At 50.2% G+C, this 69,398-nt stretch overlaps 3 protein-coding genes and 1 long non-coding RNA gene across 9 annotated transcripts in view; all 4 read left to right on the top strand.

The window, feature by feature from the left end:
* ZNF398 (zinc finger protein 398) overlaps positions 1-9,450 on the top strand; it is a 25,594-nt gene extending 16,144 nt beyond the window's left edge. Inside the window, exon 6 of one of the 3 annotated variants that reach the window (XM_049894184.1) lies at positions 599-9,450. In XM_049894184.1, coding sequence (XP_049750141.1) covers positions 599-1,668 — 1,070 coding nt within the window. In that variant the 3' untranslated portion in view covers positions 1,669-9,450. Of the gene's footprint in view, positions 1-511 lie in introns of all 3 variants that reach the window. The other 2 variants (XM_049894182.1, XM_049894183.1) reach the window with 2 other exon arrangements.
* Positions 9,451-12,823: 3,373 nt separating this feature from the next.
* On the top strand, positions 12,824-39,659 carry ZNF282 (zinc finger protein 282). Its single transcript, XM_049894036.1, has 8 exons — positions 12,824-13,013; positions 16,316-16,735; positions 23,110-23,236; positions 23,732-23,851; positions 26,270-26,389; positions 28,020-28,133; positions 29,070-29,183; positions 35,510-39,659. Exons 1-8 carry the CDS (start codon positions 12,849-12,851, stop codon positions 36,298-36,300), a joined length of 1,971 nt encoding a protein of 656 aa, XP_049749993.1. The 5' UTR covers positions 12,824-12,848; the 3' UTR covers positions 36,301-39,659.
* A 232-nt stretch (positions 39,660-39,891) lies between these two features.
* ZNF212 (zinc finger protein 212) lies at positions 39,892-63,557 on the top strand. Of its 2 annotated transcripts, XM_049893708.1 has the most exons (6): positions 39,892-40,010; positions 43,748-43,834; positions 57,488-57,877; positions 58,006-58,132; positions 60,600-60,689; positions 61,395-63,557. In XM_049893708.1, exons 1-6 carry the CDS (start codon positions 39,894-39,896, stop codon positions 62,255-62,257), a joined length of 1,674 nt encoding a protein of 557 aa, XP_049749665.1. In that variant the 5' UTR covers positions 39,892-39,893; the 3' UTR covers positions 62,258-63,557. The 2 variants fall into 2 exon arrangements, with proteins under 2 accessions (XP_049749665.1, XP_049749667.1); XM_049893710.1 differs by lacking the exon at positions 43,748-43,834.
* On the top strand, positions 43,842-52,446 carry LOC126081703 (uncharacterized). 3 transcript variants are annotated; one of them, XR_007518427.1, is made up of 4 exons: positions 43,842-44,777; positions 45,595-48,273; positions 48,327-48,591; positions 48,678-52,446. It is a non-coding gene; the product is annotated as an uncharacterized LOC126081703 (long non-coding RNA). The 3 variants fall into 3 exon arrangements; XR_007518428.1 differs by having other exon boundaries at positions 43,842-48,220; XR_007518426.1 differs by having other exon boundaries at positions 43,842-48,273.
* Positions 63,558-69,398: the final 5,841 nt, after the last annotated feature.

Below are 69,398 nucleotides of genomic sequence, written 5' to 3'. Positions count from 1 at the left end.
GTTTTGGTTTAGGCATTTAGATGAGGCCTAAAGAGGGCTGTGAAGCTGAGTGGGCCCTGGAAGGTTGGTGTGCTGGGCTGGGTGTGGTTTGAGAAGAGGGAGGGCAGTGCAGTCCACAGGAGGACAGGATGAGCCAAGATGTGGAAGCACAATCCGTGCTTTTTGTAGGTGATGTCTGGAGACAGCTGACACCAAGGAAGACTCACTTGGTGGAGCCCCGAGGGGCAGGAATAGGTAGCTATGCCACGTTAGGCTTTGTTGCAGTGGACAACAGAGAACCTTGCAGAGTGGGCAGAGGAGAGACATGGGCTGGGAAGATTGACACCAAGGCTCTTGTTTCCCAAGCAGAGAGCATCTAACAGGTATAGCTTTGGCTTCTCTGTGACCAGGTGCCTGGTTCTGATCTCAGCCTCTCTTCAGGGTCTTGCCCGGGCCAGCCGAGGGCAGAGGCAGCCTGTCAGAGCTGGCGGGCCACTGGGCTCAGTCATAACTCTTCTGTCCTCTCTTTCAGAGGAGGGGCTGGCGGTCAAAGGCGAAGACCTTGCTGGCGCACCTCTGTGCCCTGAGGTCCCTGTCACCTTCCCCTCTCCTTCAGCAGCCGCGGCAAAGGACGCCTTCCCAGATCTGACTTTCAAAGGCCAGCAGTCCGCACCCATGACACCCTTCGGACGTCCAGCCGCTGACCTGACTGAAGCCTCTGAGGGACCGGTGACTTTCACCCAGTTGGGGAGCTACCCCCTGCCGCCGCCCCCTGGAGAGCAGGTGTTCTCAAGCCACCACTGCGGCAAGAGCCTCAGCCGGGACACGCTGCCGACCCAGGAGTGCAGCCATGCGGGGGAATGCCCCCCACCCTGCACCCCATGCCCCAAGCACTTTCCGCAGCCGGCTAGCCTCGGTGGTGCCTCCCAGGACCCTGCCCGCGAGCCGCCCCCCACTTGCCCACATTGCGCCCGGACCTTCACTCACCCGTCTCGGCTCACCTCCCACCTCCGGGTGCACAGCAGTGCCGAGCGACCCTTCCCCTGCCCCGACTGCCCCAAGCGCTTTGCTGACCAGGCCCGGCTCACCAGCCACCGCCGGGCCCACGCCAGCGAGAGGCCCTTCCGCTGCCCCCAGTGTGGCCGGAGCTTTAGCCTCAAGATCAGCCTCCTCCTGCACCAGCGGGGTCACGCCCAGGAGCGGCCCTTCTCCTGCCCCCAATGTGGCATCGACTTCAACGGCCACTCGGCCCTGATCCGCCACCAGATGATACACACGGGCGAGCGGCCCTACCCGTGCGCCGACTGCAGTAAGAGCTTCATGCGCAAGGAGCACCTGCTGAACCACCAGCGGCTGCACACGGGCGAGCGGCCCTTCCCGTGCGCGCTCTGCGGCAAGAGCTTCATCCGCAAGCACCACCTGCTGAAGCACCAGCGAATCCACACGGGCGAGCGGCCCTACCCCTGCGCCCACTGCGGCCGGAGCTTCCGCTACAAACAGACCCTCAAGGACCACCTGCGCTCGGGCCACTGTGGCGGCTGTGCGGGTGATGGTGACCGGTCCTCACGGCCGCCTGACCCCCCTGGGCCCCTCATAACTGAGCCGGAGACTCCTGGCCTGGGTGTTAACACTGCGGGTCTAGAGGCCAGCCACTGGTATGGGGACGGGAGTGGAGGGGGCGGTTTGTGACCCTGTCGTTTCATGGCTCCCTAAGCTTACAGCAGGCAGGAAGCCCGCGAGAAAGCCCATGAGCCTCCTGCCCTGCATTGGTGATTACCTGGCACATCGGTGAATTCGAGGTCTTGTGCTTCTGACAGGATGGGCGTGAGTTCTCTCACCACGCTGCAGGAACACTACATTTTGAAGCCCAGAGAGACCTGGAGAGGAGCCAGCCCGATGTCCCCCATCTTTTCAGAGGTATCACACGAGGAGATGTGCTGGTGTTGTAGAGAGGCTGAAAAGGAAGATGTGGCCACTGGTGATTCATCACAGGATGACAGGCTGGTGATAGATGGCGACTCTAGGTAGAGACTGGTACACGAGGAGGGCCTCCAGAGCTCGAGGCCCATCATGAGACGTGAGAACCACTAACTAAAGCCTTTCTGTAATTCCTTGATAGGTTAGGTGGCTGCTGGAAGAAGGTGCTCATTAAGCCACTTTTTATGTGACTTCCACGCTTCTCTTGATTCCAGCTAAGATCTGCTCACAAACCTGTGTAGCTGCCTTTCCCTAAAACATGATAATTCAAAACTATCTTCCTAAGTTTCCTAGGTTAATTCTTCTAACACATTTTGTTTAATATTGGGTGAACAAGAAGTCTGACTTTCAAAGCTTTTTAAGGAGAGCAGCTCTTTACTTTCACTGGCTTGATTTGAAGCATTCAGGCTCTTCGCTGGCATTTAAACTTCTAGATACCTTTGCCAAGGTTCTGGTTAAGAAATGGGTTAAGAAAATGTTCTCAGCCTCAGCTTTAAAAGCTAGAGATTCCAGAGAAATACCTGGCATGTCACTGACTTAACAGCCTAAAACTTGTCTGAAAGGTGTTTCTTAGAGTCATTTATATCCAATTCTTACCTTTTCCATGCCAGTAAGTTGGCTTTTCCATTCCTGATGTCCGATATTCTTGACAGCCATCAGCAGAAAAGATCACAGAACTTTCCAGAAGCGGTATGGAGTTTCAGAGAGCACTGGTAGACTCTCAGCTTCCACTTCCTAGGTAGTGAGTTGATAACAGTGTGGTAACAGCTTTCTTGAGGCACCAGAGAGAGTGTACATTCACCCCCTCCAACTGTACCCCACTGACAGTGGACAGATTGAGGAACTTTGTAGATAACTTAGAGCTAAGACCTGTGCATAGACAAGGACAGGCTGTTGCTGCTCGTCTTGCTTTTAGGGACCTTGGCTGCCATGTGTTCTTCTGTCAGGGTCATTCAGTCACCTGGGAACATCTGAGCCTGGTCCTACTCCCAGGTGACTTTGTGACTGGGTATAAGTCCCTTTCCCTTTACTGAGCTCACATTTTCATCTTCAAAAGGAGGCTGTTGAAGGGGAAAAAGCGAGCCTCTGGAAACTAAAAAAATAAAATCATCTTGTGATACATTCCTTTTCTTGCCAAAATCCTGTCTATATCTCTGGCTTCTATCCAGGCAAAACCAAATAAAACAGCAAAATCAAAGCAGAGAAGTTCTTGCACAAACTTGACTGAAATCATTTTGATTTGTTGTTTTGCTTCAAGCCTGAGGGAGAAGACAGGAAGAACAGGCAGAAGCCCTAAGTTGTGGGCAGAAAGGCTGTTTATTCCTGCGCCCCTTTTTTTCTCTTGAGTCTTCCTGAGATGCCTGGAGCCAGGCCCGTGAGGTTTTCGACAGGACACTTTTGATGGAGTGGTGAGGGAGGCACTCTTTCTCATCACCTGGCCCTGCCTTCACCCACCTAACTGCGTAACCAGCCTGGGAAGAAGTGCTGCCCTTGGCTGGCTTTGCTCCGGGAATGCTCTGTCTGAACATGCTGCTCTTTAGGATAATCGTAGAGCATCTGCTACGTGCTATTCACAGTACCAGAAACCATGGAAGACATAGACGTGTGAGACCTGGCCTGCTGTCATAACTTACACTCTGAGGTGATGGAAGAAGCCCAAGGGTATAGAACAAACCAAGACAGATGAAGGGCAGAACCCCAGCATATTAGGATTAAAAGCTTTCTAGCCAAAATCTAAACCCTCACCATGGGAAAACTCGGGGGTTCTGGGAATCCCAAAGGCAGGGTTCCGGCCTAATGGGTGACTTACTAGGAACTTGAGTGTTAGACTCAGCCCTGGTGCACCTTGATTACCCTCATGAAAATGGAGACAAATGAAAGCGCTCACCAGCTGGCCAGTCCGTTTTCTGAAGGGATTCAAATGTGTCAGTGTGTGCGGGAGGAGGAATTCCTGTACCAGGTGTGGTGATGGACTAGACAACATCTAAAATTCCTTTTCACTCAGCGCTTATCAGTGGAAAAGACCTGTGGGTAAAATGCTGCAGGTAATTTCTGTACCCATTCTGGAAGGAACTGTAGCCAGCAGGGAGCCAAACTTTGGCAAAGAGTGAACACAGCTCAAATATCCATCTTTTAAGTAAGATCCGTGAAGCTGAATGACAGGGAATGTGCAGGCCACCCCAGAAACACGGAGGTAGATGTTGACCCTAATCCTCAGCCCTGGGACAAACCAGGGCGTTCAGCTCTGATGATTCTGTTCTCCGTACCCTACACTGATCCCCACCAGGTGGAATTCCAGGCCAGCTCTAAAGAGAGATTAAGATTCAAAGGTGTATACGTACAATGGATCAATGAGAGAGAAGCTAAGCTCCCACTGAAAAGTTCAGCATGGAGAAGAACCTCTTGGCCCATCAAGGGCTCCTGAGAGAAACTGTGTGTTTAACTCTGGAGCTGAAGAAATACCAGAGGAAGGTTTTCATGACCATGCAAGATAGGAAAGAGGAAAACCCAGACATGGGCTTTTCCCCAGTCTGCCTCTGGGCTGAGAAGTCAGCTTTATCACGTCTCGACCTCTTTGAGCGTTGGAGTGACCAGCGGATCCCGGTGTGGAACGTAACCAGATCCGCTCTGCCCACAAAGGCCTCCGTTGGCACCATTGAATGAACCTCTGGTTCAGCCACAGAACTAAATGGAAGGTGACTGCTTGTACAGAAAGTAGAAGGCGGCAACTCTCATCCTATTCTGCTGGCTTGACGCTAGAAACACCTGAGCTGGGCTCTAGCCAGAGCGGTGCTCCACATGACGTCCCTCAACGTTAATCAGGAAGTCTGCGGAGTCCCCACTGGGGGGCTCTGCTGGGCTTCTCTTCAGAGCACGTTGAAGAGGTGTGGGTGTCTATGCTCATCTCAGCCAGCACCTTACCCTCCGGAATATTGGGAAGGAACAGTCACTGTCTCAGTGTGCAGAAGCCTTGTGAATAAAAAGGACCTAAGATCTCAAATACTTCCTCAGCTCACATTCCTCTTGAGAAGAGGCAGACCCTCCCCTCCCAATCTATCTTAGCCTCTTAGACAATAAAAAAACAACTTCAGCGTCTGCCTGAGGACTGCTCAGGAGCAATGAGTAAAAGCCTTTAAAAAAAAAAAAGAAAAACTCTTAGGAAGAGGACCTCTGATATCATTGTGTGTGTTATGTGTGCTTGGTGGGTGCCTATGACCCTGTTCTCTTCACTCTAGTTCTTGTCACCAAGGAAGTGGCCACTACTTGTCATAGGATTTATACACAGGGCCATTCTTCATCTTGGGATGTGTGTCGGGGAGCACATAGGGTCTTCACATAAGGATGTGCCTGGGTTAGTACAGCCAAATGGTTACAAGCATAGACTCAAGTTGGACCTAGATTCAAATCCTGGCTTCATCACTGGCTGCATAACTGGTGTGTTACTTAACCCCCTTAGTTTCCTTGCCTGTAAAATAGGGGTAATACCTATGTTGCAGAGGTGTTAGGGCTTAGAAGGAAACCCATGTAAGGTGTTGAGCACAGAGGCCAACACGTAGATGGTGCTCAGTATGGTGGCTGCCAGGAAAGATTTTACAGGACCAAGCAGGGAGAAGGTGGTAAGACTAAGCTGAATTCCAAGTGGAAAGTATCAAGAAACAGGCCACTCCACGAAGCGGCTCCTCCCTGGCTTGTTGACCACGATTGCTTGATGTCTCAGCTCTTTACCTCCTGTCATTGTTTGCGTCCATTTAGTGCCCTCTTACTCTGTCAATTCTGTACTTCACGGTTCCCTAGCTGTCTGTGTGCCATGATGACACTGTGGCTCCGACACTCTGCTTTTCTTAGTTAAGATTCTGAGGAAGAACTGACCCAGCTCCTCTTTCTATATCAGACCACAGAAAGGTCGGCTACCCTGGGAGGGGGCTACTAAGAGGTCTTGTAAAAGCGGTAATTTGCCACTTTCCTCCCTTTCTTGTAATTTCCTCCCTTTCTTGCCCCAGCTTCTCTTTCAATGACTAGCCCTGGCCACGATCACACACACACACACAGAGAATTAATGTGTGTCAACTTGGTCAGTTAAATAGCTTCAAAACAATTACTTTAACCCTAAAACCACCCATCACCAAAGAGGGCAGATGGCTACAGCCCAGTCAGAGAAGCCTTACAAGCAGGCGGCTGCAATGATCTAAAGATTGCCAGGTTACGTTTCAAATAAAATGTTAGCTAAAAGCTCAGGTTATGTGGCTTTGTGTTTGTTTACTAGCAAAGCCAGAATTCACTGTAGAATCTTGATAGATTTAAAAATTAAGCTACCCAGGAGTGGGCCATGTGCTGCCAGGCACAGTGTGCTTGGTAAGTAGTGGTCTGTGGGAGACTTCGAGTAGGATGGAGTACAGGATTCTGGCCCGACCTTAGCATCCACACTCAATTTAGGGCCAACCACCCAACTTTTTCTGATACTAATGTGAAGATCAAACAGTTGTGGAATTTAAGATTCTACTTCCTGGGTCATGTTTTCCTTGTCTTGTTTCTCCTGATTCTGCCCTACTGAGTGATTGCTCCAACATGGCAGAGTAAGCACCTTGGAGAGATGTGTGTTATTACGGAATAAAAAGTTCCATTCTAACCATAATTGCTCCAAAACTACAAACAGAAATTTCTAGCAAGACTATAAAATTTTTATCTTAAATGTTTATGCAGTATACCTTTGCATTTTTTTAATTTTGTTTATTTTGTTGAGAATATATACAGCAAAACCTATGCCAATTCAACAGTTTCTACATGTACCACTCAGTGACTGATTACATTCTTTGAGTTGTGCAACCATTCTCACTTTTTCCGAGTTGTTCCTCACCCACTGACATAAATTCACTACGCTTTAAAGTTCTTATCTAGTCTTTCAAATTGTGGTTGACGGTTTGATTCCATATAGATGTTAAAAGAGCATAATGCTCAATATAGACATTATAAACTATTGTTTGGTTTTAAGAAGACTTCAGGGGATATTTTGATTTAAAGTTTAAAGATTATCTCAGGGCAATAGTTTTAGGGTTCATCCAGCCTTCATGGCTCCAGAAGGTCTGGAGTCCAGGAGAATTTGCAATTCTGTTCTGCGTTTTCCCCCTCTTGATCAGGACTCTATAGACTCCTTGGTCAAAGCGTTTAGTAATGGTAGCCGAGCACCATGCAGTTCTTCTGGTCTCATGGTAAAGGATGCAGGCATTCATGGATGTTATTAGCCACACATTGCATTTCCTTCTATTCCTGACACCCTTTCTTCTTCTGTTGCTCCAGGCGAGTAGACCAATTGTTGTGCCCTGGGTGGCCGCTTGCAAGCTTTTAAGACCCCAGGCACTACTCAACGAATTAGGAGGTAGAACAGAAGCGCTAAACAAGTTATTAGGCCAATTAGCTGGGATGTCCCATGAAACCATGACCCTAAATCTCCAAACCAAGAAACAAATCCCATGAGGATTTTGGTTGTACATAAGCAGCCTTGGCAGCTACTTTTTTTTTTTTTTTGTCATTATTGTAAATATGTCTATCACACAACTTTTGCCAATTCAACTTTTTACAGGTGTAGATTGCATTTTTTTAAGGATAGGGAAATAAAAGGAAAACACATCAAAATAACAATGATTGTGGATAGTGGGGTCATTCAGTGGTTTTTTTTCCCTGTACGTTTTGTATAATGAAATACCAATAACAAGTTGCTGTCTAGACAATTTCAACTCAGCGATCTTATGTGTGTAAGAAAGCTGTGTGCTCCACAGGGTTTTCAGGGGCTGGTTTTCCAGAAGTATCAGGCCTTCTGAGGCACTCTGGGTGCACTCACACCTCCAGCCTTCCGTTAGCAGCCAAATGTAACCATTCGTGCCACCCAGGGACTCCATGTAATGAAATAACACTACTTAAAATGTGATTGTAATGCTTTTCATAAGAATAAGGATTATTATAATGAAAAGGTTCTTGAATGGACTTAAGGAGGCAGGGTTCTAAACTTGCTCCCGTTTTTTCACCTGTAGTCTGAGCATAGTACCTGCTTTACCTGATTGACGTAGGTGTTGTAAGGATTAAATGAGCAGAGATAGTTCAAAGTGCTTGGATTCTGTTTGGGGTGATGAAAAAGTTTTGGAAATAGTAGGGATTGTTGCAATTTTTTTTTAAAAAGTGCTTTGAAGCATATATTGCAGGCGTAAGAAGAAAGCGTTGATGTACTGGATACAGGAGAAATACTTGCCGGCCAGTTAGACAGTTTTCCTGGATGTTGGTGCTTCTCTTCATCCAAACTGGGCAGTAGTCGTTTCCGCACTTGCACTTTGCTTGCCTGTGCTGGGGAGGAGCTTGCTCAGACTGCAATCTGGGGAGCAGCGGGAGGGGCAGGATTACGTTGCGGGCAGAGGTTGAAAGCAAAATTTAGTGTGTAAGATACCAGGTCGACCTGTATAACGTGTTAACTTCTACCACAACTTGGGTAAGACAGCCAATTTGGTGTATCTATATGGAGAATTATGACAGGGTCAGGAAGGCAGGCACATTACTGGAGAGGTCAGGTTAAACAAGCAAAATTCAAAATTAAGGATGTACATACAGCTACGTATATCAAGTCAGTTCTTAGCCTTGAGGTTATGATTTTTTAATTGTTAAAAAAAATCTACAAGGCAACTTCAGTGAGTAAACAATGGGATAAAAACAATGAGAATATTAAAACATACTTCTGTTATTAACCAAGAAGTGGTAACTTAGGGTTTTCATTTCCCCGGGGTGATCTTGCGGGCCTGAGACAGGACATGAGGGGTAAAAGGAAGGCCTGTGCGCCGGCTTGTTCTCATAACCTTGCTGAACATTAGATTGCCCTGGGGGCTTAAAAAGTATCCTTGCCAGAGCCCACTTTGGTATAATTTAAATGGGGCCTGGGTTTTTTTAAAACCCGGCCCCCACCTCCCACCCCGCCAGCCCCAGGTGACTCTGGTGTGCCTGCAGGTTTAGAAGAGCAGAGAGAGAGTGAATTATTGGACTGCAGATGGCCAGTTGGCTTTACTGGAGCAGGAAGTCTTGGGCTGGCGATTATAAAGGGTCTTTGAATGCACCTTGGAAAGACATAGTTCGATTCTAGAGGCAGGACTTGGGAACAAAGAAGGCTATGGACTGATAGTCGAGGAAGTTCTGACTGATGTCAGTAGTGAAGTGAGAGGATCTAGAGGCAATGGGAGAAGCAGTGTGCAGGTCAGCTGTGCTCAGTGCAGCTGTGTCCAGACACCTGGTGTATCAAGTGCTGGCAAGACACTGGTAAGCATGATGACAATGATGCCTGGTGCCTGCTGTGTCCAGGGACCTGGTATATCAAGTGCTGGCAGCACGTCGGTCAGCACTGATGACAGTGGTACCTGGTGCCTACACTGTAGACCTTCCTAACCTCATGGCTAGTGTCTCCCCGTAAGAGCAGAATATGCTGAAGAACAAAAGGGCACCTTAGTGATATTGCCAGCTTGGATTTGACAATAATATGCAGTTTTAATGTTGCATTTGGAAAAATCAGTATTATTCTGCAAGAGCACCAGACTTGATGTTGAATGAGTTTTGAACATTTTTAGTCATGAAATCCACACTTATAAGTTCAGAAGATTCAAAAGAACATACTGCAATTATTATCAACATAAAACCTGTCTTCTGCATAGAGTTTCAGAGCCCCAGATTTCCGTCATGTTATTTACTCAGTCACCCAAGCAATTACGTATTTATTGGGAGACTGAGAAAGGTACTATGGGGTCATTAAAATGGGAAAGAAGCCAGTGAGCGTCACTCATGCAGTATCAGTGCTTATAAAGAAGATGAAGAAATGCCTCATTGAAGCTGTTGGCTCCGACTCATAAGGACTCCGTGTACGACGGGATGAAATGCTGCCTGGTCGTGCACTATCTGATTGAAAAAGGCTAAGGATAAACTTGGAAGCACTAGCGGCACAGTGGTTAAGCACTCAGCTGCTAACCAAAAAGTTAGTGGCTCAAACCCACCAGCTGCTCCACAGGAAAAGATGTGGCAGTCTGCTTCCGTAAAGGTTCCAAAAAAAAAAAAAAAAAAAACCAAACCCACTGTCCTCAGTCAATTCTGACTCATAGCAACCTTACAGGACAGAGTAGAACTGCCCCATAGATATTCCCAGGAGCGCCTGGTGAATTCGAACTGCTGAACTTTTGGTTAGCAGCCATAGCTCTTAACCACTGTGCCACCAGGGTCACTCTGAGCTGGAACTGGCTCGACAGCAACAGGCAAGAAAAAACTTGAGGGAAAAATTAGTATTTTCTCCAAATTTAAATACAGAATTTTCAGAAGTTAGTGAGAGGGAGTGTGTATGTGTTAGAGTATGTTTGAATAAAAATGTTGGCAAAAGGTGGGTGTGAAAAAGGCAGGGATATTAAAAACTCATTAATAAGAGCAAGATTGTCCTTAAAACTTTAACTGTGACCCCGCATTTATACTTTCTGCCTCTTCTCAGCAACCTGGAACTTCACCACCCCCAGCATCCCCCTCCCCTCCATGAAGCCTGGCCCTCTGGTTGTCAGCCACACGGGATGTGACCTAAGGAGCTGCCTTCCTTGGAGGCTGGCATATAACAAGGGACAGTGTCCTAAAGCGGATATGGGGATTTGGAACCATGGATGTGCCTGTGGAGGGTCTTTTCCCAAGTCGTCCTCACTCTGGTAGTCCTTAAACCTGTGTGTTAAGTTAGGCTTCCCAAGATAGGAAGGGAAGATCTCTTAAGTATGAGACAACGTAGAGGTCTCCTTCCTCGTGCAGAGCTTGTAGTTGAGAAGACAGAGTGTACAGCACCAGAAGTCCTCAGGACACAGTGGCCGTGACGACATTCTCCACTTCCTAATCCCTGTCCTTAGGCCCCTCCTCAACCTTCAGCTCAGCATCTGTCACTTCAAACACCCTGTCCAGAGCGGCAGTTACAGAATTCCTAGGTGAGGACATGAAAAGCAGCCAGTTCCTGCTGCTCCCATCTGAGAGGTCTCAGGGCCAGCCCTGGTGTTCTCCCCTTGTTAACAATGAGGCACTTAAAATCCACTGCACCCTGTTGAATTAGACGCCTCATCTGTGAATTAGCTGCCTCTGTCACTTAGCGGTTCATAGACACCCGTCCAGTGATGGACACTTCTCCCAGGCCAGGTTCTCCCTCCGGCACAGTCTCAGTCTCATCAGCCCACTGGCCCCTGCACTGCCATAATGGGCACTGTGGTCCTTGATCTCTCCTCCTGCCCTTCCTGTTTTCCTTCTGGGAAGTGCCCCTTAGTCACTCCCTTCATCTCTGCTTGTATCAGCTATTTGCCTCCATGGCCTGCAATTGCTGGACTTGGTGGTTTAAAATCATACAACGAAGCCCGTGTATTCAAATCCTGTTTGAGTTGAGCGGCTTTGCTCAGATGGCAATGAGCTGAGCCTCCAGCCTTGGGCAGCCATGCCCTTCCACAGAGTGAAGGCGGGATGGCCATGTGCGTGAAGTGCGTATACCACTTACTGTGTAGAAGGGGGAAGTAGTTAATATAACTGCCTAAATGCTGCTTTTACTGAAAAGATGGCTCAGACACTTGGATAATCTAGCCCTCACTGTCCACCACTGGGAAGGAGGGACGATGGCTAAAGTGCTATGGATCAGAAGGTGTGCTCTGAGATGCATCTCACTGGTAGAGCTTTCCAGACTCTACCTGCCCAGTTCCTCTAATCTCAGTGGATGTGATATTTACACTCATGGTGCAGCCTGTGGCCAGCGAACAGAGGGGCGAGAAAGCTCTGACTCTGGGAGCTTGCCAGCCAGTAAGCTGCTGGAAGGTAGGACTCAGTGTACGAGGCCTCTGGCTGTCCTGGAAGGGTGCCTGACAGAGACAGGTGCTTGATCCTTCTGAGTGTGGTGCACTCACCACAGGTCTCACCGGGGCTGACAGTGGCCTTTATTTCATTAAGAAAGATGTCTTTTTTCTTGGTGCAATAGAGCTAAAGGTATTGCCTGGGGTGGCTCTGCAGCTGGTCACCTCTGTGGGGTGACAAGCCCTGGCGATCTCTATCATGGATATAGGGCTGGCCATTTAGGAAAACAAAGTGGATGTTACTTTGAGGGCAGTCACAGGACTTACCTTTTAGGGGCAACTACCTCTGCTGAGTGCCTCCGCTGTGCCAAGCTTTACAACTATGGAGTATGCCTTGTTTTCCTCATGTGCAGATGAGGAAACTTGAGTGAGGCTCAGAGAAGTTAAATGAAGTCACAGCTGCTGAGTGGTGACTCTGCAGTTTAAGCCCAAGGTACCCAACTGCAAAGCCCACCCTCTGCCTAAACAGCGCCTGGTACACAGTAGGTGCTCAGAAACACCTGGGGGATGAAGGAAGGACGTTCTCTGCCCCGCTCTTGTCCTCAGCCAGCGCTGGCCTCCAACTCGGCCTGAAGTTTCAAAGACGCCGTCAACCTGCATTTAAATGTTTCTGAGAGAACGCAGTGCCCCTTCCTCGTCCTCTCGGGACACATTCGCCCAGGTGACTCCCGTGGTTAGGCCAGTGCAGGCCATGGGATTTGGCCCGGGTACGCTTGGAGGGGGAAGGAGGGTGGGAGGAGGGAAGGGGAAAGGCAGGAAGAACGTGTACGAGGACAGACTGACTCTCGCACGATTTTCGGAGGGCCGGCCCCGCTGCTCGGGGGCCCGGGCCGCCTGCTGACCTAACCGAGGCGAAGCCGGGGCCGCGCCGCGTGGGACCCGGCGGGCTGCGGGGCGGGGCGGGCGCCGAGGGCAGTTTGCTCCTTCGGGCTGTAGATGGAGCTGTCCGGCCCGGCGCGGGGACTGCGCCGAGGAACCTCCTTCTTCTCGGCGGCCGGCCGCGAGGGGAACCGCGCTCCCAGGATGCAGTTTGTGTCAACACGGCCGCAGCCGCAGCAGCTGGGCGTCCAGGGCCTGGGGCTGGACGGCGGCGGCTGGAGCTGGGCGCAGGCACTTCCCCCGGAGGAGGTGTGCCCGCCGGAGCCGGCGCTGCGCGCGGACATGGCCGAGGGGATGCCTCCCATGCAGGTGGGCGCGCGCCCGGCCGCCCGCGTTGGGCCGCGGCCGCCTCCCCTCCGCCGTGCGCGGGGTGCCGGGGATGGCGAAGTGCGGGACTGCGGGGTTCCAGGGTGCCGGGTGCCGGGGTGCGCGCGGGAGGGGGTGGGGGTGCGGCCGGGCCCCATGCAGCGCGCCGGGACCTGAGAGCCTCGCCGGTCCCTGGTTGTGCCAACGTGGGACCCGGGGCCCAGGCAGGCCGGCGCCGGAGCTGAGCGGGCCCGGAGGCAGGTGCGCTCTCTGCGTGGAGTTCCGGGCGGCTCCGCGCACTGCTCTGGCCCGGCCACCTCTCAGAAGCGGCGACTCCCACAGGCAGAGCGCGGGCGCGGCGGGCCGGGCACTCGGGACCTGACACCAGCTGGGCCCTTCACTGAACGAGGCCCGGCCTCGTCGCGCTGGGCCCGCAAGAAAGGCTTGCGGCGGAGCTTGCGCCGGGCCCGAGTGTGCGCACGCGTGTGCCTGGTGTGAGTGTGCATGCGTGTGCGCGTGCCTGTGTGAGCGCGCTTTCGTTCCTTGTGGCGTGTGTGTGCGCATGTGTTTGTGTGCCTGCATGTGCGTGTGCGCGGGTGTGCGTGTATGGCCATGTGCACATATGTCTGTGTGCACAAGCGTAGTGCATGCGTGTTTATGCGCATACGCCTGTGTGCGTGTGTGGGTGTGTGTTTGTATGCACATACATGGCTGTGGGTGTGCTACAGGAGTGCCTCCTCAGTGCTTGCGTTGTAACCAACTTGACAAGGTATTTCAGCTGTTCTGTTGTGCTCTGTAACAGAGCGTAACAACTGAATGGCTTCTCCTTTGCCCTGACTTAAGGCAGAGCAGGGCAGGGCCGTGGAGAGGGCGGTTGCCACTGCTGGTAGTTGTGAACTGGGCTGCATGTTAGAGTTAGAATCTCCTGAGCAGCTTTTAGGACTCCTGATACCCCAGCCTCCTCTAACTCTGACTGTCGGGGGTGAGACTAGGCCCCTTCTGACCTGCCTTACACACCGGCCCTGAACTGGGCTCTGGGGCTCTGCCTGGCCGCCTTCTGCAGTGGTGTCTGTGGCTGTCTGTCCTGCTGCTCTCTGGCTGGGCACCAGGAAGATCTGCACCCCCAACCTTTGGTCTGCTGCTCTTCACTGTTGGGGCTGTGCAGGCAATTCTTACGGAGCCTTGCTTGGAATTAGAGGCGGCAGGTACTGACGAGGCCAGAGAGCTTCCTGAAGTGTCTGCGGCTGCTGCTGGCTCTTCAGATACCTGCTCTGCTCACCCGGCTGTGCTGCGTGGTCATTTCCCGGTGTTAGTCTCTAAACCTGTGAATGCCAGATTGGCCTGTGACTTCTGAGACCCCCGCTGCCACCCCGTCTCCTTCTCTAGGCCCAGTGGGTGGCTTTGATGGAACCATTGCCCCCCTAGCTTGCTGCGGTCTGGGGTCTCCAGAGTCCTGCTCTTCTTCTCCCTGTCACTGAGTCACCACCCTCAGAACGCTGCAGGGTGCCCCCTGCACTGTCACAGTGCTCCGAGTGTGAGGGTGAGACCTGCCGTTGCCACCCTGAGCAGGGGAGGACTGCGGATACCTTGAGTCTCCAGGACAGAGGTTCGCTGCTGACTGGCCCAGAGATGTCAGTGCCCTGCTGACCCCTCACCCTTCTCTTGGCCAGCGTGGCTCAGCTGCTGCCCTGCACTGACAGGGCTCCCCCCCCCAGTAGAGGGCTCTGCACTGGAACATTCCAAAACCCAGTAACCGGAACATTAGGGGAGGCCTAATGTAAAGGGAGCCCTAGTGGCGCAGTGGTTGAGAGCTCAGCTGCTAACCAAAAGGTTGGCAGTTGGAATCCACCAGCTACTCCTTAGAAATCTGTGGGCAGTTCTGCTCTGGCCTGTAGGTCGCCATGAGTCAGAATTGACCCAACAGCAACAGGCTTTAATGTTGTGAGCAGTGAACATGCTCGGCTGCTGACTGAAGGTGGGAGGGTCGCATCTGCCCAGAGACACCTGGAAGAGAGGCCTGACGATCTGCTTCTGAAAAATCAGCCACCAAAAACCCTGTGGAGCACAGTTCCGCTCTGCACACATGGGGTTGCCTTGAGTTGGAGTCAACTTAATGGGAACTGGTTTTTAAAATTTTTTTCCAGGCCATGGGAACCCCCCCCCACCCCCCCAGGAAGCAGCTGGTCGCAGGAGGTCTGCTTTTTCTCTGTTCTTTCTCTCAGCCTATCCCAGGGCTTGGGGGTGCAGCTGCCCCTCCCCCCTTCCTGGAGAGGCACAGCTTTTGGTAAACCTATTTTCATTTTGGGGAATATTTATGAATATGTAGCGTATATGGGAAACATAGCTGCTCCCTGCCCTTCACTGGGGACTGGGGCCTCCTGCTTCCTGATGAGGGACAGTTTTGGGTAAACTTATTTTTATTTTGGGAAATATTTATGAATACGTAACATATATGGGAAACACGGAGCCCTGGTGGCACAGTGGTTAAGAGCTACAGCTGCTAACCAAAAGGTCAGCAGTTCAAATCCGCTAGCCACTCCTTGGAAGCCCTATGGGGCAGTTCTACTCTGTCCTGTAGGGTAGCTATGAGTTGGAATTGACTCGACAGCAGTGGGTTTGCTTTTGGTTTTATGGGAAACGCACCTGCTCCCTGCCCTTCACTGGGATCTGGAGCCTCCCCCTTCCTTCCTGGTGAGGGACAGTTTTGGGTGAACTCATAGCACATAGGGGAAACACAGCTGCTCCCTGCCCCTCACTGGGGTCTGGCGTCCCCCTTCCTGGCCTGAGATGGGCTGCAGGTCACTGTGGCGGCTCTCGCAGACGCGCTGCAGGGGTGTGGGGCGTCTCAGAGTGACCGCCACTTCCCTGGGCCCCAGCGTCTCCATCTTAGAGCAGAGATGCTTGTTCCTGCCCAGACCTGCTCACAGATTGCTGGGGAGATTAGAGGAGTATAGCTGATGTGAAAATGCGTATTTCGAAAACCAAACATGAGGCGTGTGTAGTTTATCCTAAAGTCCAGCCCCGGAGGATTTCTACGCAAAGAAAGTGGCACGTGACATTCCAGACAGGGGTCACAGCCTTGGGTCCAGGCGGTGGTGCTGTGGCCAGGCTGGCCCTGCAAACAGGGACAAGAGGAGGGTGGTGGCTGCTCCAGCTGTGGCTGGGGTCACACTGGCATCGCAGCCTGCGAGTGGGGCTTGGCAGAAGAAGCCAAGTCCGTGGCATTTGGCTGCTTGTCCTTGTCCCCAGGCTGTCCTCCTGCTCAACTGGGTCTTACCCAGTGGCCACTCTCCCTCTGCCCACAGGCTCAGGAGTGGGACATGGACACACGGCGGCCGGTGCCTTTCCAGTTCCCACCGTTCCCAGACCGGGCCCCCGTCTTTCCTGATCGCATGATGCGCGAGCCCCAGTTGCCCACGGCCGAGATTTCCCTCTGGACTGTGGTGGCTGCCATCCAAGCTGTGGAGAGGAAGGTGGATGCCCAAGCCAGCCAGCTGCTAAACCTGGAGGGGCGCACTGGGACGGCCGAGAAGAAGCTGGCTGACTGTGAGAAGACGGCTGTGGAGTTTGGGAACCACATGGAGAGCAAGTGGGCCGTGCTGGGGACGCTGCTGCAGGAGTACGGGCTGCTGCAGAGGCGGCTGGAGAACATGGAGAACCTGCTGCGCAACAGAAACTTCTGGGTCCTGCGGCTGCCCCCAGGCAGCAAGGGTGAGGTGCCCAAGGTATGTGGCCGTCCCCAGGGCAGAGGTGGAGTGGGGACCAGCAGAGGCTAGCAGAACCCTGATTTTGTTGTCAGCCCTTCACTCCCTTCTGGGGCCTGGCTTGGGTGTGCTGTGGCCCCAGGGTGGTAGCCCCGCTGCCTCGGACCCTTTGCTCTCATGATTCCTGGGCCTCCCCAGCTGTCTGGCCCTGTGTGTGATAACATCGTGCTACTCTTCACTTAGAAGTGACCCATCTCGTTTGTATTCTAGCATACATACGTTGGAATGTGGTCTCCAGGCTCCAGAGGGCCTGCAGTATAGCATCCAAGCTACATGTCCAGTGCAGCCACTCCCCACTCCCCAGAGATACCCATACCTCCCCATCTCCCTCGCTCCATCTCACCTACTCCCACTTAGCAACCTCACTGAACATCTTGACAGGCAGCTACTGCATGTCCACACCTTCGGCTGTCTGTGCGCTGCCACTGCACAGCTGGTCCCATCCCTTCGCTCACTCCAGGAAGTCTCTCTGGCCCTCCCACTCCTCTGTGCCGTGAGCCCTTCCCTCCCTCTGGCTCCTTCCTTGGTGGAAGGTGGAATCTTTTCTAGTGCTGCCTCTCTCAGAGGTGAAATCTCCCTGGCCCCACCACCTTACAGCTATCACCTCCTTTCTTTGTTTCCCTTGGAGTGGAAGTCCTTGAGAGAGCTGTCTGTATTTGCTGTCTCTAGTTCCCCCCCCCACTTCCCACTTTTGTCTTTACCTTTTTAGTACAGAAAATTCAAACATATACAGTAGCAGACAGACTAGTACAATGAACCCCCTTATCATTCAGCTTCAACAGCTATCCGCTCTTGGCCAATCTTGTTTCATATAAATCCCTAACCGCTGCCCCCTCCCATTTTATTTTGAAGCAAATCCCGGGGGGGAAAAAACTTCAATATTATCACCACCATCACCACAGAAAAAAGCCTCAATATGCTCAAATATCCAGTCGTCACACTTCAAATTTTCAGTTCTTTCAAAAATGATTTTTTGTTTTCGTTTTCCGAATCAGGACTTAAATCCACACTTTGTCAAGGATAGGCCACTTATGTCTTTTTTAAGCTGTAGGTTCCTGCTCCATCTTTTTACATCTTCTTTACAGTTTATCCACTCTCCTGCTCCCTAGAAGAAAACTCTATCCTTTCCACACACTGCACTGCGTGTTTCTGCTGACGGCTGTGTCCTCTTGTGGGCCCTGTGCCCTGGACACGAGCTGTCAGGAGATGAAGGGGTGGCTGTGGGTTTGATGACTTGGGTTTGAATCCTAACTCTGCCACATGCTGGCTTTTGTATTATTGGACAAGCACTTTTTTTGTTGTTTCTGAGCCTCCCTAAGTCCTTTTGAAAGAAGCAGAGTCTCAGTCAATCAATCCCTACTGGTCTGAGTTTCAGTGTTCTCATCTGTTAACTGAGATGTGGACAGGGCTTACTTTATGGAGCTGTGAGGAGTGATTTTATTTATAGGTATAATACGGTGGTAGTGGTAGCGTGAGAACTTGTCTAATCTCTGGGGATAATGACCAGCATCAGCCCAAAGCTAGTCCCTGTGAGGCGGAGGTCAGACATACCTCCTCTCTCCAAACTTTTTACCAATTCTGAGACCAGCCGTCCTCCCCATGGCACTTTCTACCTCTCTGCTGGGTTCCATAATTTGTTGCAATGGCCACATAGAACTCTCAGGCCACTTACGGTTAAGTGGTTTATTAAGGAAGTAACAGGCTACAACTTGGGATCAGGGTCAGGAAGCACGTAGGCAGAGTCCGGAAGGCTCCCCCAAAGAGGAGAGCACATCCCTCCCTTCTTCAGTGCAGGATAGCTCTCTCGGCAACTCTTGGCCATGCAAGCAAGCAGGCCCTTCTCTCTGCTATACACACCCCTTCTCAGTTGTGCAGGCCCCCCCAGGACAAGCCTCCTCTAGGCCCCCTCAGGGCAGGCTTCTCAGCCCCCTGAGGACAGGTCTCTCTGCCTTTGGCCTCCCTGCCATCAGCCTCTCTGCTGCAGACCTTCGGCCTCTCTGCCGTCAGCCTCTCCGCTGCAGACTGACCCAGCTCATAGCCAGTGGAGCAGTTTTTCAGCTCGCCTAGGGCAGTCCTAGCAGCAGGTTTCTGCTGTCACCACCTACTCTGCTACAGGGCCTCTCGTTGTCTTCAGTGTTACAGCTCTGTTAGGAGGTTCCTTGCCTCCTCTCTCTCTGATTCTTCTCTCTTATCTCTTATTGCCTCTCTTGCTTTTTCTCCTTTCTCCCTTCTACTCTGCTGCCAACCTCTGTGAGGTATATAAGCAAACTCCTTATTAATTTCAACGTATGGCCCTCCTACCAGGGCAATGAACTGACCAATCCCCTCTCAGTAGGCCACAGACACTTCATTTGCATAGTAGGCCATCATTGTTAGATCTTGTGTAGTCAGCTCTGACTCATAGTGACCCCATGCACAACAGAACAAAACATTGCCCAGTCCTGCACCATCCTCACAATTATTGCTTATGTTTGAGCCCATTGTTGCAGCCACTGTGTCAGTCCATCTCATGAGGATTTTCTCTTTTCCACTGACGCTCTACTTTACCAAGCATGATGTCCTTCTCCAGGGACTGGTCCCTCTTGATAACATGTCCAAAGTATGTGAGATGAAGTCTCACCATCCTCACTTCTAAGGGGCATTCTGGCTGTACTTCTTCCAAGACAGATTTGTTTGTTCTTCTGGCAGTCCATGGTATATTCAACATTCTTCGCCAACACCATAATGTAAAGGCATCAATTTTTCTTCAGTCTTCCTTGTTCATTGTCCAGCTTTTAAATGCATATGGGGCAATTGAAAATACTATACCTTGGGTCAGGCACACTTTAGTCTTCAAAGTGAGGTCTTTGTTTTGAAATGCTTTAAAGAGGTCTTTTGCAGCAGATTTGCCCAATGCAATACGTCATTTGATTTCTTGACTGCTGCTTCCATGGGTGTTGACTGTGAATCCAAGTAAAATGAAATCCTTGACACCTTCTGTGTTTTCTTTGCTTATCATGATATTGCTTATTGGTCCAGTTGTGAGGGTTTTTGTTTTCTTTATGTTGAGGTGTAATCCATAGTCACTTCATTTGCATAAGTGTAATGACCAGTTCCTGCAAGTTGAGTAAAATAGACCAATCACAGCACAGGCTGCAGCCCAGGGCCAGACAAAAAGTATCAAACTATCAAGTTGTTTATGGCTTACCAGGAAATAACAATCAACCTGGAGAAAAGTGTCAAACCCTCTGAGGTAGAAAACTAGGGCAAAGATAACTCCTCAGGGTTTAGGGCAAAAAGCCCTCAAGCTGTTTTTCTAAAGAACCAAGGCAAAAGGCCACCTAAAGGCACTCATTTCACCACAATAGGAAAACACTGTGTAACTTGTACTCCCGATTGCTGTGTAACAAATTTCCTCAAAATTCAGCAGCCTAAAACAACAAATATTTATCACCTGGCAGTTTCTGTGGGTCAAGAATTTGGGAGCAGCTTAGCTAATTCTCAGAGTCTCTCATGAAGTTACATTCAAGCTACCGGCCGGGTCTGCATCATCTGAAGGCTTGGCTGGGGCTGGGGGATCCACTTCCAAGATGACTGCAGTCACTTGCTGCTGTTGACAAGAAGCCTTAGTTTCTCATTAGCTGTTGGCAGGGCATCTCAGTCCTCAGTGACTGCTGGCAGGGGACCTCAGTTACTCTCTGGCTGTTGGCAGAGGGCCTCAGTTCCTCAGTGGATGTTGGCAGGGGGCTTCAGTTCTTCATCATGTGGGCTGCTTGAGTGTCTTCATGACATCAGCTGGCTTCCCCCAGAAGGAGTGATCTGAGAGAGAGACCAAGATGGAAGCCACAACGTCTTTTATGACATAGCCTCGGAAGTTGTACGGTGTCAGCTGTGCTTTATTTACTTGTTAAAAGTGAGTCACTAAGTCCTACCCATACTCAAGGGAAGGAGGACAAGGCTCGCTCTATCTTCTGTAGGGACTGTCAAAGAACTTGTGGACATATTTTTAAACCATCACAAAGATAACACACCACAATATTGTTAATCAACGTTGTTAGCAATAGTTATAACCCACAGTGTGCTCTCGGGCATGCTAGGCCCGTTCTCTTTATCTGTCAGATTCTAGGAAGGATGTTGTTTCTCTGATCCTTTGTGCCTCTTGGATTGTATTGTGTCTGCTCGTTGATTCCTGGGTAGAGTGTGAATAGTCATTTCTGTCCAGCTAGACAGCGGGCTCCCTGCAGTCTAGACTTTCTCAGACATCTGCTGCCTCCCAGCACAGTGCTGAGCATGTAGTAGTCTCGGAAAGTACTTGGTGAAGCTGCAAAGAAGTGATGTGTATTTTCAACTGTGAGAATATGATCCCACAGTTCGTCACAGAAATAGTGAAGTGAGACAGAGGAGTTGGTATGTTGGGGAAGATGATGCATTTGGGCTTGGATCCACTTAGTTTGAGGTACTTAAAAGATGATCAAATGGAGCTACTCAGAAGGCTGTTGAAAATGTGAACTTGGGAGGGAGCAGGAAACTTGGAGAGCGTCATCTGCAAAGAGGCAGTGGTTGAAGTTGTAGGGAGAATGGAATAGCCACTGGAAAAGTGAAGACCTAGGGAGGGTCAGGGCAGAGCTTGGGGTCCGGAGGAGGGGAAGATGCAGTGAAGAAACACCTGGGGACAGGAGGCAGTGGTTATGGAATATTCCAGGATGGAAGCATGTGGCCCCAGTGCCCCATGCAGGTCGGAAAGGGTAAGAGTTGATGCAGAGGTCATTGATGAGGGCTGTCAAGTCTATGGTTTCAAGTGGGAGGTACATGGGCATTTTTTGAGGGGTTAAGTGAGCATGGATCATGAAGGAGAAAACAGAGACCCGTCTATCTCTCAAGATGTTTCAGTGAATGGAAGGAAGGAGAGGGTGATAACAGGAGGTGACAAGTTGATGAGGCTCTTTTTAGGTTGGGGTGACTCTGAAGGGCAGGAGCCAGTAGAGAGGAGAAACTTCAGATATGAAAAAGAAAGGTTGTTAGATTGCATTCCCCACGCAGGAGGTGGAGGAGAAGTGAAGGGTAGGTATCAGGGGCATTGCCTTGGCAGGAGAGAGAGAGGCAAGGAACGGAGTTGTGGTCGCCTTCCCGAGGCCAAAGACAGACCATGAGAAGGAGGAGGCGGTGAGAGCTTGGCGAGTGAGTGTGTCTGAAACCAGCACCCCAGGGAGCACAGCCAGTTGTCCACAGGGACCAGGAGAGGCTTCTTAAGCGGTTGAGATGAGTGCGAGAGCTGGTGGTGGGCATGGCCTGTAGAGTTTCCTGAAATTTATCTAGCAACAGGGTTTTAAAATGAAGATGTGATCTTCAATTTTCCAGGTTGGGGGTTTGCCCTAGAGCATGGGGGTAGTCCAGGTTGTTGAAAGTTCTCTGGTTCTGGAGATGGACAGTGAGTGTCCCTCGGTGGTGATTAGGTTTCCGCCCCCCCACCCCGGGTTACTCGCCAGGGGTCACTCTTCTCCCATTGGAACAGAGGAGCCCTGCAGGGGTGAGAGGCTGACAGCCAAGGCTTGGGGGTGGCTTTTAGACTGAGCTGGAACAGCTGGCTCAGGGTGTGAAGGTGGAGGTGGTCGAGGTGTCATGGTGGAGAAGGGAAGCCCTATGTAACGTCTTGAAGCGAGCCCATTTGGGATGGTCTGTCCAAGGCAAGGTCTTGGTGGTGAGTGGCTAGCAGGAGTTTAGGGGAGGGTCCTTTTCAGATGGAAAAAACAGCATTCTAGAACAGACCCGAACACTATGGATCATCAAAGACTTGGGGACAGTGGAAGTTTCAACAAATCCAGCAAACGTGTTGACCCCCTGCTCCGCACTTCTAGAGGCTTGAGGTGTAGCCGTGAGCAGAACAGACAGCCTGTGCTTTAGCTCATGCCTTTAGAGCCCACTTGTTTGAGTGAGGAGTGTCACTGTGCGTGCAGAGGCAGCTTGGCCTGAGACACAGGTTTACAACAGGATCTACTGCATGCAGCTGACAATGCCAGTCTGGGAACATAACGCACTCTGTCACCCTGCGCCCATAGTCCACACTGAGTGCAGCTTCACCCCCAGGTACCCCTACCTAAAGGGAGGTAACAAAGCAGGACAGGGTTTGGTGAAACGCTGCCCCCCACCAAGTAAGGCAGCATTGACCATGAGCATTGTTGAAAGCTCCAGGATATTAAGAGTGAAGTGGATGGACTCCATTGAAATGGGACAAGCCAGGCTAGGCTTTGGAGGGTGAGAAGCCAACGTCCTGGGCCAGAGCTGGTCCTGCAGCAGCATGGGGGTGAGTGGGGAGGCGCGGTCCAGGAGGCGCTAGAGCCACACTCTTGCTGTCCCAGGTTCCAGTGACCTTCGTTGACATTGCTGTCTACTTCTCTGAGGATGAGTGGAAGAGCCTGGATGGATGGCAGAAGGAGCTCTACAACAACCTGGTCAAGGAGAACTACAAAACCCTGATGTCACTGGGTAAGGACGTCTCCCTCCAAGGGAGATCACTCTCTGGAGAGGCCGTGGAATGCTTGTTAACCAACGTTAACCCCTGGGGCACGCTGCTTCGTGTTTATGCCAAAGGGAGCCCCCAGAGATTATTAGTTCATAGGCCTGGAAGACAGGATTTACGATGGGATAAAAATAAAAAGCCCAGTAACATGGCCTGTTGCATAGAACTCAATGCAGCACTACTGTTTAGCCAGGTGCCATCTTGTACACCTCGCCACCCAGGCCTTTCCACCCCTGCTGGGTCCACACGGCCTTGGTCTGCTGTTGGCTTCCAGAAACCAGCTATTTCTACACTAACGATTTGGGGATCTGTTGACTTGTTATCAGCCAGACTTATGTAACTGCGACCCCCTAAGCCCTGGGGGGTGAGAAGTTGGGATGGGTAGAGCTCTGCCATCACCCCTGATCTCGACACATTGGTAAACCCCACCCAGCACTTCCTTCCCTTCTGACTTGTTTCAGATGCAGAGGACCCAGCACCCAAACCAGATGCTCCACCCCAGGTCGAGCCAAGGGAAGAGCCGTGTGTGTGGGAGCAGCGTAACCCCGAAGAGAGAGACATCCCAATGGATCCGGACACAGGTGATGGTGGCCATGATAGCCCCAGATTTCAGCAGGGCAGAAGAGGAAAGGCCAGCTGCCCCTGCCTCTGCCCTGCATGCTTTCAGGAGAGCACCTCTCTGGAGCTGCTCATGGGGGCCAGTCACTTATGGGAAGAGACTTCAGGGCCTGGGGTCCCATGGTGGGCATTTGTCTTGGGTCAAACCATTGCAGCTCTAGAATCACAGGTAAGTTAGGTGGAGTAGGTCCCAGGCCTGGGTGGACCTACAGTGAGAGGCCCTGGATTTGGGAGCACCCTAAGCACCCCAGGCCCAGGATCAGGGTGGGTGGCTGAAGAGGTAAAAGGGAATCTACAGTGCTAGTTTTGGCTTGGCCCAGTCCTGTGGTGTGGCAGTAATCCAGTCTCTTCATCGCCTTCTTTCACAGACACTCACACCACACACCGCAGACTCCTGCAGAGCCCTTTCCTCACTCAGGAAAGAGTCTTAATTCCTGAAGAAACCCAGTTCTCTGGGAATGTTGCACTTGATCAGCCTTCAAAGGGATGGAAGTTCCTAGGGTTCTTGTCCTAGCTCTGCTCTGACTCATCAAGGGGTCCTAGAGAAATCTTTTAGCTCTGGGGGTACAGTTTGCTAAACCATGTTGGTCTTGGTGAAATCTGGTGCTTGAGCTGTACTTATTCTGTGCCTTGCGTGAGCTTTCTGCCCCCTGTGCCCTCTGCCTTTCCTTCTCTTCGAGTGGAGACCCTGTTTCCAAAATGATACTTTCCTTAGAAGGTGGTTCTAAAGGTAGCCTTCTCTCCTTGCCAGCGTTTTCTTGTTGTTGGGATATAATTCACATAGCATGAACTTCACCTCTTTAAAGTGGACAATGCAGTGATTCTATCATCACTACCATCTAGTTTCAGAACATTTTCATCACCCCAAAAAGAAACCCCCGTACCCATTAGTGGTCATTCCCCATTCCCTCCTCTGGTCTTTATGGACGTTTCATACCAATGGCTCCTTCCTAGTCAGAACCAAGCACTGCATGTGTCTGAATCCAGCCAGGAGGGCACGTGTCATTGTTGTTAGGTGCCGTAGAGTCAGTTCCAATTCATAGTGACCTATGCACAACAGAACAAAACACTGCCCGGTCCTTTGCCATACCAGGGGCACACCTGGTACTTCTGATGTTGAAGACACTGTAATCTCAGCAACCCATTGAGTCATCATGCCCCCTCTCTTCTCTGGATAGAACAAGGGTCTTTAGGTGCAGAGGATGTGAGGGACCAAAACCCACAGAGGCTCAATGACTGTTCTCTGAGCTGGTGGCAGAGCTGGAACCAGAATATAAGTCTTCTGCTTCGTCTTCCACTGCTCTCTCCTGCTGTTGGGGCTGTCCCCTGCAGGGGACGGTGCCTTGCGCTATAGGCCACCATGAGAGGACCGGCCTGCTTGTCATGTTTTGGGGTTCTGTATAGGAGATATGTCATGGTCTTTTGTGGATAAGGATGGTGTGCACCATCCATTTGAAAGTAGGATGTGGTTGTGTCTCTTTGTCCAGCCTAACTTCTTGCCAATTACATACATAACACACATGCCTGTGTTGGTATGTGAGGGCGGCTCTGGCCAGAGCTCAGCCAACTCTTTCTGACCCCTACACAGAGGTCAAACTTATGACCTAGTTCTAACACAGCATGAGGTTACTTCCAAACATCTCTCCAACATTTTCCACCTTACTGTGCTGCTTGGCTCATATCTTTTTATTAGATGTTGACACTTTTTGCTCCCAGCACCTTCTGCTTCTTGGGGTACCCCAAAGCTGCCATTGGAGCCTCACACCACTTTCTTCTCCTTGACCAGACCCAGGACCTCTGTCCTCCCCGCTGACCAGACCCGACATCTCTCTCTTCCCCCCTGACCAGATCTGACATGTCTGCCCTCCCCTGGGTCAGACCTGTGACCTCTGTCCTCTCCTGGGTCAGACCTGGGACCTCTGTCCTCTCCTGGGTCAGACCTGGGACCTCTGTCCTCTCCTGGGTCAGACTTGGGACCTCTGTCCTCTCCTGGGTCAGACTTGGGACCTCTGTCCTCTCCTGGGTCAGACCCATGACCTCTGTCCTCTCCTGGGTCAGACTTGGGACCTCTGTCCTCTCCTGGATCAGACCCATGACCTCTGTCCTCTCCTGGGTCAGGCCTGGGACCTCTGTCCTGTCCCCTTCTCTGACCTGACCTGACATCTCTGTCCTCCCCTGGGTCAGACCCATGACCTCTGTCCTCTCCTGGTTTGGATCTGGGGCCTCTGTCCTCTCCTGGGTCAGACCTGGCCTCTGTCCTCTCCTGGCTGGTGCTATGGCCATGCTCAGTGGCTGGTGCTTGTTCAGCCCAAACCCCAAGAACGTCCTGGTTATGGTGATTCATAAAAATGGGGCTGAGTTGTATGACTCTTTGTCCCTAGGAGCGGAGCCCCTGATGCCCACACAGGATGCGTCCTCTCAGGTAAAGCGTGAAGAAGCCCTGAGTGTCCGGGGACAACGGGGCATGGAGGAGAGGGAGGTCCCCGCTGAGCCCATCTCCGGTGAGTGAGCCCAATGTGCCCACACCAGGGGCTGTTGTCAGGCTGTGTGGCAGGCCAAGGGTATAGCTAAAAATGGAAGGCTGTGGGTCCTGGGCTGGGCTGGGCTGGGGGACTGGAATCTTTCACAGGACACAGATGGGCACCCTAGGTATATAACCAAGAGTTTTGAAAGCAGGGACTCAAACAGAAACCTGCCCACCAATGTTCATTGTAGCACTTCTCACAATAGTCGAGAGGTGGAAACAATTCAAGTGTCCATCCACAGATGAACGGATAAACAAAATGTGGTTCATTCATCCATGGACTACTTCTCAGCCATAAAGAGAAGTGAAGCTGAGACACTACACATGGATGAACCTTGAAAACACCATGCTGAGTGAAAGAAGCCAGACACAAAACGAGAAATGTGCTGTGATTGCACTCACCTAGCGTATCTAGAACAGGCAAATGTCAAGACAGAGAATAGGTTAGTGCTACCAGGGACTGAGGCAGGGAGTCACGGGCCGCTGTGTTAGGGGTGCTGCGTTTCTGTTTGGGAGGATGGAAGCGTCCTGGAAGTAGATGTTGGTGATGGTTGTGCAATGTGGTGGATGCGATTTAACGCTACTGAATTAAAATGGCAAACTTTATAAAATAAAGTATCTTTAAAAATCACATGGAACTACTACATGTGAGCACTCCGCAGGCCCGCTGGGCAGGGACATGCGGGTCACAGGCCTCTCCCTGGCCCTGAGAGGCCTTCCTCTTCCAGACAAGCGTGTACGCCTGCCGTGGGTGTGTTGTCTGGGTGGTTCCTCCTGGAGAGGCTAGGCTCCTGCTGTGTGTGAGAACTCTGTGGGAGCCGAGGTGTCACCTAGGTGGCTCCTTACTAATCCCCAGGTGGGGCTCTCCCCCTTAGTCAGAGCCTCACCCCACAGGGACAGTAGCCTCAGGGAGGGCAGCCCTTGGCTTTTCCTCCACCCCTCGAGCACTGCTGTCATCTGAGAGAGCCTCAGAAATCAGGCAGTAAAGGGCAAAGCAGCCTTCACAGACCCCAGAAGAAAGAAAATGTGGGATACAGCTTAGAAAACTTCTGCTAAAATGGCCACGATGAAAGCCTTCCTGAAAGGCATCATTCTCCTGGAAGAGCCCTCGCGAGGCATCCGAGGTCGTGCCAGAGAAGCAGTGGTGGTGCCGGGGGTTGAGCCCACTGAGGAGCTGAAAATGGCTCCTCATCTCCAAGCCATGGCTGTATCATGTCCCTCTACCAACCGGTGGCCGGAGTCGACTCTGACTCGGGCGCCCCCCTGTGTGTCAGAGTAGAACTGTGCTCCACAGAGTTTTCATGGCTGATTTTTCAGAAGTAGATCGCCAGGCTTTTCTTCTGAGGCACCTCTGGGTGGACTAGAACCTCCAACCTTTTGGATAGTAGCCTAGCATGTTAACCGTTTGCACCACTCATGGACTCCACTTGCAGCAAAAGTGCCATTAATTGGAGGCAAGCTGCCTGAAACCCTTAATTAATTAGGCTAATTTAACTATGCCTGATTTTTAGGGGAAAAAACTAATTGCATGAAATCAGAAATTTGCCCAAAACACCAATTCCAGATACTTTCTCTAATGGCTCTGCTGGTCTTATCTCCACGGGTAGACTCGCCGATCTCTGCCCAGGACCTGCTGTCTCGGATTAAGCAGGAGGACCACCAGTGTGTATGGGACCAGCAGGATTTGGTGGAGAGAGATATCCCAACGGACCCCAATTCAGGTGAGAGAGAAGCTGGAGGACAACCAGCACCTCAGTCAACTGTCCAGCCACTGGGAAACTCACTATATTAAGTTGCTGTTAGTTAAAGGCCAAGACAGGCTCACAAAGTAAAATACAGCACAATCCTCAGTCCGCAGTGGGGCAGATTGTGGAATGCGACCACTTGTAAAATGGAGAGGGCTTTTCAGAAGGGATCACTAAATTGATAATTTATTGTGTCAGGGTCACTGATACTAGAATTACTTCAGCACCAATTTTTAGACAAGAAAAACAAACTGAAGAAGCTTCTAGAAGTTCAGTATATTTCTGTGTCAGAGAGAAAGGAACTTAAATTTTCTGGAATTTCTCCTGAGTGAATACCAGGAAGGTGTCACACAAGAAACGTGGGGAGGGTCCAGGTGTATCGGGGTGCTAAGAGAGCAGTGTGGGAGCCCCACCCCAGGGCCTGTGCGTGCTTGAGTGCGTTTGCCAAGCTGGGTCGGTTGCCAGGATGGAAAGATCAGAAACGAGACCCAACATTTCCTGAGATTCCTCAACTTTGCAACTTTTCAGCAAGGAAACCGAGGGATGCAGGGCCAGAGGCTCGGTGGTGAAGAGCCCTGAGTCTTCCTTGCAGCCCTTACCAATGCCCTGAGCCACTGCTGCTGCCTCTGCTCACTTTTAAACCCCAGCCACCAGGGACCAGTTTTCTCTATCACAACCTGGTTCTGCCGTACCATCTCTGGGCCTTGTTAAATGTCTGCGCTGCAGGCAGGGCCCCATTTATGAAGTCACTTTTATGGGCATGAAGTTCTCTCAGGATGGGAAACACAGATTCCAGAGCTGGCCCAGCTCTGCCCGCTGAGGCAGTGACCTTTGCATGAACTAGTCTTTAGATCTTTGATGGGCGTTCAGCAGCACAACAAACCCTAAGGCTGCCTTTTTCCCTGACAACAGAGTCTCTGCTTTCAGCACATGACATTCTGTCATGGATCAAGCAGGAGGAGCAGCCATTCCCATGGGGACCTCGCGATGCAGTGGAGGGAGAGCTCGGGTTAGACTCCAGCACTGGTGAGTGATGCCCACCTGGGACCCCGGGTGTTTGGGGCAGAACGATGGAGGCCTGGACTGGGCTGGGTGTCTCGCCCCAGCCTGCCCCTTGCAGGGTCTTGTCTGTCGACAGCAGCGGTTCAGAGGTCCATGCCCTGCATTGTCCTCTTTCCTTTGGGAGTGTGGCCATGCAAGGAGGGGGCAGGTGGGCACAGAGCCAGCGCCTGGCAGGAAGTGGGCTTGCACATCTGGCCAACAACTTGCAATGCAGCAAAGAAGCCCTTCTGCCGCTAATTCTGGACCGTACGTGGGCATTAGGAAAGGAGCCAGGGTTGATAGCAAGTGGCTTCTATATTAGAGAATACTGATCCGATTACCCAAGTCAGCCCTGAAGATTCTGTAGTTCAGATGGGGTGAGGGGCCTGGGACCAAACATCACACCAGACTTGAGTGTCTTGGTCTATTTTGAAGCTCTACTTATTGACCTATGAGCTCAAGGAATGGGCTCCTGGATTATTTAACATGCTTAACAGCAAGCAGATACACCTTGCCTCATACACGTTATCTCTGGCTAATTGAATTTTTTCCATCTTACACTGTCGGTGAGCAGGAATTCAATGCACACTCACTCATACGGGAATTCAGGAATCCCTTTTTTGCTGAAGTATGTGTCCAGTTAGTGTGAACTCTGGCTTTTGAGTCAAACAGGACACAGGCTCTTTCTCCCAGGCATACACCAGGGCAGGGGAAAGGGGCTGGCCCAGACAGGTATCATTTCTACTTTTCATTCTCTACCCCACTACTTCTCCCTCCTGACCTCTTTCAATAAGACCATCATACCTTACCACTGGTTCACCAGGGTGTCTATGGCAACCACAGCACTAGATCGTTTTTGAAAATCATAGGAACCACAGATAAGACACTAGTTTCCAATTCAACACACAAACAGAAGGAGGTTCACTTTGGGAGAGAGAACAAGAGGACCTGCTAAGAGGCTTTTGTGACTGGGCAGGCAGGAGAAGCATTTCCAGATACCCCTGTCTCCCAAATTCTGGCCATTTCCTCCCAAATGCTAAGGATCAAATAGGACTTTGGATCCAGTGGTGTTTCTGGAGTGAGTGGTGGGTCAGAAGCCTGGGACAGCCGCCCAAACAGATGCCAACACCCATAGACTGTAGTGTGAAAACTCTCCCCCGCATTACTTACTGCCTTGAGTTAATGGTGGTCCTGGTCTTAACAAACATTTGCTGACTGCCTACTGCGTGCTGTACAGTGTTACAGGCCCTTGGAGTAAGCAGTGAATAAGGACAAGGCCCCTGTTCTCAGGGCTTTACATTTTGTGGGAAGGAAACGGACAATAAGCTAAAGTCACATGGTGGTGTCTTCATTTCCTGGGGTTGCCAAAACAAAAGACCACCAAGTGGGTGGTTTAAAAGAACAGAAATTCAGTATCTCACAGTTCTGGAGGCTAGATGTCTGAATCCAGGGTGTTGGCAGGGCCACAGTCTATTTAGGCTCTATGGGACGATCCTTTCTTGTCTCTTTAGGCTTCTGGTAGCCGTGGATGTTTCTTGGCTTTCCTTGGCATGGAGGCTGCGTATAATTTGTTCTTTTTTTTAATATCCATTCTGCCAGTCTCTGCCTTTTTGACTGGAGAGTTCAATCCATTTAATATTTAAAGTTTTTACTGATAAGTACTTCTGTCATTATTCTGCATGTCTTATGCATTTTTTGTCTCTCATTTTCTTCTTTATTGCCTTCTTTTCTGTTAATCTTTTGTAGTGGACCATTTTGATTCCCTTCTTATTTGTTTTTGTGTATATTTTTTGTCATTATCAAAGGGATTACATTTAACATACTAATTTGTAATAATCTAGTTTGAATTGATACCTAATTAACTTTAATAGCATATGAAAACTTTGTTCTTGTACAGCTATGTTCCCCACTTTATGTTGTTGTCACAAATTACATCTTTATGGGTTGTGTGCCCAGTAACATAGATTTATGATTATTTTTTATATGATTGTATTTTAAATTTTATAGGACATAAAAAATGTGGTGCATAGTGTGGGAAATTTGGTGGGTGTAAGTGTGACCCTGGTGTCTGACCCCAAACCCCAGCCCCTTTGGACCCTGATGACATTATGACTTGGCCTCTTTGTACTCCCATGTGGAAAGGCTGGCCAGCCAGAAAATGGCTGTTCTTGCCCCTGCAGTGATACCTTTTCATCACACTCTAAAGTCTCCAGGCTGTGGGTCCACAGTTCTTTATTACCTTGAGGCTGAGGATAACATCCCAGTACTGGGCATCAGAACACTGGTCTCAAGCAATAGAATAATACTGACTTTTATATTTGTCCATATAATTACCTTTACAGGAGGTTTTTATTTTATTATACAGCCTCAAGTAATTATCTAGTGTCCTTTCACTTCAAACTGAAGGACTCCCTTTAGTATTTCTTGTAGGGCAGGTCTAATGGTAGCAAACTCCTTTAGGTTTTATCTGAGAATATCTTAATTTCATCCTCTTTTTTTTTTTTTTTTGAAGCACTATTTTGCTGGATATAGAATTCTTGGTTGGCAAGTTTTTTCTTTCAGCATTTTATACAGGTAGTACACGACTTATGATGGGATTCTGTTCCAATGACTCCATTGTAAGTCAGTTCTGATATAAGTGGAATACCTTTTTTTTTTTCAGTTTTCATTGTTATTGCCTTTTATCATCAGTATGTTTTAAATTTATCATCAGTATGTTTTTATTGGTCAGCGTCAGAGTCACAACAATGAAATCGTAGTCATGACAGCCGTTGGGTGCGTGCACAGTTCAACTGTCTTATGTCATCAGGGTGGAACATTGCCCAACTTTCTGTCTGTTATGACTCCCTACAGTGATACGAACACAGACTTCATTGTAGACCAGGCCGAGTTTTGGCAGAGTTTTGATCAGTAAATCATAACATCAAACATCTGAGAGTGAACATCTGAGAATGATAACATCAGCAAATTATATGCTGCAACATTGTATGTAGTACATACTACTAATGATAAGATGTACAATGACCAAAAACCAGATGGTCATAAGTACAGATTGTTGTAACTCAAATATGTTGTAAGTCGGGGACTACCTGTATATGTCATCCCACTGCCTTCTTGCCTTCATGGTTTCTGATGAGAAATCAGCTGATAAATCTTACTGAGGATCCTTTTACATGAGGAGTCACTTTTCTCTTGCTGCTTTCAAGATTCTCCCTTTGGCTTTGGCTTTTGACAGTTTGATTATAATGCATCTCAGGGTGGATGTATTTGAGTTTTTCCTACTTGGAGTTCATTGAGCTACTCGGATGTGTAGATTCATATTCATTTGGCAAGTGTTCGGCCATTATGTCTTCAAATACTCTTCCTGACCTTCCTCTCTTCTCCTTCCAGGATTCCCATAATGTATATGTTGGTCCACTTGATGATGTCTTAACAAGTTCCTTAGGCTCTGTTCACTTTTCTTGATTCCTTTTTCTTTGTCTTTCAGACCTAATAATTTCAGTTTTCCTTTCTTCGTGTTCATTGAGTCTTTCTTTCATCTGCTTACATCTGATGTGAAACCTCTCTAATGAATTTTTCATTTTAGCTATTGTACTTTTCAGCTCCAGAATTTGTTTGGTTCCTTTTTACAATTTCTGTCTCTTTATTGATATTCTCATTTTGCTCATATATTACTTTTCTTTAGTTTTTTTATGCAGCTCTTTGAGTATATTTAAGACAGTTAGTTGTTTTACAGTCTTTAGTAAATCTAATGTATGGAATTCCTCAGGTACAATTTTTGTCACTTTATTTTACTCCTTTGAATAGTCCATTCTTTATTTCTCTTTATGCCTGGTGATTTGTTATTATGGAAAACATGACATTTGAATACTATAATGTGTTAACTCTGAGAATCAGATTCTCCCCCTCCTCAAGGTTTGCTGTTATTTTAATTGTTGAAGGCTGTAGTCCACTGGTTTAGAGATTTTTCCAAACTATTTTTGTAAAGACTGTATTCCTTGTCGTGTGGTCACTGAAGTCTCTGTTCCTTTAGCTTGTGTTCAGCTAGTGTTTTGATAGAGGTTTTGTTAAAGCCAGAAGTTGAAGAAAAACAAAAAATAAAAAAGTTTAAAGAAATTTTTTTAAAAACCAGCTATCTGTCCCTTTTTCCCCTTGTTTTTTTTTTTTTTTTTTGCAGATTGGCTGTGTGCTGGAGCACTTCTTTAATACTTACCCAGGCTTACACATAGCCTAAAGATCAACCTGAGGACAAAGCTTAGAGCTTTCTCAGGTCCTTTCTGAGCATGCACCTAGTCCTAGGCACGTGTGTGGATTTCTAAGTTTCCCTGTGTATCCTAATGCTTTTGAATGTCCTAATTTCCAATGAAACTCCCTTCCTTTTCCGCCCAGTCCTTAGGCAGTCTTTTCTATGTTTTTTAAATCATACTCTTTTGTGTTAGGTAGCTACAGATTGATTGTTTACCTTATAGTGTTTTGGAGAATGCCTTCCATTTTTCCCCCTACCATGTGAGTTCCAAGATAGACAAATCAGACGAGTGCCTTGCTTCAGTTCTTTACATAGCCACCTAACAGGTTAGAACAGAGAAACTCAATAATTTGTGAATAAGGTCTGCTCTGCTCCCTCTGGAAACCCTGGTGGTGTAGTGAAGTGCTACTGCTGCTAACCAATAGGTCAGCAGTTTGAATCCGCCAGGCGCTCCTTGGAAACTCTGTGGGGCAGTTCTACTCTGTCGTATAGGGTCGCTATGAGTCAGAATTGACTTGATGGCACTGGGTTTGGTTTTGGTTTTGGCTGCTCCCTCTGGAACAAAGGACCAGGGTCCCACACTGAGAAAATGAGCCACATCTTCAAGCTGACCTCTGAGCCAGGGAGGGCGTAGGGCATAGGCAAATAAAAAAGCCACAAAACTTCCCTAGTATTTTGAGCTTGTCTTTTTCTTGATCCAGCATTCACTTGGTTGCTGTAACCCTTTGGCTATTCCCAGAGTTCTGACAAAGTTGGTTTGGTTCTGACAGTTTTTGCTTATTTTTTTTGATGTTTCTGTGGGGGACAGGAGCATAGAGCTGCTTATTCCACCATCTTGCAACATCACTCCTCCCCAGTCAGTTTTGACTGAAATGGAGAAAAGGGGAGGACTTAGCAAAGTCTGTGTAAGGTTGGCTTTTTATGAAGATAGCCTCAGTGGGTGGGGGAGGGGCCCTGAAAGGGAACATGGTGGAGCTGTCTGAAAAGTGGCCTCTAGAGAGAGGAAGAGGCCCTGGCAAGGGGTAGGATGGGAAGACAGATGAGAGTAATTACAACAAGAGTCCAGCTTCACCTTCCACAGGCTGCCCCTAAATGGGGGTTTTGCTCCTCTAGGGAGAAAGGACTGTGAGCTGGAGGTTGTTTGGCCTTGCAAAGGTGATGAGGGTGAAGGGAACCCCAGAGATACTGTGGGAGGAATAAGAAGACTCCTAGAGATAGTTAAGTAAACTGAGTGGTTTCTGGGTCAGAGGTCCGAGTTCTGGGCCTGAGACCACTGTTCTTATGCTCAGAGCCAGGATGTTGTCCCCACTCACCCCCAAAGGATAACTGTGGACTCATGGCAAAGAAAAGGCATCATACAGGGGGCAACAACAGCTGTTTCCTGGGGAGGCAGGCTGGCCAGCCACTTCCACATGGGGTACAGACAGCAATATCATCTGGGGTCAGGCGCCAGGGTCAGACTCACATCCATCAAACTTCCCACACTAAGTCAGTCAGAAAGCCATTTGCTTAGTGGAAGCAGGGGTGGGGTCCTGTGGTCCCACATCTGTGGACACCATTCCCTTAAGCCCTATGGACAGGTCTTTCACCTTGGGGGAGGTTCTGGCGAATTCCTTCTCTCCAGTTGGAAGTCTCCTTGCATAAATTAGCATTGTCCATCAGACTAAAGACAAACGTTGTTATTTCCGTTCTGAGCCTGGGAGCATTCTGCCTTCCCAGGTGATTTCTGCTTAGCAGCCCCACGCCCACCCCCACCCCCACCCCCACCCCCACCCCCACCCCCTAGACCTCAGTCCTTCCTCTGTGGCACCTGTGGCCAGCTTCTGAGCTCTAAGCGGTAGCTCTGGGCAGAGCAGGTGGTCAGGGAGCACTAGAACCACAAAGAACATGACAGACCATTTTGTCCACCCCCTCGTTTTTTAGGGAAACTGAGACCCAGGTAGCCAGCGACTCGCAAAAAGCCACAGCGCAAACTGGTTAAAGATCCGGGCCTCCTCCAGGGGAGAGTGTGGGGCCCCAGGTGCCAGCTACCAGCGTCGTCACTTCTCCATGTCTCCTTCCCCAGGTGACGGCCTGCTGATAGTGAAGAACCCGCCCCCGGCCCCGCCGCAGCCCCAGCCGCAGCCGCAACAGCCGAGCCTCCCCCCGGCCCCTGTGGCTGAGGGCGCGGGCGGCCCCCCGAGCCGGGGCGCGGGCGGAGGGCTGGAGGGCGGCTTCCCGGCACTGCCCGGGGAGCGGGGCGCCTGCGGGGCGCCCGGGGGTGCGGGGAGCACCGGGGGCGGGCCCGGCGGGCCGCGGGGTGGGCCCGGCGGCTGCGGCGGCTGCTGCCCGGGCCCCGGCGCGCCCCGACGGGCCCTGCCGGCGCACGGAGGCCGCGGCAAGCCCTACGCGTGCCCCGAGTGCGGCAAGAGCTTCGGCGTGCGCAAGAGCCTGGTCATCCACCACCGCAGCCACACCAAGGAGCGGCCGTTCGCCTGCGCCGAGTGCGAGAAGAGCTTCAACTGCCACTCGGGCCTCATCCGCCACCAGATGACGCACCGCGGCGAGCGGCCCTTCCGCTGCGCCGACTGCGACAAGACCTACAGCCGCAAGGAGCACCTGCAGAACCACCAGCGGCTGCACACGGGCGAGCGGCCCTTCCAGTGCGCGCTCTGCGGCAAGAGCTTCATCCGCAAGCAGAACCTACTGAAGCACCAGCGCATCCACACGGGCGAGCGGCCCTACCCCTGCGCCGAGTGCGGCAAGCGCTTCCGCTACAAGGAGTCGCTCAAGGACCACCTGCGCGTGCACGGCGGTGGCGCGGGCCCGGGCCTGGGCGCGGCGCGACCTGCGCACGCGCCCCCCGAGCGGGACTAGGCCGGGCCGGGGGGCGGGCTCTGCCGACCTGCCCCCGGGCTCGGCGCCTCGCCCTCCGCACCCCGCCGGGCCCTCCCTCCGCACCCCGCGGGCCGCGAGATTCCACTCCGGGGGCGGGGCAGACGCCGTGGGAGAGGGCCCGGGAGGAACCCCCAGACGGAGGAGCCCCCAGACACCCTGGGAGAGGGCCCGGGAGGAGCCCCCAGACGGAGGAGCCCCCAGACACCCTGGGAGAGGGCCCGGGAGGAGCCCCCAGACGCCCAGGGAGAGGGCCCCGGAGGAGCCCCCAGACGCCCAGGGAGAGGGCCCCGGAGGAGCCCTCAGACGCCCTGGGAGAGGACCCCGGAGGAGCCCCCAGACGCCCTGGGAGAGGGCCCCGGAGGAGCCCCCTGGCGCCCGTCTGGCCCCGGGGTTGCAGATTCTGGTCGGCGAGGCCCCCGGGCGTCTGGAACCCTTCCGAGATGGAGGAAATAGGTCCTCAGGTTGAGAGGAGTCCTGAAACAGGAAGCTGAGGTGGAGCGGCGGCGGCAGGAGGGCCACGCTGAGGGGAACATCGTCCTGACGACAACACTGCCTCGCGTTTGAATAGCGCTTTATACTTTTTTAAAAAGTGTTTTCTATGCGTTACCCATGTCACCTTTAGCCTGTCCCTCTGAGATAGGCGGGTGGGATTTTCCTGACATGGTGTAACTTAGGTGACCTGTCCAACCAAGGCCGCACGACAGGAGGGCCCCTGTCCCTGTGCAGTGCTCACCCACACTGCCTACCTCGGCGTCTGGGACCTCTCAGGCCTGGCTTCTCCTGTCCCTTTCTTCCCGTTCCCCACACCCAACGAAAAAGAGAAGTCAGAAGCAAGAGGGGCCAACCTGCGGGGTTATGGGGTGGGGGCCCAAAATGCCCCCAGGGGGGCCTTTGAAAGACTCTTTCTACCAAGTTGCTCTCAGCCGCCTCCCTTCTCCGACCTCCTTTCATGCACAACAGCGACCTGGGACCTGGACCAGTCGGCAGCCATGCCCTGGTCAGACCGTGTCCTGATGGTCATCTGGGTCTCCCCAGGGCCGCAGGGCTGAGGGAAAGCAGCCATCCAGGCAAGGGCCTCTGCCCAGGAGAGCCAGGCCATGGGGTGCTAGAGAATCGTAGAGCCTGGGTCTCTCCTACCCGAGCCTCCCATTGGTGCTATCTGCTCGGGAACAAGGACACAGACCCTAATATGCTCCAGAACCCGCAGGCGCTTTGGGAACTGCCCAAAGGACTCCCACGTTGGTGCATTTGCTCAGCGGCCCCAGCACTGCGTCCTGAGGCCCAGTCTCCATTTCTGCATCCTGCATGGCCAGGCCCCGGGGTGGGGTGGCATGCCCCAGAACCCCATTTGTGTCAAGAATGACTCCCTGCTCCTCCCTGAAGTCCCGCTTCTCTTCCAGCCTGGAGCCCGGTGGGCGGCAGCACTTGGCACCACTCTGAGCGCTCAGCCTCTGCCCCCTGTCCTCGCTGCTGTGCTGCTTTCCTCTGACCCCTTCTTGCCATGCAAAGGGAATTCTTGAGATTCAATAAAAGGTATCCAGATTGCAGAGTGTGTTCACAGAGCGGAGGGGTCTCCAGCTCGGCTTCCTGTAGTGGCTCCTCTGTGAACTGGAACCCAGTTAACTTTTTTTTTTTTTTTTTGGTTGGGGGGCTCCATTCTGTGTTTTGAAGGAGGCAAATCTTAACAAGTTGAGAAATTAAACAGACAAGGTTCAATTGAGTTTTTTAGAGAGGGGGGCCCAGTGCAGTGATTTGATTGGGAGGGGGCAGTGCCACTTTTTAAAAGCATTTGCACAAAGTCCACATTGTCATAATATAGATCATGGAGAATTAGTCCAACGAATTTTATTGGCTGTTGGGAGAATGAAGAAGAGTGAGGAATCACTACAGAGGCATGGGTTTAAAAGTGTGAGCACATACATCTAGCCTGGTCCCTTCATTTTACCCTCAAGGAGCTGATTGCCAAAGAGGTTTTGTGAATGAGCTAGTGAGGGAGCCAAGACCAATTCGCTGGTTACCGGGTACCAGTCTGGTGGATCTCGCTGCACCAAGCATCCCTCAGCATGCCCCAGAGAGTCCAAAATTGAGCTTGACCACAGAACTTACCTGAGATTGTGATATTCAGAATGCCACCCCCTGCCAGTTCCCAGGCAGTAGGAGCCTCGGCATGGACCCCGGAGTCCACCTACTGAAGCAGAACAGGGGTCTTATTTTCCTCCTAAAAAAATATTTTAATGGTAAAAATTCATAGTAAACCAAGAGAGTAAAACGCTTTCCTACCAGACTGCTGAGAAGCATCCAGTGCTAAGAACTTCAGTGTCCTTCCAGATCTATAGTCAATTTCCCAGACGTTTGTTTGCTTCCTCATCTCAGGGTATGCTTTCTTTTCTGGGCTTTCTGCCCCCCGTCTGCCTGGAGATTCCAGCAGGGCCGTGGGATTGCACTGCACAGCACTGTCTCTACCTGGTCGCCAGATTCCTGGTGATGAGTGGGCCTCTGCAGAGGCTGCTGCTCAGAAGTAGAGAACTGGAGTGGTGGCCTTTTGAGCAGCCTCATGGAAGCTCATGGCCTCAGTCCCTTTACCTTTTGTCAATTTGTGTCTTAATGTATAGAAAAAGGAAGGCTGAGGAATAGTGGGGGGACTGGATCATTATTCGACATTTAGTAAACACCTCCTTTTAGGGAACAAAGAAGTACAAGACCCAGTCCTTTCCCTCCAGGAGCCCGAAGTCTATGATATCTGTGAGAACAAAATCATATGGCTATATGAATGTGGTGGGGGCTTGAGAAGTACACACTTGATCTCCCCAAGTCACCCTACAAGGATACCAGACTAGGTAACCTTGGGAGACACTGGTCTAAAGAGGCCATTTTGTTCCATAAATCTCCTTTTTAGTGTTTAACCATGTCTAGTCAGGATGGCACTATAGGGGTACAGGTGATTGGAGTTGAGTGTCTTAGTCTCCTAGGGCTACCATAAGAACAGAAATTCAGTTTCTCAGCCATGGTTTCCAAACCAAATCTCCCAACACACTATCTCACAGCAGCACCAAGACGGGATTAAGTATCTGAAACCAGGGTGAGCTTGGGAAATCCAAGGCATGTGAGTACCTTAGTTAGGCTACGGTGGGTTGGCCTGGCACCTGACCCCAACTGTTTATATGGGGAAGTGTGTTTCCAGTTTCTAAAAAAGCAAGTTGCAAGGGGTGAACTTTTGGAATAACCAGGCCACTTGCCATTTGGGGCCACATCTCTTTTCCCCGACTAGATTACATGTTCTTCCCTCAGGACAGAATCTAAGTTTTGTACAATCTTTAGTCCCTTGGCACGCCTCGCGGAGTGCTGGGCACATGGAAAACTCAGCCAAGGGCCTTCGTCGGCCTTTTGTTCTGAGCGTGCCCTTGACAGACACAGACAGGGCCCTCCTGAACCGTCCCAGCCCAGAGCTCCAGGCTGCTGTTCACCCTCCGGCCACAAGGGGCGCGGCGGGGATGCACTCGGTGGATCCAGGCGGCCGAGACCGTCTTGGCTGGAAGGCCCCCGCTCCTAGAATGCACCGCGCGTCTCCCAGCATGCCCCTGCGTCAAGACAGCGGCGGCGGCTTCCAGCTGTGTCCGGCGCGGCCGGGAAACCAGGCGTCGCGGGCGTCGAGGGCGGCGGCGACGATGGCGGAGGCGGCGCCAGCGTGGGTAAGAGGCGCCTTGGCCCTGGGCGAGGGCGCGCCCGGCGCAGGACGGGCTCCGTGTCCCGGACTCAGTGGGGGCTTGGTCCCCGGGGCTGGGCCGGCGCCGGTGGACCCCGGCCCAGCTCCCGCGACCCCGACGCCGCCCTGACTCTACCCGGCTCTGTCCGCGTCGGGGTGGGAGCCCAGTGCTTCGCGCCTTCTTGGAGAAACTTCTCTGAGGCTGGTTTCGCCGCCGCACGGTAGCTCTCCTGCTAGTGCCAGAGCCCGCTTCCAGATTGGAGAGTCTTGGTCCCCATCGCTGCCAGCGAGCGCACCGGGCACTCGGGGAAGCCAGGACTCGTTGCCTCTCTGCGACCCGCTTGTTCTTGGCCTGGTGTGTTGCTCGTCCCCTGTGGGGGGACAGCCCCGCAAGGAAAGACCCTCACTGTGCGTCCTGGGAGAGGATCCGAAGAACTGACACGTAGCTCCTTCCAGATTCATGAGTTTACTCAGGGAAACTTACCGACATGGGCAAGCAGCTGCTCTCCAGTGGCAGCCGGCTGGAGTATTTTCCGCAACCACCTAGCAAGGGACCCAAGCCCATATACCATGCCAGCTGGGACCAAGGCTTATTGTTTCTCCCACGTCCTTGGGCAGTCAGTGTTTCCAGGGACTTCACATCCAGGCCCAGAGGTTTTTCTTCTTATTGCTAAGACGTTCTTCAGTCTTGGCTGCCGGCCCCGTCATGCCACTCCCGGCCTTGTACCTTTAGCCTGAGTCCATCTCGAATTCATTCCCAGCATGCTTCAGGGAAGAGCAAAGCTGATTCCGATAGGGAGGGGATGCATATGGCTGAGTAGCATTACCCTACAGTCCGTCCCTGCGTACCCTCCTGAGGTCCCTACAGTCCGTCCTCGCGTACCCTCCTGAGGTCCCTACAGTCCGTCCCCGCGTACCCTCCTGAGGTCCCTACAGTCCGTCCCCGCGTACCCTCCTGCGGTCCCTACAGTCCGTCCCCGCGTACCCTCCTGCGGTCCCTACAGTCCGTCCCCGCGTACCCTCCTGAGGTCCCTACAGTCCGTCCCCGCGTACCCTCCTGAGGTCCCTACAGTCCGTCCCCGCGTACCCTCCTGAGGTCCCTACAGTCCGTCCCCGCGTACCCTCCTGAGGTCCCTACAGTCCGTCCCCGCGTACCCTCCTGAGGTCCCTACAGTCCGTCCCCGCGTACCCTCCTGCGGTCCCTACAGTCCGTCCCCGCGTACCCTCCTGAGGTCCCTACAGTCCGTCCCCGCGTACCCTCCTGAGGTCCCTACAGTCCGTCCCCGCGTACCCTCCTGCGGTCCCTACAGTCCGTCCTCGCGTACCCTCCTGAGGTCCCTACAGTCCGTCCCTGCGTACCTTCCTGAGGTCCCTACAGTCCGTCCCTGCGTACCCTCCTGAGGTCCCTACAGTCCGTCCTCGCGTACCCTCCCGAGGTCCCTACAGTCCGTCCCTGCGTACCCTCCTGCGGTCCCTACAGTCCGTCCTCGCGTACCCTCCCGAGGTCCCTACAGTCCGTCCCCGCGTACCCTCCCGAGGTCCTCACGGTCTTACCGCCCCCTCCTCCCCGATAGCCCTTGGACTTGGTATGCAGAGGAGCATTGCAAAACCAGACTGCATACTCAGTGTAACCAGCAACACAGGAAAAGACATAGTAATAAAAGAGTCCCAATATCACCCAGAAGCCTCTTCCAGGCGGAAGGGAGGGATTGTAGCCAGCTGGAGACAAGGTTAGCGACATCACGTTTGATAGCAGTGATGTGTTGCTGCAAGTTCTGCAGAGCCAAAGACATTTTTAGAGGCATCAAGGCTATACATGCAACATTCAGTTTTTATCACAGCACAGGTGCCACCCTGGGTGGCAGTCAGGATGTCAAGGGCCATCCTACCCTGAAGGACGACCTTCTGTATTAAGTCTCCCCATTCAGAAGGGTGATAGCCCACCTGGTGTTAAGTGCAGCTGTGGTGTGCCTGGCTAGTGCCTCTACGTGCCACTCCACATGTATAATGGTGCCCTGGGGCAAGAACAGGGACAAGGGGCAAAACCACCATGTTGTGCACTGGTATCTGCGCTGGGCTGTTACAGTTTTCCAGTTGCTGGGAACACTGGGGAGGGTGGTGTAAATATTAGCAGCTATGTACAGCTGCCCCCAGGTGCAGCATCTCACCCAGTTGTAGGGCAGTTATGGCCACCCATGCAAGCCACATGTCCAAAGCCACCCCTTGGGCAATGGGTATGCCCCTGCCCATAGGCTTTGCTTTTGCTTCCCTAACCAACTATTGGCAACAGCTAGCAGGGTTCTAGCACAGTGTTGTCGGTGATCCAACTTATCACCCTGAGAGGCCAGAAGGTATTAGTCCTGTTCGACGCTCCCAGTAAAGGGGAACCTGGCACTTAATAAGGACTTGCTTCCATTTGCAGTAGGGCATTATACACTGTGCATGACTGTTTCTCCAACATGCTATACCTCTCTCCTCTCGCCACAACTGGGACCAAAATCCCAGTGGCACTCTTGTTGCTTTGCTGTGGCCATAGACCTCACCTGTACCCCTCAGGGTAACAGGCTGTGTCCAATTGGCACAGCTGACCTTGTATTAACACTTCTAAAGCCTGTATTTGTTTTACAGTGACCCTCGCTTGCTGGAAGGCCTCCTCTTCTTTTGTCTCTCAGTCCCACACTGCTTCTTTCTTCGCATTCTCTGTCTCTTACAGGCTCTGTCTTCTCACACCCTCACTTTCTAGAACTCTTCCCAGTTTGACCTGTCTCTCTCTCACTCATTCTCTTCCCCTCTAGTCCCCCGTATCACTTTCTTATACAATCTTTTTGTTTCTCTCTCCTTCAGTTTCACTTCTTTTTTCACTAACCTATATAGGGGTTGTAGGATATGGGCTACATGGGGTATGAAGGGTAACAATGCCCTAGGAGCCTGACAAATGCCTGTAGTTGCTTCACAGTTTCTGGGCGGGGGTAGGCTTGGACTTTATCTATCACCGCTTCAGGCATCACTCCTGTCTTACTGACCAGATAACACCCAAGTACTTGACTGACAAACCAGGCCCCTTCATTTTTTCCTCACTCACTGCCCATCCCCGTGACTGGAGGTGCCTGGCTACCTCACCAGCTGCAGTCTGTAAAGAAGCAGATGAGTTAGAGGTCAGCATGACATCACGGAAATAGTGGAATACGGCCTTCTCAGCAGGGGGAATCCACCACGTGAGGTCAGTGGCAACCATGCCATGGCATATGGTTGGGCTATGCAGGTACCCTTGTGGGAGCACAGTGAAAGTCCACTGCCTCACCTCTCAACTGAAGGCAAACTGGTCCTGGCTGTCTGAGTGTAGAGGGGTGCTAAAGAAAGCATTAGCCAAGTCAAGCACAAGGTGGTAAGTGCCCAGTGCCTCCCCCATTTGCCCCATCATCTTTGCGATGTTGGGTACAGCTTCAAACAATGGGGAGTCACCTTATTCAATTCCCAGTAGTCTACCGTCTTTCTCCAGGAGCTGTCTGGCTTGCGCATTGGCCAGACAGGACTATTGAAGGGGCTCTTGGGTGGTTTCAGAATCCCCACTGGGTGTAGGTCCTGCATGGCCTCAGTGATTTCTCGGTGCCCGCCAGGGAGGCAATACTGCTTAAGGGCCATGACCCGAGCTGGGGAGTGCAACTGCACAGGGGACCATTTAGCATTACCTTGTACTACAGTTTGTACGGCTCTCGCTTACAGGTGGAACTCACTGGAAGTCTGCAGCTCCAGCCCCAACGAGAAATCTCTGCCCAGAATGTATTCCGGTATTCTGGCTATGTATACTTGGTAGGTCTTTGGGGGTAGCCTTCCAATCTGCAGCACTAGTTTGATTTGGCACACCCTGACTGCCCCACCGCCCTACTCATCAATAGCTACACTCAGACAGCCAGGACCTTTAAACCTATCTGGGTTATCATACATCAGGTTGCATTCTGCTCCTGTGTCCACCAAAGCCAAAACACGTTGCTTGTTAGTGGGGGTCCAGCGTATGATCATTTCAATGTGTGATCTTCAGTCCCCTGTCACCCAGCGGAGGGCTTCCTGCACCTGTGGCACACTTTGGCCACACCCCTAGTTGAGGGGTGAGGGAGACTCCTACCCCTCGGCAGGGGAAGTCGTAGGCTTGGCCTCCTCTCCTGGGCTCTGGTCAAGTGCCTTTGTGGAACACAGATCTTTTGTCAGGAACAATTCTACCCCAAAGAAACACATTGTATAGAATAGACAGTTTGATCAAACTTACGGCACAAATAAGAAATGCCCTTGCAGGGAACTGCTGCATCGAGACCCCAGACTGCTTGTCTGAGATGCATGGTCCAGGCTGGGGTTGTCTTGTCACCTCCCATCAGCCATTTAAACCTGTCCATTGAAGTGCTCAATTGCCCTTATGTTTTGGGGTGATAAAGAGTGTGAAGAGTTCATTCAAGATCCAGTGGAAGCCTCTGTATAGGATAAAAAGCCCTGATATGATTTATCTGCTGAGAATACCCTGGCCTGTTGGCTTGGGGATCTGTCCCTGCACAGGTTTTAGCCTTGGCCAGGGTCTCATAGGCGGGTCAGCTTTCCTGTGCTATCCAGTGTTTTCTGATGGCAGTAGCAGTCCATGCATGTAGGCCCAGTCTAGAATGCTGTGTGAATCTCTCTGGACGGTCCTCTCTTAGATCCAGAAGGTGGTTGATTGCACATCTCTTTACTGTGGAGCAGACAAGGTTTCAGCCTCTGCAGTCAGCTGGTAAGACCGGTCTACTCATTGACTGTTTTCCACTCTCAGCAGGGGGGCTTTTCTGATGACTATCCAACCAAGTAAAAAAAGGCTTATCAGGAACAGAACTGATTTTGTTATTTTTTTGTCCAGAAGTCTCATTTCTGTAGGGACTTGCGTTATATGTCAGTCTGAGGGTTGTCAGTGGCCAGATTGAATGGCCAGGCTGTTAGCTATAGCCTGTGTCACAGTTTCCTTGTGTCCCTCCAGGGACGGCCCAACTGCAGCAATTCCCATCAGGACTTAGAGGCGAAAGTTTACAAAGGTTTGCATTAATACATCAACATTATCAGTGTGTACAATAAGGATTTGTAGGGGCCCCAAGGGACCTATCCATAGTCAGGCTGGGGCAAGTGTCTCAGTAATAGTGACCTCAGACCCAAAGTCTACCTCACTGGACTTTAATTGTAACACACGGCCTTTGCTCCTCACTGGTGACAGAGAAATTAGGCTTAATCCTCAATCTTAGTTATTTCTGAAAGAAGATCTGGTAAAAGTTGGCAAAGCCCTTACTCATTTGTGGAGCCACACCTCCACCACACCAAGTGTAAGCATGGGTCCAGCCCAGTTGCCTGGTAACCTGGAGGTGGGCCCCCTCTTTTAGTTTTTCCCTTACCATTGCAGCTGCAGCTAGGTTGCTATTCAGTTACCTTGGCAGGGGCAGATATCAGAGAATGCCGAGGTCTCTTCAAGGTCGCTCAACAGAAGCTTTCTTGAAGGGCTTTTTACTCTTTTTTTTTCTTTTTTCCCTGCTGTTTTAACTCTTGCTTTGCACTGGATGTTACAGGGTGTTCTCAGCATCAGGACCTGTTTATCCCCTCCAACTAGCTCTAGTCCCATGCTCTACCAACTGAGCTAACTGGTTTTCGCTGGCCACCCCAGGATTTCTCCCACAGAAAAGCATACAGGCCAGACCTCCCCACGTAGACATCTCTGGCCATCCTGGGATTTCCCCCGAAGATGCCTCTTGCTTCCGCAAAGGGGGCAGTAATGTTTTAGTGGAGGAGGAATATGCTGAACACAAATCCTCCAGTTGCAGCTCTGCTTCCAGCTGCCTAATTAGGGCCCTAGCGGCTGGCTCTGATTCGGACACCCCTCTCAATGCAGCCAGTAGAAGCCACCCCACATAAGCCGCCTCAGCACAGCAATCTGGCTTTTGCTTTGGGGCCTCCCATGAATATCACTATGCCCACAACAGTGGCCGCGCAACTCCCACAACCAAGACACGAACATCCTTCTTTTCTTCCTCAACATGCAAAGACTCTAGTAACTGCAACAATCCCTGTGGTGTTTTCAGGGCATCCTTCTACTCACAAACAAGTACCCAGGCATCAACAGCCTGGGCTAGTGGTCCCAGGACATGTGTCCCTGGCCACCCTGGGATTTCCCCCAGTGGAGCCTGCTTTTTCCCATGCATCTGGAAAGGCATGATGTGCCCTTCGGATCCTGCCGACTACGCCACTTGTCGGGACAGCCCCAGCAAGGAAAGACCCTCACTGTGCGTCCTGGCAGATAATTCTAAAAACTGACACATAACCCTTTCCAGATTCGTGAGTTTATTCAGGGAAACTTACTGACACAGGCAAGCAGCTGCTCTCCAGCTGCGGCCGGCTGGAGTATTTTCTGCAGCCACCTAGGAAGGGACCCAAGCCTATATACCATTCCAGCTGGTACCAAGGCTCATCGTTTCTCCCACGTCCTTGGGCAGTCAGTGTTCCCGGGGACTTCACATCCAGGCCCAGGTGTTTTCCTTCTTGTTGCTAAGACATTCCTCCACCTTGGCCGTTGGCCCAGTCATGCCACCCCTGGCCTTGTACTTTAGCCCGAGTCCATCCTGAATTCATCTCCAGCATGCTTCGGGGAAGAGCAAAGCTGACTCCATTAGGGAAGGAATGCATATAGCTGAATAGTGTTACCCTACATCCCTTCTGCCACACTCTCCGGCTTCAGACTTCTGTACATGGGGCAAAGCCACAGGTTGAAAGCAGGCTGAGCTTCCTCTCCTTGAGGACAGATGTTACTTCACAGTGTATTCTCCGGGTTTTGTTTGTGAAACTGTCTGACACTCCCCGCTCCCGCCCTTCCCCAACAAATGTCAAGACACAGAGCTGGGTTTGAGGAAAAGCCTGGACATGAACTCTTAGCTCTTCACTCTCAAGCTGGGTGATTTTAGGCACCAGTGTTCATCCATCTGTGCCTCTATTTCTGTACGTGTAAATTGAGAGTGTTCAACTAGTTACTAGATGATCTCTAAGGTTCCTTCCAGCTCTGACATTCTCATATCATTCCAAAGTTGTATTTAATAATACAGGGTGATTTTCTGTGGCAAAGGCAGGTGAAATTTAGTGGGTTTTTAATGCAGCAGTTTTTACTCCAGGAACACTTTAAAAATCATGTCAGATCTGTATGAGAACTGAGAGCCGAGAAAGTCCTGTGGTGAAGCTTTACTATGAGGAGAGTGTACTGTATTTGATTCTCGTAGGAAATGGGTGAGAACTAAGAGGGAAAGGATCGGAGGACTTACAGAACACAATGCTTGTTTTCAAGGAAGTTAGAGTTGAATTACGAAGACGACACAGATGTTCACAACATTTAGCTCGTGTGAACCCTTTAAGCTAAGCTGATTCAGAGACTTAGCTTTCTTCACAATCAAATTAGTGCTAAAGTGGGGCAGGAGGACAAATTATAAACTTCAGAGTGCTTCCTTATGACTGGCTAGGCAACATTTACCAATATGTCATCAATAGACCTTGTTAAGAGGAAGCCGTAAAGACCCACCTAAAATCCCAAATTTGCTTTAAATAACTTGTTATGGATTTGTCATCATAGAGCTTATTTAAATTGTCCTTGAACATAGTTTTATTCTCAAATGTTATCTCTTCAGTTGAAGATTCTGTAATTCTCAATTGAGAGTCCAAACAACTAGATGCCTGACTGATTCTCCTGATGAAAACGCTAAAAATGCTGGGGAGAACCCCACTCAAATATATAAAATATTTTAAAATATATATTAGTAAAGAATACTTGGAGCCCAAAAACTAAGTGAAAGAGGGAACTCTTAAGCAGAGTTCTGAAGCCAACTTTGAGGGCATTTGCTGAGCATTGATCTCCGGTGTTTATGGCCTGAGGGGACCTGGAAAACAGAAGACAAAACTCAGAGCCTAAGACGGGGAGTCTAAGAAGCCCGCTGCGCCAACCCCATTAAGCTGAACCTTCAAAGAGCGACATTCTGTGTAAGGATGAGCTGAAAGTAAGCCCTCATTCCCAGGTGACTGCAAAGAAGGTGGTGCCAGGCCTTGGTGCTGAGGTGCAGGGCAGATGATGGGGGCGCCCTTTGAGAATTCAGGGTGACTCTAAGAGGTGCGGGGCAGATGATGGGGACGCCCTTTGAGAATTCAGGGTGACTCTAAGAGGTGCGGGGCAGATGATGGGGACGCCCTTTGAGAATTCAGGGTGACTCTAAGAGGTGCGGGGCAGATGATGGGGACGCCCTTTGAGAAATCAGGGTGACTCTAAGAGGTGCAGGGCAGATGATGGGGACGCCCTTTGAGAATTCAGGGTGACTCTAAGAGGTGCGGGGCAGATGATGGGGACGCCCTTTGAGAATTCAGGGTGACTCTAAGAGGTGCGGGGCAGATGATGGGGACGCCCTTTGAGAATTCAGGGTGACTCTAAGAGGTGCGGGGCAGATGATGGGGACGCCCTTTGAGAATTCAGGGTGACTCTAAGAGGTGCGGGGCAGATGATGGGGACGCCCTTTGAGAATTCAGGGTGACTCTAAGAGGTGCGGGGCAGATGATGGGGACGCCCTTTGAGAATTCAGGGCGAAAAAAAAAAAAAATTTTTTTTTTTTTTTTTTTTTTCTAAGAGGTGCGGGGCAGATGATGGGGACGCCCTTTGAGAATTCAGGGTGACTCTAAGAGGTGCGGGGCAGATGATGGGGACGCCCTTTGAGAATTCAGGGTGACTCTAAGAGGTGCAGGGCAGATGATGGGGACGCCCTTTGAGAATTCAGGGTGACTCTAAGAGGTGCGGGGCAGATGATGGGGACGCCCTTTGAGAATTCAGGGTGACTCTAAGAGGTGCAGGGCAGATGATGGGGACGCCCTTTGAGAATTCAGGGTGACTCTCATGTAAGCTTGTCGCCTGGATTCACACTACCTGGACGGTCCAAGAAGCCTCAAGTCAAGAATTTAAAGTAGAGTCCCCAACTCTCTAGTAGAAGTAAACACAGATCTTCTCTGGAAGATCCTACATTTAACACAGACTTCATTTTTAAAATTTAATTTCTCATTCAAAAATGTATACACATATTGTTTTGTGACATTAGTTGCAATCTCCGCAATGTGACGGCACACTCCCACTTTCCACCCCGGGTTCCCTGTGTCTTTTCATCCCACTTTTTGGACAGGAGCCGCCCATTTGGTCTTGTATATCTGATTGAACTAAGAAAAGCACATTCCTCACGTGTATTATTTTTTGTTTTATAGTCCTGTCTAATCTTTGAAGAGTGGGCTTTGGGAATGTTTTCAGTTCTGGGTTAACAGTGCGTCCGGAAGCCACAGTTTCAGAGTTTCCTCCAGCCTCTGTAACACAGACTTTAGATAATTCTCATAAAGCTCTAAGAAATATGAGCTCACAATCAAAAATTACTAAAGCAGCAAGGAAAAACCATGAGGAAGAGCCAGTGAAAACAATGTGTAACAAAATTAGACCCTCAAAGATTTCAAGTATCAGAATTATCAGATACAGAATATGAAATAAGTATGTTTAGCATATTTACAGATTAAAAGAAAGCTTAGAAAATATGAGTAAAGGCCAAGAGACTGTAAAAATGACTAAACAGACTAGAAAAAAATCAAATAGAACTTGTTAGAGTGAAGAATGTAATTAAAATGAAAACGGGGAGATTGGGATTCTTATGCACTGTTGGTGAGAATACAAAATAGTGTAACCATTTTGGGAGACAATATGATGCTTCCTTAGAAAGCTAGAAATAGAAATACCATTTGATTTAGCAATTCCGCACCTAGAAGTATATCCTAGAGAAATAAGAGCATTGCAGGAATAGACATATGCACACCAATGTTCACTGCAGCATTGTTGATAGAAAAAGATGGAAACAACCTAGATGCCCATCAACAGATGAGTGAATAAACTATGGTACATACACACAATGGAGTACTACGCAGTGATGAGGAGCAATGATGAACCTACGAACCATCTCAAAGTGGATGAATCTGGAGGGCATTATGTTGAGTGAAATAAGTCAATCACAAAAGGACAAATATTGTATGAGACCAGTACTATGAAAACTCGTAAAAGGTTATACACAAAAAGAAACAATCTTTGATGGTTACCAAGGAGGGGAGGGATGAGGATGGAAAAACACTAAGTAGGTAATAGGTAAGTGGTAAGGTAAGACGGTAAGTAGATAATAATAGAGAAGCCAGTACAACTCTGTCAGAGGCAAGGTCACGGACGCTCCATAGACACATCCAAATTCTTTGAGGGACTGAATTACAAGGCTGAGGGCTGTGGGGACCATGGTCTCAGGGAACATCTAGCTCAATTGGCATAGCACAGTTTATGAAGAAAATGTTCTACATTCTACTTTGGTGAGTAGCGTCTGGGGTTTTAAAAGCTTGTAAGCGACCATCTAAGATACTCCACTGGTCTCATCCCACCTGGAGCAAGGGAGAATGAAGAAAACTAAAGACATAAGGAAAAGACTAGTCCAAAGGACTAATGGACCACAACTACCACAACCTCCACCAGACTGAGTCCAGCACAACTAGATGGTACCCAGCTACTACCATCGACTGCTCTGACAGGGATCACAGTAGAGGGTCCCAGACAGAGCTGGAGAAAAATGTAGAACAAAATACTGACTCACAAAAAAAGACCAGACTTACTGGCCTGACAGACTGGAGAAATCCCAAGAGTATGGCCCCCAGCCACCCTCTTAGCTCAGTAATGAAGTCACTCTTGAGGTTCACCCTTCAGCCAAAGATAGGCCCATAAAACAAGACTAAAGGTGCATACCAGCCCAGGGGTGAGGACCAGAAGGCAGGAGGGGACAGGAAAGCTGGTAATAGGGAACCCAAGGTCAAGAAGGGGGGAGTGCCGTCACGTCATGGGAATGGTAATCAGTGTCACAAAAAATACGTGTGCTAATTGTCTAATGAGAAGCTAGTTCTGTAAACCTTCATCTAAAGTACAATAAAAAAAAAAAGAAAAAGTCGGTGGAAAGCTTTACTGAGCACATTAGAAATCCTGAGGGGGTAAGTAGCTTGATGGTAGAGTGGAAGAATACAGCACAGAGTAAAAAAAAAAAAAGACAGAAAACATGAAAAGGGAGATAAGAGATGGAAGATAGAATGAAAAAGTAACGTAATTGGAATTCACACATGTGCACACAAAGGTGCACACACGTGTGTGCAGACTGCACTGGAAGCCATATTTGATGAGGACCTAATGGCTGAGAGTATTGTAAAACCAAAAAACCAAACCAAACCTGTTGCTATTGAGTCGATTCCGACTCATACCAACCCTATAGGGCAGGGTAGAACTGCCCCATAGGGCTCCCAAGGAGCGACTGCTAGATTCGAACTGCTGACCATTTAGTTAGCAGCTGAGCTCTTAACCACTGAGCCACCAGGGCTCCAAGAGTATTGTAAAACTGATGCAAAATATTAATACATAGAAGCCTAGTGGATCTCAGTTAGAATATATGAAAAGAAATCACCTTGATGTATAGTAGTGAAAGTATAAAATGCAAGGCAGAGAAAGATTTCTAAAGCATCCAGATAAAGATACATTCAAGTGAACCACAGTACAACTAAGGGGTTAACTTCTCGACAGCAGTGATGGAAGCCAGGATAGCAATGACACCATCAATGAGCTGAAGGAAAATAACTGTGATCCCAGAATTTAATACTTAGCAGAAATGTTTTCCAAAAAGAAGAGTATACGTCATAGGCATCATCAAACACCTCGCGGGGTTGAATTTCTGGGTTTGAAGTATTAGAACCATGGTCTTGCGGGACATTGCAGTTAAATGGCGTAGTATAGTTCATAAAGTTTATGTTCTATACCCTAGTTTGGTGAGTAGTGTCAACTGGGATCTTAAAAGTTCGGTAGCAGCCATCTGAAATACAACTAATTATTCGTCTCTACTTGTCTGGAGCAAAAGGGGAAGACGGAAACCAAAGACTCAAAAGAAAAAAACTAGTCTACAGGGCAAACAGTCCATGCAAACCACAGCCTCATCTACCCTGATACCAGAACAGCTAGGTGGTGCCTGGCTACTCCTGCTGACTGTTCTAATCAGGGCCACAATAGGTGAACCCTGGTAGAATGGGAGAAGAATGTAGAACAGAACCTCAAAATCCCAAAAACAAAACAACCAGACCTACTGGACTGGTTGAGACTGGAGGACTCATTGAGACTACTGCCCTGAGATAACTCTTCAAACCTTGAACCTAAACTAACCCTTGAGGTCACCTTGTAGCTAAATAACAAATAGGCTCAAAAAATAATGACTATCACCTGTAAGTACTGTGCTGCTTTAAAAAATCAGCTGTATGAGACCAAATGCTTGACAATTACTTTAAAACAAAGATGAGAATATAAGGGGGGAGGGAAGTGAGATTCATGGAAATGGGACAGCCAGGATGGAAATACTGAGAATGTTATGCGTTGTAAAGAATGTAAGCAAGGTCACTGAGAAGCTTGTGTAGAAACTGTTGAATGGGGACCTAACTGCTGTGTAAACCCTCACCAAAAGCACAATAAAATAAAAATTTTAAAGGGTAAAATAGACATTTTAGGCAAATTAAGACAGTTTGCTACCAACATACGCATTAAAGGATATCCTTAAGTATCTACTTGAGGTAAAAGGAAAATGATCCTTAAATGGAAGGCCTGAAAATGTAAGAAACTATGATGATACATGAAAATGGGTAAATCTCAACAAATTATCGACTGAATAAAGTAGTAATATTTTGTCAGATTAAAAACAAAGGCATAATTAAAATACGTGACAGCATTGATGTAAGTCAGGAGGGGATAGTCAGAATTACAGTGTTTAAAGGTGTCTGTGTTTGAGAAAACTGTAAAGTTTAGAGTTTGATATTCATCCTGTAATTTCTAGGATAATTGATAAAAGACTAGAAACCAGCTGTATAACTTCCAAATTAGAAGGGCGAAATAATAGTTAAGAAAAAAGTCATCTTAAAAAAAAGGAGATGAAAAGACAGATGGGATAAAAAGCACAAAACAAGGTAAAGATAAAAATACATCAACTACAATAAATAGACTAAATGTTCTAGTTAAAAGGCAAAAATTGTTAGAATGGGGAAGAATCCAGTTACATGGTTTATAAGAGACATAACTAGAAGGTAAAAATATAGAAAAGGTTGACTGTAAAAGACTATGAAGATCCTGCCAGGAGGGGAGATGAGAGGGTAGAGGGGGTTAGACGCTGGCCGAATGGACACAAAAAGAGAGGGGAGGGAGGGAGCGGGCTGTCTCACTGGGGGAGAGTAACGGAGTGTGTAGCAAGGTGTGTATGGGTTTTTGTGTGAGAGACTGACTTGATTTGTAAACTTAAAGCACAATAAAAATTATTAAAAGAAAATATGAAGAGATACACAAGGCAAATACTAATCAAAAGAAAGTTGGCTTATCTGTATTAATACTGCTAGAGATAGGGCTACTACCTTTTCTGTAACAATAAAATACCCAAATTACCAGATTGATAAAACATTTTAAACTTGGATATACCTTGGTTGTATTTGCATTCCTGACTTCTAATGTGATTTCGTTTGTTTATTGACCATCTGCGTTATCACTTTCATAAATTATAAATAGTCTTCATTTTAACTTTTGGGTTAATTTTTCTTTCTACGTCATATCTTGGTTACAAATATTCTCTTTTGATTTGTTTTTATACTTTCGTATATTTAATGATAGCTATTTAATATTAAAAATACTCTTCCTGGAGATGAGACACTCATTCTAAGTCAGGAGTATTTAGATACAGTTCACACAGGAAAATTCACTCTCTAGGTGTACAGTTCAGTGAGTTTTGACAAACGTGTAACTGTCACTGTTACCAGGATATAGACTAGAATATTTCCATCTTCCCAGGAGTTTCCGTCTTGCCCTTTTGTAATCAGTCTCCTCCCCTGGGCAATAACTCATCTTTCTGTCCCTGTAGCTTTGCCTTCTCCAGAATGCTGTGTAAATGGAATACAGTAAGTAGCTTTTGTGTCTGACCTCTCACCCTTAGTACAATGCTTTAGAGAGTCCTTCATGGTACATGTATCAGTAGTTTGTTCCTTGCTGAGTAATATTCCTTTAAGGAGCCCTGGTGGTATGGTGGTTAAGCACTTGGCTGCTAAGCAGTGTGAACCCACAAACCCACTGGAGGCAGATGTGGCAGTCTGCTTTCATAAAGACAACAGCCTTGGAAGCCCTATGGGGCGGTCCTACTCTGTCCCACAGGGTCAGTATGAGTCCAGATTGACTCAGTGGTCCACTGTATGGATGGACCACAATCTGGTTATCCATTCACCAGCTGATAGACTTCTGGATTGTTTCCGTCACAATAGATAATGCAAAACAAAGGAAAGAAACTTGCTATCTGGAAGAGCAGGAGGTTATTGTCCTGCTCAGATCCCCACCCTCTTTTATCTGGAAAAAAAGCTGGCAAACAACAAAACCCTGAGCCACAGAAAGGAAAGAGGAGACTACAAAAAGCTAGCTGCTTAGAGATCTAAAGTTAAAAGCAGAACGGGTGTGATAAAATCTTTTTATCCAATAATCTGTTATTTTGGCTTGTTTCACTTGTATTCATCTTTTACGTTAACTTTTAATTTTTGCGGGGGGGAGATATTTAAGCTTTTGACCTAAGTATGTTTGACAGTGAATTAACCGAATGGAGGAAGTGGAGTAGGTCACGGCCTGGCTGTGTTCGATCATCCATTCTGCCCTTTCCCTCCAGACTTACACCCTTGGTCACAGCAGCTCTTTCAGATACTTCCTCTCAGTGTCTTCACTGTGGTTAGAGAAGCAGCCTCAGTGACATGTGTGCCATGTAGAAGAACATGAAGATTTGGGGATTTAGGACTAAAATGACATACAGTGGGAGATGGTGGTGAGAGGGCAGTTTTGACAAATGTGTGACCATCACCTTTACCAAGATAAAGAATATTTCCATCACCCAGAAAGTTCCCTTCGACTCCTAGCTGGCTAAGTGTTGGTTTCTTCAATCACAGTGACTCCCCCACTGCAGGAACAGAGCATAAAAATGAGAATTCTAAGGAAAAGCCAGTAGGTTGAGTGAAGTCATTTCAGAAAGTAAATGTCTATGGAAAATTTAGTATATGTTATTCACTGAACTAGCTGCTATGTTGCAAAGATGAATGAGTTAGGGCCTATAGGCCCTGCCAAAGAATTCTGTCTCTACTGTGGGGGAGCCATTGAAAGGTTTTTAGAAGGGGTAAAATGATCAATTTTGAAGTCTAGTGGGATTGTGGAGGCAAGACAAAAAACCAAAACCAAACCTGAGTTAATTTTGGGTCAGTGACCCTATAGGACAGAGTAGAACTTCCCCATAGGGTTTCCAAGGAGCAGCTGGTAGATTAGAACTGCCAACCTTTTGATTGGTTAGCAGCCAAGCTCTTAACCACTGTCCCACCAGGGCTCAGTGGAGGCACTGGTGGCAGTAAATTACATTTATTTATCGTGTTGTTGTTGTTAGGTGCCATCAAGTCGGTTCCAACTTATAGCAACCCTATGCACAACAGAACAAAACACTGTCCGGTCTTGCGCTATCCTTACAATCGTTATGCTTGAGCTCATTGTTACAGCCACTGTGTCAATCCACCTCGCTGAGGGTCTTCCTCTTATCCGCTGACCCTGTGCTCTGCCAAGCATGATGTCCTTCTCCAGGGACTGATCCCTCCTGACAACATGTCCACAGTATGTAAGGTGCAGTCTCGCCATCCTTGCCTCTAAGGAGCATCCTGGCCACGCTTCTTCCAAGACAGATTTGTTCGTTCTTTTGGCAGTCCATGGTATATTCAATATTCTTTACCAACACCACAATTCAAAGGCGTCAATTCTTCTTCGGTCTTCCTTATTCATCGTCCAGGTTTCACATGCCTATGATGCGATTGAAAATACCATGGCTTGGGTCAGGCGCACTTTAGTCTTCAGGGTGACATCTTTGCTCTTCAACACTTCGAAGAGGTCCTTTGCAGCATATTTACCCAATGCAACGCGTCTTTTGATTCCTTGACTGCTGCTTCCATGACTATTGATTGTGGATCCCAGTAAAATGAAATCCTTGACAGCTTCAGTCTTTCTCTGTTTATCATGAAGTTGCTCATTTGTCCAGTTGTGAGGATTTTTGTTTTCTTTATGTTGAAGTGCAATCCATACTGAAGGCTGTGATCTTTGATCTTCATTAGTAAGTGCTTCAAGTCCTCTTCACTTTCAGCAAGCAAGGTTGTGTCATCTGCATAACGCAGGTTGTTAATGAGTCTACCTCCAATCCTGATGCCCCGTTCTCCTTCATATAGTCCAGCTTCTTGTAGTATTTGTTCAGCATACAGATTAAATAGGTATGGTGAAGGAATACAACCCTGACGCACACCTTTTCTGACTTTAAATCAATCAGTATCCCCTTGTTCTGTCCGAACAACTGCCTCTTGATCTCTATAAAGGTTCCTCATGAGCACAATTAAGTGTTCTGGAATTCCCATTCTTTGCAGTGTTATCCGTAGTTTGTTATGATCCACACAGTCGAATGCCTTTGCATAGTCAGTAAAACACAGGTAAACATCCTTCTGGTATTCTCTGCTTTCAGCCAGGATCCATCTCACATCAGCAGTGATATCCCCGGTTCCATGTCCTGTTCTGAAACGGGCCTAAATTACTGGCAGTTCCCTGTCAATATACTGCTCCAGCCGTTTTTGAATGATCTTCAGCAAAATTTTGCTTGTGTGTGATATTAATGATATTGTTCTATAATTTCCACATTTGGTTGGATCACCTTTCTTGGGAATAGGCATAAATATGGATCTCTTCCAGTCAGTTGGCCAGGAAGCTGTCTTCCTTATTTCTTGGCATAGACGAGTGAGCACCTCTAGCGCTGCATCTGTTTTTTGCTATCTATCATAGCAAAAAAAAAAAAAATTACAAATAGTCCAGAATATCAAATAGAAAGGAACTGGTTTTAAAAAATGAATACTGGCATGGAAAAGTGCTTATAAAATAATGCTTAGTGTGAAAAGCAGGTAACAAAAGATTATATACAATATGACTTCAATTTCATCAAAAAAATTTTAAAGATGAAAAAAGCTTATGGGAAATACACAAATTCTAACAGCTTATCTCTGGATGGTGGTAATTTACATTATTTTTCTTATTTTCCAAAGTTATTACAACGTACATGTATGGTTTTCAGTATCAGAATAGAGAATATGTGTATCTTAAAAGTGGTATTAAAAACCCAAAGCCAAACCCATTGCCATCGAGTAGATGCCAACTTAGAAAGCTACAACTGGGAATTAGGTAGTTCTCAGCACCTCTGGCATGTGCGCATTGTTTTGTTTACTCCATGTTTGGAAATGACCTTGTCAGGCTGACTCTAACTCTCTTTTTCACAGCACAAGAGAAAACGTTGCTCCACACCTTTAAGTTCTTCCACACTTCCTCCACAAGCAACAGAAAAAAGCTCATACCTGCAGACTGCAGAGATCTCACTCTGGACCGTGGTGGCTGCTATCCAGGCCGTGGAGAGGAAAATGGAGTCCCAGGCTGCCCGGCTACAGAGCCTGGAGGGGCGCACGGGGACGGCCGAGAAGAAGCTGGCCGACTGTGAGAAGATGGCCGTGGAGTTCGGGAACCACATGGAGAGCAAGTGGGCCGTGCTGGGGACGCTGCTGCAAGAGTACGGGCTGCTGCAGAGGCGGCTGGAGAACATGGAGAACCTGCTGCGCAACAGAAACTTCTGGGTCCTGCGGCTGCCCCCGGGTAGCAAGGGCGAGGTGCCCAAGGTCAGCTCATGGGATTAAAAGGGAGGCGAGAAGGGAGACCAACCCTTTTCATTTAAGACTCTAAACCGCTGCCTTTTCCTTCCTGGCTACAGCTAGAGGCACTCACCATGTGGCATTGGTGATTTCAGGTGTCCAGGTCATTTGTGGATGATGAAGTCTGTCTTTCAGAGCAGGAGTGGGAGAACCTGGAGGACTGGCAGAGGGAGCTTTACAGAAATGTGATGAAGAGCAACTATGAGACTCTGGTCTCTCTGAGTAAGTTGCGTTTCCACCTCAGAATTCTCCCTCAGACATCCTGCAACTCCTGACCTGTAGCTTGTCACCTGGATTCCTAGAATCTGAGGTTCCAGTTTTGTTTGGGTTCTCAGTTGGCCTGTGCGGGGTTGAGAATGGGCATCACTGTGTCTTCTATTTCTGAGACATTTGGGAAGGTCTCAGTATTGTTTGTGCCTTTCGTATTTAAGATGGGGCGTATGGAAGCACCCAGATTTTTGAGGGATAAGAACCAGGATCAGCACAAAGCTGGTTCCTGTGAGGTGGAGGTCAGATATACCTCCACTCCTAGACCATTTCTGACAATAGCTGTTCCCCCATGGCACTCTGTACTTCTCTTCTGGGCTTGGTAATTCATTGCAGGGGCCACACAGAACTCACAGACCATACTTGTAGTTATGTGGTTTATTAAGGTTGTAACAGGCCACAACTCCGGGTCAGGATCAGGAAGCGTGTGGACAAGGTCGGGAAGACTCCCCCAAAGTGGAGAGCATACCCTTCTTCAGTGCAGGGCAGCTTCCAACCAGGACAGCTGTGTCAGCTGCCCACCACTGTGCAAGCAAGCAGGCCCCTCTCCGCCCTGCACTGCGCCCTCTCCGCCGTACATGCACCCTCTCCGCCATGCACTCACCCTCTTTGCCATGCACTTGCTCTCTCCGCTGTACATGCACCCTCTCCGCCGTACACGCGCCCTTTTGGCCATGCACGCACCCTCTCCACCATGCACTCGCTCTCTCTGCTGTACACGCACCCTCTCTGCCATGCATGCACCCTCTCCACCCTGTGTGCACCCTCTCAGCCGTGCACGCTCCTCTGTTGTGCGTGTACCCCCTGAGCCATTCAGACCTCTGCCTTCAGGGCTCCCCACGGCTAACTGGCCTAGCTCGTAGCCAGTGTTTAGCAGTTTGCTCAGCTCTCTTAGCTGTTTTCCTAGCAGCAGCTTTCTGTCATTTGCCAGGCCCTGTTCCAGGCCTCTTGCAGCTGGTTCTTCACAGCTGCACCCTCTTCTGGTCCTCTTGCTGCTGGCTCTCTGCCGCAGGGCCGCTTCCAGGCTCCTCACCATCTTCAGCTTTACAGTCCTTGACCCATATTACAGCTCTTATAGGCGATTCCCCTCATAGGAACCCTGAGTCCAGAGTGCCCCGCTCCAGGTTCTTCCTGGTCATGAGGTTCCCTCCTTGCCTCTCCTCTCTCTTTGCCTCTAAAACCTCTGTGCGGTTGGCTGCTTGTATAAGCAAACTCCTGTACGATTTCAGTGCGTGTCCTTCCCAGCAGGACGACAAAACAACCAATTCCGTTGGTGGGCTGCAAGTCACTCAGTCCTGTTGGGTGGATTTTCAAGCCACTATTTGAGTAGTAAATCAACTAGCCCAGCTAGTCGTTTTGGGAAGGTCATAAGACCATTAGATGTCAGTCAACTGATGTCTTATATAAAAGTAATTTCCTTGGGCAAAATGAACAACTCATTGTGGTAGAAAGCAACCTGGGAGGTCCCCAAGCAGTTCTCTCCAGGGAACTAGGGCCAAGGTAACAACTTCTGAGGGCTTAAGGGAAAAATTTCCCAAGCTATTTTTCCCAAAATCCAAGGCAAAAGTCTACATAAAGGAACTCATTTCAGTGTAGTATTTCTTCTCAGGGTCATGTCGGTAATATTCACTAAGATGTCATATGCGTGTATTGTGGTGTAACACAGCTAGAGCTCCCCACGCTGTTGTAATGTTCGAGAGCTTGGCAAGGAATCGCGTGTTTCCTGGCCTGAGGTGGGCTGAACAGGCCAACCAAGGTATTTTCTTTGCATTTGGCTAGATTCTAGCCAATCATTGTGGTCTCGTTTATTTCATGTTGGTTAGAAGTGTTGCTTGGCAGGTATAAATCTTTATATATATTAACTATTACATACTAAATGCATTTTATTTGGTAGATAAAATATTTCAAAACCTAGGTCCGTGGAAGAATAGCAAGAAGGCCAGTGTGCCTGAAGCAGAGTGGCAGGGGAGACAAACCGAGGTCAGGAGGTAACTGCCCTGGGCGGGTTGTGCTCTCTGGGTGCCTGGCTCCTGGCCTGTGACCATGGGGTAGAGGTTCCTGCCTTACCTGCGGTGCCTTGGCAGGATGGAGCTGGGTACCCTGGAGGAAAGCACTGCCCAAACCTGCAGCACAAGCAGACATGAAGAAGAGCTGGTGCTTGCCGAAGGACAGTGGGCTCTGGGCTGGCCCAGGCTTTGGAGGCTCTGGCGGGCGAGTGAGCAAAGGCAGCCGGGGGTTGGCTGGATGATTAGAATGGACCGTTCTTTCTTAAGTGTGCCAAAGTGCCAGGGAAAAGTGATGAGGACAGCAGCCTTGGACTCTTGCTCTTTAGTACTGACCCCTGACACTGGTCACTGTGCTCATCAGCACTTGACCAGCGCTCAGTGAGTCTCTAAGCTCAGACTGTGCCGTTTCCACCCAGAGGTTCTTGGCCAACCCGATGGAGAAGCAGAGTTGGGTGCAGAGATGCTGGGTGGCTTGGAGGAGGAAGGCCCTGGTGATGCCCACCCAGGTGAGTGGTCCCAGAATATTCCCCCACTCCCCGTCCCCCACAGCCTGTGGTGAACTCTCCCACTGCTAGACTGCCAGACGCTGATTGTGTATTATCCCCTGGCATTACTTATTCTGGACCCTATGGTTATTGTTAGTTCACCTACCTGTGTGTCTTAACTCCTTACACTACACGGGGGCCTGAGATGGAGGGCTGTGCCATACTGCTCTGCCTTGCAGAGTAGAGCCCGTGACAGGCATTGTCAGAGCTGCCGGACACTGAGAGCAGGCGGCTCAGATCCCTAGGAGTGATGCTGACTGCGGGGGAGGCAGGAGAAGAGTGCATGGTTAAGATACAGGTTTATTTATTTATTTTTTGTAATCATTCAAGTTTATTATCTTAACACTTTTACATTAGTATAGGTGTTAAGGCATACTCTGCCATTTTCACAGGGATCAAATAACACTAGAAGTATTTCACGGGAGAACTATCATTTATAACATTGTTTTTGGGACTAACATATTCAGAGTCACCATGTAGATGGATGAACACAGGTTTCGTTTTTACACGTCTGACGGCCCAGTCAGCCTCTCTTTCTCTGGATATCCTGATCCCCTCACCATTCCTGGGTGCTTTGGTTTGAGCCCTTCTGAAACTTGCAGATGTTTGTTCACCTCCAGCCAGAGGTGTAGGATTTGATCTTTTCTCATGGTCTTTCCCTTGCAGTAGACAGGGGCACGATCAAACAGGAGGTAGAGTACCAGCAGGAAGGCTTTGCAGAGCTTTCTGGAGAGTTCCTGGGCACAGCTGAAGAGCAAGCTCTCCTGAGCCCAGAGCAGACAGTGCTCTGGGATGGTCAGGGCAGCTCTGTCTCCATGGAGTCAGGCCCCAGGGGCTTGGATGCAGAGGAGCCCGTTGAGAGCAGTGGAGACCCCAGCAGGGTCAGGACTCAGGGAGGCCACCGGAAGCCGGCATCCAGTGGGCAGGCACAACTGGCTCAGGAAGGACAGCCGGGCCTGCAGCTGCAGAGGGACACCACTGGCCCCTACGGGTGTTCTGAGTGTGGAGTCACTTTCCGTGGCAAGCAACAGCTGGCCCTGCGCCAGCAAATCCACTCGAGGTGGGTGTCTCACGAAGACCCAGAGCCCAGGGAGGACCTTCGGCCCAGGCTGCAACTCAAGCCTCAGGCCAAGAAGGCCAGGCTACATCAGTGTGGCCTGTGCCCACGGATCTTCAGTTGTAAGGTGAGCCTGACCACCCACCAGCGCTGCCACCTGCAAGAGGGGCCCGGGGCCGACCCATGTACCCAGGAGAGGTTCTCGCCCAACAGCCTTGTCCCCCTCCCCGGCCACATCCCTTGGAGGAGAAGCCGGAGCACCCTCATTTGTGGCTACTGTGGCAAGAGCTTCAGCCACCCTTCCGACCTGGTGCGGCACCAGCGCATCCACACGGGCGAGCGGCCCTACGGCTGCCCCGAGTGCGGCAAGAGCTTCATCCAGAAACAGCACCTCCTGCAGCACCAGAAGACCCACCAGCGCAAGCGTGGGGGGCCAGCCCTTGAGCCTGGGAGGCCCAAAGGCCTGCTTTAAGGGGGCTGGCCCCTCGCCGTCCAGGGGGGCGGGGGGCGCGGCACTGGTCCCCCTGAAGAGCCGCTGCAGACAGGCAGGTTGGGTAGGCAGGCACAGTCTCCAGTGGTTTGCCTTCCTCTGACCCCAGGCTGGTACAGCGGCTCTCCTGAAGCCACGTGGGGCAGAGGGGTCTGGGGCCGGGCCTCTGGTGCCTCTCCACCTGCTGAGGTAGCTCTCTTGAGGTCCCCCTTGGGGGGCTGGGGAGACAGTCTCAAGGCCAGACCCAGCGTGAATGTCTTCCTGTCAGGGTTGAGTGGGGCCAGAGGTCGAGCAGGTGTATGGAAGAGCTCCAGGACGCACAGCCTCCTTTTCCTCCTGTTTTCATAAAACATAGAAGTAACTTTTAGTCAACTGCTTACCCTGCTCTGAAGAACCTTCTTTGGAATTGGATTTTTGTTGATTTAAAAAAATATATAGGCCAACACTTGTTTTCTAAATTTCAAGAGTTGTTGAAGTCGTTCCTGACATGGGGACTGGGCCTGCCCTGTAGGAGGGAACAGTTTTGGGGGCTCCTGGAGCCCACACATAGGTCAGAGATGAGGGTACAGTGTGCTGGGTGCCTCTGGGGGGCACTTGGCACTCTTCGTGGGGGCTCCTTATCTGAAAAGAACCAAGAGGAAGAGAGGAGGCGGCTAGAGCCCACCACCCAGCCGGGAGTGAACGCTGGCCCTGGGGTTGGTTTCTCAGCACACCTCCGTGCCTCTGCCAGCCCTGTCCTGCCTGCAGCCCTGTCCTGCCTGCAGCCCTGCAGCCCTGCAGCCTCTGGGATGGAAGTCTGCTTTGTTCCCTAATGCCGTTCAGATTGTACCAGCGTTGGCTGAGCTTCTTCAGACTGCACCAGTTGTCACTTGAGGTTGTTCCAGCCACACAGTGTCCAAGACGATGGAGAAAGGGCCCATGGCTGCTTGCTCAGGAGTGTGAATGGGAGTGGGCTCCTGGGCCATGGTAAACGTCCCGAGGATTTGCAGCTGCCTAGAATAAAACCTGCTACTAGCAAAAACTTGCGCATGTTGGGTTGTTTTTCTCCATTCCTTACGAATGCTTTCCTGGGCCAAGCTGGGGAGGGCCTGGAGCCTACCTAGCCTGCATCTCCCCGTAAGCCCAGGACAGACAGTAGGAGGGCAGGCATGCCTGAGAGTCTTTGTGGGACCGTGAGTGTGGTGGAGAACGGGCTGTCGCAGTGCGTGTCTGTGGTGAACAGGGGCCATCGCAGCATCTGTGTGTGCACATGTGTGGTGAACAGGGGCCATCGTGGTGCGTGTGTGTGTGAGAGTGTGATGAACAGGGGCCGCCACAGTGCATGTGTGTGTATGTGTGCACCTGTGGTGAACAGGGACCATCACAGTGTGTGTGTGTGTGTGTGTGTGTGTGCACACGCCTGTGGTGAACAGGGGCCATTGCAGTGCATGTGTGTGTGAGAGTGTGATGAACAGGGGCCGCCACAGTGCATGTGTGTGTATGTGTGCACCTGTGGTGAACAGGGGCCATCGTAGTGTGCGTGCGTGTGGTGAACAGGGGCCATCGCAGTGCATGCGTGTGTGTGGTAAACAGGGTCCATTGCAGTGTGTGTGTGTGTGTGTGTGTGTCTGTGTGTGTGGTGAACAGGGGCCATCGCAGTGTGTGTCTGCGTGTGGTGAACGGGCCATTGCAGTGTGTGTGTGTGTGTCTGTGTGTGTGGTGAACAGGGGCCATCGCAGTGTGTGTCTGCGTGTGGTGAACGGGCCATCGCAGTGCGTGTGTGTGTGTGTGCACGTGTGGTAAACAAGGGCCATTGCGGTGCGTGTGTGTGTGTGGTGAACAGGGGCCATCGCAATGTGTGTGTGTGTGGTGAACAGGGCCATCGCAATGTGTGTGTGTGTGTGGTGAACAGGGGCCATCGCAATGTGTGTGTGTGTGGTGAACAGGGCCATCGCAGTGCGTGTGTGTGCGGTGAACAGGGCCATCGCAGTGTGTGTGTGTGCGGTGAACAGGGCCATCGCAGTGTGTGTGTGTGCGGTGAACAGGGGCCATCGCAGTGTGTGTGTGTGCGGTGAACAGGGCCATCGCAGTGTGTGTGTGTGCGGTGAACAGGGGCCATCGCAGTGTGTGTGTGTGCGGTGAACGGGGGCCATCGCAGTGTGTGTGTGTGCGGTGAACGGGGGCCATCGCAGTGTGTGTGTGTGCGGTGAACGGGGGCCATCGCAGTGTGTGTGTGTGCGGTGAACGGGGGCCATCGCAATGTGTGTGTGTGTGGTGAACGGGGGCCATCGCAATGTGTGTGTGTGTGGTGAACAGGGCCATCGCAATGTGTGTGTGTGTGGTGAACAGGGGCCATCGCAATGTGTGTGTGTGTGCACCTGTGGTGAACAGGGCCATCGCAGTGCGTGTGTGTGCACCTGTGGTGAACAGGGGCCATCGTAGTGTGCGTGCGTGTGGTGAACAGGGGCCATCGCAGTGCGTGTGTGTGGTGAACGGGGGCCATCGCAGTGCGTGTGTGTGCACGTGTGGTGCACAGGGGCCATTGCGGGGTGTGTGTGTGTGTGTGTGGTGAACAGGGACCACTGCAGTGCATGCGTGTGCGTGTGTGTGGTGAATGGGGGCCATCGCAGTGCGTGTGTGTGCATGTGTGGTGCACAGGGGCCATTGCGGGGTGTGTGTGTGTGTGTGGTGAACAGGGACCATCGCACTGCACGCGTGTCCATGTGTACGCATGTGGTGGAGAACAGGGACCGTCGCAGTGCCCCTACAAGGGAGGCAGAGAGGCTGATAAGATAGTGGGTAGCCAGGGAGCAGCAAGTAGTAGATACGCTGGCTGAGATGCCCACGTAGCCACAGGGATCAACCTTAAATACAGCACGCTGAGCTAACAACGTAAGAGATGGAGTTGAGATCTCCAGTATATCGCTTGTGTCAGTCAGAAGTGCTTATACACAAATCACACAGAAACTGAACCGGACATATTGAGGATGTAGGGGGTGAGGGTGGGCTGTGGGGATGAAAATAATAAAACAGAAATGATGTGGCTGGCTGTCGGGTGTGGGGTTGTCTTGTCACGGCAAGAGAGCAGTAGAGGTACCCACTCTGCCCCATCCTTGACTGTTCTGACCTCCCGGCTCTTTGTTGAGCATTTTAATGGACTGGCCTTGTGGGGGCAAAGAGCAATGGATATGCTGTGGTCCTGGTTAAGCTTCCTGGTGGCAGGGCAGTAAGTGTGGTCAACAGCTGGGCTGCTGTAACGCTAGCTAACATTTACAAGGCACGAGCCATGGTTGCTAACCAAGAGGTTGGCAGTTTGATTCCCCAGACACTCCTTGGAAACCCTGTGGGGCAGTTCTATTCTGTCCTATTGGGTTGCAATGAGTTGGAATTGACTCACCGGCAGCAGGTTTGGTTTATGTGTGCGTGTCTTAGGCGTTGTTTAAGCGCTTTCACGAAAGCTCACACAGCCCTGTGTGGTGAGCAGATTATCACATTTACGTGTGAGATGCTGGAAGGAGCAGTGCGGCTGCATGGCAGCTGGGGTGTGGACCCAGAGCCAGTGCATCTGACCCACGGGCACCCTTGGCTCCATGGGAGGGTGGCCACAGGTGAGCACCTTGGTCCAGGTTGTGTCTAAGTTCTTGTCCTCAACGTGTGGTCCCTGTGCTGCAGGATGGCACTCTCCAAGACTGTTGGAAGTGCCACCCCGCTCCAGCCCAGCCCACTGAGCCAGCGCCTGCCCTCAGGCAAGACCTCTAGGTGCCTTGGGCACAGAGAAGGCAGTTTTAAGTGACTCGGTGGTGCAAAGCCTGTTCTGCTGAGAGTGGGAGCAAAACAGGAATGCTGTCTGGAGGACAGGGATGGTCTAGTTAGATTTAAATCAACATGCGTGGGAGAATTAAATGCCAAGCATTCGTGACTCATCTGCCCTATCTTGGTCTCCTTCCTACTCCACACTTAAGGTCCTTGTCACCACTCATTCAAATGACTCGGTGACCTAACTGGTCTCCCTAATCCTCATCATGCACGCTTTGCTACCAGGGTCATTGTCCTAGAACACAAATGGGACACGGATTTCCTCAAACACATGTCATCTGACTGACTCTATCTCCCTTGCCACTGCCGTAGCCATTCTTCCCCTCACAGAACACCCGTCTCTGCTTAACCAAGTCCTACTTACCAATCACTGCCCAGTTTATAAACCTGTGAAAGCTTCCCTCAGCCACTTGTTTTTTCAACACATAGATATTTGCACCTGTTATGTGCTGACGCTGTTTTAAATAACTAGATACCTCAGTGAACAAAACAGGTCTTTGCCTGTGTTGGGTTTCCGTTCCATCAGAATCTCCTCTCCCTGCGATCACACACAGCCCTTCCTTCCTAGGTGAGTGCAGCATTCCGTTCTGTCCCGGAGTCTGCCCCTCAAAAACACCTGAGTGCCCGCCGTGTGCAAGGTGTATGAGGGATGCTGGGCGGAGCAGACACAGGTTCTGAGCTTCAGGCTGTTAAGGGAATCTAACACAAAGCAGTTACAGGTCTTAAGTGAGGCTGAGGGCTGTTAAGGGAATCTAACACAAAGTAGACAGTTACATGTCTTAAGGTAAGTGAAGCTGAGAGCTGTTAAGAATTCAGAGAATTATTTAAGATATGAGGCATTAAAGAAGACATTGGGGAAGGCTTTATGAGAGGTGCCTTTTGAACTGGACCTTTAAGGATGGGAAGGATATTCTAAATGAGGTGACATGCCCCAAATAGGAGAAATTACAGGGTATGTACAGGGGAAGAACAATTCATTCAGTGTGCCCAGAGGGTGGGGTGTGGAAAGGGGAGTGGTGGGAGACAGGGAAGGGGATGGAGTCAGGCAAAGGGGTTTGGATTTTATGTGGCTGGTAATGGAGAGCTGAAGAATCCTGAGCATGAGGGTGGCCTGCTTCTACCTGGGATCTGGGAATATTAATCTAGTAAGAGTTATAGAAGACTTGTTTTGGGGGGGCCTGAAGACAGGAGATAAGTTAGAAGGCTTTTGAGGGTGCAGCTGCAGTGGGAAGAGTGCAGGACAGACGGACCAGACTCCCAAGGCAGGGTCAAAGGAGGTGATGCTCTCTGAAGGCAGGGCCCTGTCTTGAGCACACCCAGCTGCACAGCAGTGAGCACGGTGCTAGGTACTCACCAAATGTTTGTTCATTCACAGGTTGGGGAGCTCAGTGTTGTCTGAGATGGGGCGGTTCATGGGGGAAAGGCACCTTGGTTGTATTTCTGGTCCCCCTCTACTAATCTTCCCCTCCTAGAGTCTTCATAGTTCTGTGCGGGTTCACTACCTAATCCAATGACTTGCCCAGATGGTTGGGTGAGGGGCAGCAGGAACTTTCTCTCTGAGATGCCCTATCTCTTGGTGAGAACTCTGTGGTAGGGGACAAGAGCACTCAAATAGCTGGACCCTTTGGGGTGACCCCAGTGCTATTTTGGTGGCCCTCTGCTGCTGAGGACCTCACCCGCTGAGGACCCCACCCGCTGAGGACCCCACCCGCTGAGGACCCCACCTGCTGCTGCAGAGGCTGACAAGTGGCTGTTTCAGAGTGACCTGCCTGCACCTTGGTGGAGTCAGCCCTGTTTCTCCAGGGCCAGGACCTCCACTAGAGGTCAGTTCACCTGAGGGTATCCAGGTCCTGGAGCTCTGATCCAAAAAAGAGCACATTCAAAGATGAAAAAGCCAAAAAACCAAACCCATTGCCATTGAGTTGATTCCAACTCATAGCGACCCTATAGGACAGAGTAGAACTGCCCTACAGGGTTTCCAAGGAGCGCCTGGTGGATTCCAACTGCAGACCTTTTGGTTAGAAGCTGTAGCTCTTAACCAGCCACCAGGGCTCCAGATAAGGATGAAGGTAAGTTTAATTTCCATTAGGACTCCACCTGCCCTGACACCAGGCTGGTCTGCTCAGGGATCAAAGTATGACGGGAAAGTTTTTTGCTTTTTAATTATAAAACCAAAAGTTCGGGAAGCAGCTGTGGGAGCCTGCTAAGTGGGTCAGTGATTCTCAGAGTGGGATCCCCTGACCAGCAGCGTCAGCATCGCCTGGGAACTAGCTCAAAATGCAAATCCTTGCACCCCACCCTAACATTATACTGGCAGTATTTTATAGTCCTTAGTACATTGGACTGACCCCCTGGTGAGATCCTGGGAGTGCTTTCAATGTCTGCAATACACATCTGGAAATTGTCTCTCAGGCTGGGTTACTTCACCAAGGATTTCCACAATAAGCAATGCCATACATTGATTTGACTTCGGGTTACCTTAAAGTAAGGCTTCCCGACCTTGGTTCAAACTCCAGGGTTGCACCCTACCTGGAGAGAGTATCTATTTATTAGTTTAACACACTTGTACTAGGATCAACTATTAGGTCAAATAATTTTCTCTGCAAACACACACAGACGCACACACACAAAGAAACAAGCTACAGAGTGATTTGCAGTGGGAGGTTTTCTGACTTGGTGGACAAAGAGCACAGGCAAACGGAAAATGCAGAAAAGATAGAAAATGAAACTTACTTCTCTCAGAGGTTAGTTCTGGGTTTCCAGACTGAGCTCCCGGCTACAGGTGGGGGAAATGGGCCCTAGATCCCTGGGTTCCTCAGGTGCCTGGGGCCTGAATTGGCGGAGGGATGGGGGCAGCGAGTCAGGGGCCCCGGGTGTGGCCAAGAGGAGACCCCAGGGCAGGAGACCTACACTCACCCAAGGAAGTGAAGTTCCTGGGAAAGATCTGGGGAGCCTTTTTGATTTTTTGTAAATAAGTTTTTCCTGAGGTCTTTACATTTGTTCTGGAAAACTGAAAAAAAGTTTTAAAACGCTTTTCTCTTTCCCTGGCACACAGTGAATACTTTTTCTCTTCCCAAACCAACAGTCCCTGTGGGTCTGTCAAAGGGGCTCCAGCAGCGAGTCTGAACACGCTTGGGATCACCCAGCCGACCGCCCTGCTCCCCAAAGCCTCCTTTACTTCCCAGGAGCCTTTGCAGCCTTTCCTGGGGGGCCGTGGACCTTCCCTCCGTCCCAGCCCCTGCGGGGAGGTCAGAGGCGGCCCCTGGCGTCCACTCTCGCGACCCCGGCAAAGGGCGGGGTGCCGGGTCCCCGTTCCCCGTGACCCCGG

Source organism: Elephas maximus, chromosome 8 (assembly GCF_024166365.1).
Source record: "Elephas maximus indicus isolate mEleMax1 chromosome 8, mEleMax1 primary haplotype, whole genome shotgun sequence".
NCBI lineage: Eukaryota > Metazoa > Chordata > Mammalia > Proboscidea > Elephantidae > Elephas > Elephas maximus.
Note: the sequence above shows the minus strand (reverse complement) of the source record. Positions and strands in the feature narration are given on the sequence as shown.

What these genes read in the sequence shown, in the direction of transcription:
- ZNF282 (XM_049894036.1), top strand. Translation starts at nt 12,849, where the DNA reads ATGCAGTTTGTGTCAACACGGCCGCAGCCGCAGCAGCTGGGCGTCCAG. An exon ending in CCCCGCTGAGCCCATCTCCG is followed by an intron (nt 26,390 to 28,019) that starts GTGAGTGAGCCC and finishes CTCCACGGGTAG; the next exon opens with ACTCGCCGATCTCTGCCCAG. An exon ending in CGGGTTAGACTCCAGCACTG is followed by an intron (nt 29,184 to 35,509) that starts GTGAGTGATGCC and finishes CTCCTTCCCCAG; the next exon opens with GTGACGGCCTGCTGATAGTG.
- ZNF212 (XM_049893708.1), top strand. Translation starts at nt 39,894, where the DNA reads ATGCCCCTGCGTCAAGACAGCGGCGGCGGCTTCCAGCTGTGTCCGGCG. An exon ending in CGGAGGCGGCGCCAGCGTGG is followed by an intron (nt 40,011 to 43,747) that starts GTAAGAGGCGCC and finishes TCTCGCTTACAG; the next exon opens with GTGGAACTCACTGGAAGTCT. An exon ending in GCAAGGGCGAGGTGCCCAAG is followed by an intron (nt 57,878 to 58,005) that starts GTCAGCTCATGG and finishes TGGTGATTTCAG; the next exon opens with GTGTCCAGGTCATTTGTGGA.